Source organism: Anopheles coluzzii, chromosome 2 (genome assembly GCF_943734685.1).
Source record: "Anopheles coluzzii chromosome 2, AcolN3, whole genome shotgun sequence".
Lineage (NCBI taxonomy): Eukaryota > Metazoa > Arthropoda > Insecta > Diptera > Culicidae > Anopheles > Anopheles coluzzii.
The window spans coordinates 81,831,422-81,903,510 of record NC_064670.1 but is presented as its reverse complement, the minus strand read 5'-3'; the positions used below and the strand labels follow the sequence as shown (position 1 = coordinate 81,903,510).

The 72,089-nt window shown below is 37.8% G+C and overlaps 2 protein-coding genes across 3 annotated transcripts; both read left to right on the top strand.

Annotated features, from left to right (window-relative positions):
• Window positions 1–30,706: 30,706 nt before the first annotated feature.
• On the top strand, window positions 30,707–44,942 carry LOC120950335 (TWiK family of potassium channels protein 7). The gene is made up of 7 exons (XM_040368304.2): window positions 30,707–31,154; window positions 41,381–41,542; window positions 41,614–41,737; window positions 43,365–43,529; window positions 43,821–44,018; window positions 44,096–44,211; window positions 44,277–44,942. Exons 1-7 carry the CDS (start codon window positions 30,948–30,950, stop codon window positions 44,547–44,549), a joined length of 1,245 nt encoding a protein of 414 aa, XP_040224238.2. The 5' UTR covers window positions 30,707–30,947; the 3' UTR covers window positions 44,550–44,942.
• Window positions 44,943–47,093: 2,151 nt separating this feature from the next.
• LOC120951566 (carbonic anhydrase 1-like) lies at window positions 47,094–56,261 on the top strand. Of its 2 annotated transcripts, XM_040370347.2 has the most exons (3): window positions 47,098–47,310; window positions 48,744–48,818; window positions 55,272–56,261. In XM_040370347.2, exons 1-3 carry the CDS (start codon window positions 47,280–47,282, stop codon window positions 56,093–56,095), a joined length of 930 nt encoding a protein of 309 aa, XP_040226281.2. In that variant the 5' UTR covers window positions 47,098–47,279; the 3' UTR covers window positions 56,096–56,261. The 2 variants fall into 2 exon arrangements, with proteins under 2 accessions (XP_049461006.1, XP_040226281.2); XM_049605049.1 differs by lacking the exon at window positions 48,744–48,818 and having other exon boundaries at window positions 47,094–47,310.
• The last annotated feature ends 15,828 nt before the right edge of the window (window positions 56,262–72,089 follow it).

Genomic DNA, 72,089 nt, shown 5'->3' with positions numbered 1-72,089 from the left:
CCACCTCAATTTGGGCCTACCACGCCTCCTCTGTCCTTGTGGACGGCCTAAAAGATTGTTTTTTTTTCATATCTGCAAAAACCATTTGCAAAGACGTGATTTGCATTATAATGGATCGTTGGAATACTTGCAAATTTGACTTTCCTGGTATGGTCATAGTTGATACAGTTTCAAACATATCTCTCAAGGCGCCAATTTGATCGTCACTCGCTCGTCGTTTAGTCGTCAAGAATTTGACACGCTAAACCATAAATCAACCTTTTCAATAAAATCAGCTAAAACTTTTGCATTTTCATTGCAAGGGTAATAAGTTCGAAAAGCTACAGCGGTAGTGCGAGACAGCAATTCTGCAGCTCGACGAACATTTTGACGCTGTTGGGGGGTCATATAGATGTGTGCCATTGTAAGCTTGAACAAAGGAGTCATTTCGGACTCCATTCTTTGAGCTACCATACGTAAAAGGTTGCTGGTTTCTATGTGTTTGCCGTTATGTTCAAACCCATGATCCAATAACCAGTTCTTCAACAATTTTAGAAGATGCGGAGTATCTGGGACTACATATACATTATTTTGTGTTTTAGGATGTAAAAAATATGGTTTTTCGATGTCATCCCTAGCACCTAACTCCTTCCAACATTTTATGTTTGCTTGGCAATTATCGCTAACTATCGCTACAACATTTATCATCTTATCACTGAGCCTTGTTATTATGTCAATCAAAATATCTTTGGTGATTTTTTGGCCAAAAGCAATAAAAATAGGTTGTTTCCATTGTTTAAAAAGCCCGCGCATCATTACTATTTGTCAAAAGTCAAAAGGACCTACCACTTCATCCGCCGATGGATCGTATTCCAATATACGAGACACCTTCATCTCATCGAACGGCAATACACATTCTCTATCCATAGTACTCAATGTTTAAGCAAAGGACCCAATGAATGATAAAATATCATCTAGAATGCCTTGTTTAAGGTCAATCCTGCTTGCATAACGTTGTAATGTTCTTATGGATGGCAGAGGAATTTTTAAATAAAAAATTATATATTTGTAAGCCCTTTGACTGAAATATTTTAATGTAAATGCTGCAGAAAGTTCTTGCATTGACCATCTTACTGTTTTCTTGATTTCTAAAATGAGATCAATTTGGTTGCTTGATAAAATGCCTTTCAGTGCCTCTTTTATATTTTCTATAAATTTGTTTCGTGGCCATTCTTCCTTAATTTTGTTATTTGCTTTTTCAAGTGTTTGTATTTGCTTAATATGAGCTTTTTCTTTTTCATAAAATATTTTCAATTTTTCGCTTAGCTGATTATTTACATCAGCTAACCGCTCGTTCCTGTCTTCTACTGATTTAAGTTTAGATTCTAGATCACATATTTTCTCTTCATAGTCTTTACACTTGAACCACACATCTTTTTCATTTATTTCAATAGTAAAGTTGCCTGCACTTTGTTCAATGATATGTTCATCACAAAACGAAGAACCAGCTGAAATTATATTGATTTGCATATTAGTATAGATGAAAGTATGTAATACTAACACATAATTTGGTAACAACTTACCTTCCGGCAGGGGTCAACCGATTCTCCCTTCGTTTGTGTTTTGGTTTTTGGTATTGTTGTCAAAGTGCAATAATGCAATATCACTATCATTTTCTAACGGCGATAAAACTGACGGAATGGCTGTAAACACAACAAAAAGTTAAAAAAATCGTAAATAGAATAATCATCAGAATTTATAGAATCTTACCTTGAGGTTTTAACCAGTTAGACCCCTGCTTAATTTCCTGCACGTTTCTTAATTGATAATCAGATGGTACAAAATGTTCCGAGCATACAACATTATTTGGAGAAGGCATCTAAGGATTATCCTTTCCACAAAATACAATCCATTTTTGCTTCGTTGCTAAACACTCTGGGAATTTATGGAAGTAAATTTTAGCTCCCATCTTCTTCACATTGCACCTATTGTTTTTACAAGAGGCTACAGAGCACTTATAGTTTGAAGACATAATAAATAATTAATTATAATATGTTGAAAACGATAAAGGTTGTTGAAATACACTCTGGAAATAACGATGGCTTTGCGACTGGCCGATTGCAAACTGATTGTAAACAAACCGTTCAAATTGTAAACAAACCTTTCCAATTTGTCTGTCAAAATTTTTTCATTCATTTTTTTATTGGAGATCGGCCAAAAAGGGCTTTTGTCATAATCTGTATAGAGTCTAATAACCTTGGTCGAACCATTCCTTTTTCTCTCTGCGTGGTAAGCGGTCAAATTTGTGTTCGGCTGCAGTGCTGATGGCTCGTTCCAATTTATGCCAGTGGTCTTCGAGGGGTATCACGGCGATGTTGTTGTCGGCCGCGTACCCCTCCGCCACATCAGCCCACTTCAACCGGTCCAGGTTGAGCCGTGGGATGGACTGACTCCGTTGGTTATTAATCACGGAATGTTTTTGGCGTAGCTTAGCTATACGATTTGACTCTATACGTTTTGACGTCGATGATATCCGAGAAGTGTCTTCCGTCAAACAGAACGTGGTCGATTTGGGACTTTGTATTACCCTTAGGGTGTCTTCAGGTGTAACTAAGGCGGCGTGCATGCTGGAAGAAGGTGCTGCGTATGCTCATGTGCGTGGAGGAGGCAAAGTTTATCTGCCAGGATGGAGAGCGTAAGATACGGTTCGATTCCCGTAAGAAAGAATCAAGAAAGTGTCGCAAAATCATGAGAACTTCTGCAAGCCCCTGTAACGAATAGTCCATCAATCCGTTTGACAATAATCAAAGATGGAAAACTACTACGGATTGAAATGTCATGCGAAAAGTTGTTCAGCATTTTTTATACTAATAGTTTCTTCTCATCTTGCAAAATCAGGCAAATCTCTTCGTGGTCCAGATTTAATGTTGCGGCGAGCCGCATTTGGCCCGTGTGCCTAACTTTACCGACCCCGCTGATTTAAATAATGTATGTAAATAAATACAATATATTTATTAGTGTAGTTAGTTTTATGGTTTTAAGTAATGAAAATGTTACATTTTTTGTTTTATATTTATTATAATAAGGTATGAAGCATAGGTACAAATACTAAATTGCTGTCACTAGTTTTAATTGCTACCATTTTACATTTTATATCCGACACATAAAATACCATTTCCTCTGTAGAAAGATCGCTTAATTTCGCTTCATATATATCTTTCATCCATTTAGAAGAATAGTATGAGATAGTTTCACTTATGCAACTAAAAGCCTTGCCGCTAATTATAATATCTGATCCTTCCATTTTGGCACTGCAATATTTAACAATATAGAAATCATGAGTTAGAAACCAATTGGATTGTTCATTAGGATAAAGAGTAATAATTGAGTTAATGTGCACAACTGCCCCATTACGTGTGGAGTCGATGTAAGGAAACGGGGAATGTTCACTGCTTGACGAACGTGTTGGAATCTGTTCTGATATCCTGTTTGCAGCCTGTATTAAAACTGTATGGCCATTTCTTAGGGATCTACCCACATCGCATAATTTGGGTGCATAGCGATACGATGAAAAATTAACAAGTGGTCCAAATTTGTTCACATCTTCGTACACATGCAATAAATTATGCACATTGCTGGTTATACAATGTTCTCCGTAAATAGTACCATACTGTTCAACAAACTGTACAAGCAAAACATGTGCAGCTGGCCAATGCTCTTTGTAACATTCTGAAGAAAATAATCTAATCGCACAATAGTACAACATAAAATGTTCATACTGTTCTTTAGTTAACACTCCCTTCAACACTATGAAACTAGCATAGTTCAAAAACATATTGAATTCACTGGCTTTCCAAAACCCAGTATCTTCAATACTACGCAATTTGTGATGAAGTTCTAAAGGAAGTTCCACGTTGTCGAGAATATTATTGATCCTATTTAATGTTTCTGAACTCCATTTGGGACCTCCACCTAACATGCCGGATTTCCAGCCGTTGATTGCCGTTCGTGTAACTCCGAAGTCAATCAGGTGCAACAGATCAGCAATAATTACATTAAGAATTATATCGAAGTGAAGAAGATCTACAAGTGGCGTTGTTTCCCTGTGATGTTCATCGTCTTTGGAATCCTTAAAATCTTGGTGCGTTCTCGCTGGTGCGTCAATCCCGGGAAAATACATCACTCCTGTAGTTTCGTGAAATTTTCCTTCAACGGTACATTTCTGGCAACCTTTTTTATGGTTGAAGTAGACCTCTCCTGAAAGCAAAATACGAAAAAAATAATATGATGCAATGAGTACATGCCAACAATATAGTCGTGCTATTAAACTCTAATATATAGAACAGCTAATATGTAACAATTTAAACGTGTTAGGTGAACCTACCTTTTATAAAAGCTCGTGCAGGTGAGTCAGCGATAAAAGCCCAAACGCGTACTTCGATCAGTTTATTGGCAATTTGTATGCCATTCTCCATCAATCCGTTGAGCTCTTTTACAAGAGGTCGAAGGTACTCCTCCACGCTTGCGGGTCTTGACTCACCCAAATAATTTCCAACCATCAATACTGGAACATCCGGTAATTCTTTAATGCTCATTAGTATCGGCCAAAACTGCTTACGAGAACTTTTGTATAATGGCAGGCCGGCAATACAGAAGTTTAATGAAAACTTGCTGACTCTTGGTTGAACATTACCAAATTGTTTCTCCAGAGCTGCCTTTATTCCTGGATACCAAAACTCTCCCCCTGCTATTTGCTCTATTTCTTGACCACACTGCTTCGTTTTAAGCAACGTTCGCGCATCTTTGGGCAGCTTATGGCTGGTTGTATCGCGTAATATTTCTAGCATTTCGTCGATAGCCTTATGCGTCTGATAGGTATTCAAAGCCCAATTTCTGATTCGATCGGCTATTACTTCACTGTTATTTGATTGTGTTTCCTGTGCACTATCAGACGCTGTCTCTACTTCGTTTTCGTCGTCTTCGATATTTGCATTCGCTTCGATATTGTCACACCCGTCGATTTTTATCCAATCACTGATTTGTTCTTCTTCATCGATTTGTTCTTCGACCTTGTAGCGGATATTTTCTTGATGATCACTTGATGACGGAATATTTGAAGCACTAAGCATGTCTGCATCCGACGATACTACGTTTATGTGATGCAAGCCAGATGTACTAAGTACGTTCAACAGTTCTGCCTCTTCTTGCTTGTTAATTTTCTTGATGATTTTATACATCGAACCTGTTTTACGCATCCTTTTTGCCGCCATTGTAATAATGCACACAGTCCTCCCAAATTCACGATAAAAATCGTGTGTTTCACACTAACCACAGTTTAACTTCACCAGTGTCTTCCTGGAATGTGACTGCTTCAGTCCGCATGTAGTGACTGCTCTAATACAATTGACAAACGAACATTATTTGTTTACTTTTATAAGCGCGATAGGAGGTACAAATCGGTACATACCGATACTTCGTAGAAGGTATTTTTTTTATTTATGAACAACAGGTAAGGTTTAAAAACATCCAACCTCTGCCCGGATAAAGATTATTATAGACGAGGTAGACTTTTTTTTAAAAGCAGAGCTATAAAGAACAATTTAAAAACAGGTATCACATGGGTACAAGTACACATTTCAAACAAATATACCACACACGAGAAATTATACCATCACCACCTGTTTAATCCGGGCAGAGGTTGGATGGTTTTAAACCTTACCTGTTGTTCATAAATAAAAAAAATACCTTCTACGAAGTATCGGTATGTACCGATTTGTACCTCCTATCGCGCTTATAAAAGTAAACAAATAATGTTCGTTTGTCAATTGTATTAGAGCAGTCACTACATGCGGACTGAAGCAGTCACATTCCAGGAAGACACTGGTGAAGTTAAACTGTGGTGAGTGTGAAACACACGATTTTTATCGTGAATTTGGGAGGACTGTGTGCATTATTACAATGGCGGCAAAAAGGATGCGTAAAACAGGTTCGATGTATAAAATCATCAAGAAAATTAACAAGCAAGAAGAGGCAGAACTGTTGAACGTACTTAGTACATCTGGCTTGCATCACATAAACGTAGTATCGTCGGATGCAGACATGCTTAGTGCTTCAAATATTCCGTCATCAAGTGATCATCAAGAAAATATCCGCTACAAGGTCGAAGAACAAATCGATGAAGAAGAACAAATCAGTGATTGGATAAACATCGACGGGTGTGACAATATCGAAGCGAATGCAAATATCGAAGACGACGAAAACGAAGTAGAGACAGCGTCTGATAGTGCACAGGAAACACAATCAAATAACAGTGAAGTAATAGCCGATCGAATCAGAAATTGGGCTTTGAATACCTATCAGACGCATAAGGCTATCGACGAAATGCTAGAAATATTACGCGATACAACCAGCCATAAGCTGCCCAAAGATGCGCGAACGTTGCTTAAAACGAAGCAGTGTGGTCAAGAAATAGAGCAAATAGCAGGGGGAGAGTTTTGGTATCCAGGAATAAAGGCAGCTCTGGAGAAACAATTTGGTAATGTTCAACCAAGAGTCAGCAAGTTTTCATTAAACTTCTGTATTGCCGGCCTGCCATTATACAAAAGTTCTCGTAAGCAGTTTTGGCCGATACTAATGAGCATTAAAGAATTACCTGATGTTCCAGTATTGATGGTTGGAAACTATTTGGGTGAGTCAAGACCCGCAAGCGTGGAGGAGTACCTTCGACCTCTTGTAAAAGAGCTCAACGGATTGATGGAGAATGGCATACAAATTTCCAATAAGCTGATCGAAGTACGCGTTTGGGCTTTTATCGCTGACTCACCTGCACGAGCTTTTATAAAAGGTAGATTAACGTAACATGTTAGAATTGTAACATATTAGCAATCGCTGTTCTATTTTTTAGAGTCTATTTTGTTCTAATAGCACGTCTATTTTGTTCTAATAGCACGTCTATATTGTTGGCATGTACTCATGGCAACAAATTTTTTTTCGTCTTTTACTTTCAGGAGTGGTCTACTTCAACCATAAAAAAGGTTGCCAGAAATGTACCGTTGAAGGAAAATTTCACGAAACTACAGGAGTGATGTATTTTCCCGGGATTGACGCACCAGCGAGAACGCACCAAGATTTTAAGGATTCCAAAGACTATGAACATCACAGGGAAACAACGCCACTTGTAGATCTTCTTCACTTCGATATAATTCTTAATGTAATTATTGCTGATCTGTTGCACCTGATTGACTTCGGAGTTACACGAACGGCAATCAACGGCTGGAAATCCGGCATGTTAGGTGGAGGTCCCAAATGGAGTTCAGAAACATTAAATAGGATCAATAATATTCTCGACAACGTGGAACTTCCTTTAGAACTTCATCACAAATTGCGTAGTATTGAAGATACTGGGTTTTGGAAAGCCAGTGAATTCAATATGTTTTTGAACTATGCTAGTTTCATAGTGTTGAAGGGAGTGTTAACTAAAGAACAGTATGAACATTTTATGTTGTACTATTGTGCGATTAGATTATTTTCTTCAGAATGTTACAAAGAGCATTGGCCAGCTGCACATGTTTTGCTTGTACAGTTTGTTGAACAGTATGGTACTATTTACGGAGAACATTGTATAACCAGCAATGTGCATAATTTATTGCATGTGTACGAAGATGTGAACAAATTTGGACCACTTGTTAATTTTTCATCGTATCGCTATGCACCCAAATTATGCGATGTGGGTAGATCCCTAAGAAATGGCCATACAGTTTTAGTACAGGCTGCAAACAGGATATCAGAACAGATTCCAACACGTTCGTCAAGCAGTGAACATTCCCCGTTTCCTTACATCGACTCCACACGTAATGGGGCAGTTGTGCACATTAACTCAATTATTACTCTTTATCCTAATGAACAATCCAATTGGTTTCTAACTCATGATTTCTATATTGTTAAATATTGCAGTGCCAAAATGGAAGGATCAGATATTATAATTAGCGGCAAGGCTTTTAGTTGCATAAGTGAAACTATCTCATACTATTCTTCTAAATGGATGAAAGATATATATGAAGCGAAATTAAGCGATCTTTCTACAGAGGAAATGGTATTTTATGTGTCGGATATAAAATGTAAAATGGTAGCAATTAAAACTAGTGACAGCAATTTAGTATTTGTACCTATGCTTCATACCTTATTATAATAAATATAAAACAAAAAATGTAACATTTTCATTACTTAAAACCATAAAACTAACTACACTAATAAATATATTGTATTTATTTACATACATTATTTAAATCAGCGGGGTCGGTAAAGTTAGGCACACGGGCCAAATGCGGCTCGCCGCAACATTAAATCTGGACCACGAAGAGATTTGCCTGATTTTGCAAGATGAGAAGAAACTATTAGTATAAAAAATACTGAACAACTTTTCGCATGACATTTCAATCCGTAGTAGTTTTCCATCTTTGATCATCGTAAAAAGGATTTTAAGAAGTTGATTTTGGGAACTTTTTTGACTCTTTCGTACGGAAATTGAACTTAATGTATCAAGAAGTAAACCCGCTCCGTGCCTCCTTCAATCTCCTGTAAAATAAGCGGGTGTACCCCGACTGGCAGCTGAACTAGAAAAGAATGGAGGTTTAATGAAAACGAAATTCATCAAATCGTTACTGAGGTGTGGGATAGTGAATCGATACATTGTTTTTGGAAAAACATATAAAATTATCTCCATGCTCCTTCAGGATCGCTTTGTCCCGCACGTCGAAGAGATAATCGGAAACTATCAAAGAGGATTCCGAAACTGTTAATCAAATACTGATCAGATCTTCATCATGCGGCAGATCTTGGAGAAGATGGCTGAATACAGACACGACGCATACCATTTCTACATTTCATTACCTTCAAAGCCGTATATGATAGCATAGCCAGGGTAAAACTGTATGACGCTATGAGCTCTTTTGGAATCCCGGCCAAACTGATAAGTTTGGTTAGAATGAATAGTTAGTTAGAATGAATATGACCAACGTCACTTGCCAGGTGAGGGTGGATGAAAAACTTTCAGGACCTTTTGCTATCACCAAGGGTCTGCGTCAAGGGCGGGCTTGCCTGTCTCCTATTCAACCTGGCGCTAGATAGGGCTATCCGCGACTCGAGGGTGGAGACTACGGGAACCATCTTCTATAAGTCTTCCCAGATCCTGGCATACGCTGATGATATAGACATCATTGGTCTACGGCTCTCCTATGTAGCAGAAGCCTACCAAGGGATCGAGCAGGCGGCAAAGAACCTCGGATTGCAGATAAACGAGGCAAAGACCAAACTGATGGTGGCAACATCAGCGGGACTACCAATAAATAATCATAATTTACGTAGGCGTGACGTGCAGATAGGTGAACGCACTTTTGAAATCGTTCCACAGTTCATCTATCTTGGGTCAAAGGTCAGCAACGACAATAGCATGAAAGCTGAGTTGCGCGCAAGGATGCTGGCTGCCAACCGGTCAATCTACAGCCTGAAAAATCAGTTCACCTCAAAGAACCTATCGCGACGGACGAAGCTGGGACTATATAGTACCTATATAGTACCAGTACTCACATACGCCTCTGAGACATGGACATTGTCCAAATCTGACGAAACCCTCTTAGCCGCGTTCGAGCCGCGAGGAAGATGCTCAGAAGGATACTTGGCCCCGTATGTGTGGAAGGACAATGGAGGAACCCCTATAATGACGAGCTATACAAGATGTACGGCAACATCACTGTTGTGCAGCGTATCAAGCTCGCCAGGCTCCGGTGGACTGGCCATGTTGTACGCATGGAAACGGACGACCCAGCCCGTAAAGTCTTTTTAGGCCGTCCGCAAGGACAGAGGAGGCGTGGTAGGCCCACATTGAGGTGGTAAGATGGCGTGGAGACGTTCGCCATTAAGGCCGGGATAACTGACTGGCAGATGAAGGTGCGAGATCGTGGGCGGTGTTGGACATTCCTTAGGCAGCCCAAGACTGCAAAGCGGTTGTATCGCCGTATAAGTAAGTAAGTAAGAGATTGAGGAACTTTTTTATGTTACTAAATGTCGTTCATAGATAAATTTATTACTTGATTTTATTGTTATTCATTATGTTTTTCATTTTTTTCTCTAGGAATTGTGACTAATTTACTTTTTATATTCCATGCTTCTAAAATGAAAATATTTCACGAAAAGTTTTTGTTGCAGTTTTTCCCTTCGTTTGATCCATTTTATTCACTAAAATATTCACGTAGTAGTCATTGAATTGAAGAACGTTGTTTCATTCAGGAAATTTAATTAATACGAATACATTTGCAAACGAAGAAAATGCGATTTTTTTATTTGGACGACCAATCTATATGGACGACCAATCTATATGGACGACCAATCTATTTGGACGACCAATAAATCTATAGTTTCTTCAAGTCTTTCTTTGACATTTTTTATACGATCAATTGTATACAAAAGTGAACATAGCATTTTAGCCATATACGTATTAACATTTAAATTAGCATAAAAGGTTTCTATCTCTTCTTCTGTATCAATGGTAGTGATAGCTGTATTGCGTGAGGTTGTCCGTGTTTTCGGATTCATATCGTTAAACTTAATTTTGACTTCAGACGTAGTCTGCTTCCATAGCTTAATAAGAGTGTCTACTTTTTTCGAGTGTGTTATTATTTATTTATTTATTTATTTATTTATTTATTTATTTGAATCAAAGTTATCGGGCAGTATGCCTACATAACTTAATGCTTACAGAGTACAAGTTTAAAGTATGGCCCTAGAACTAACTTGAATATGCTGACGCAGCTGACTAACGGATTGATTGAAATCTGCTGATAACCCTAACCTATTATACACATCAATCATTTTGAGCAGTGGATCATTGGCACCAAAACCAGTCGATCTAAAAGGGCTTCTTAGTAGCTCTCTACTTCTAAGACCTCTAGAGGGAGTAGAAAAGCAAATAAAATTTAAAATGTCAGGTGCGTCAAAATCTCCAATTAATAATTTATGCATAAAAGTTATCTGAGCCGTAGTTCTCCTATGCTGTAAAGTCTCGAAGCCAAATAGTAAACACCGAACATTATACGACGGACGTGGAATTTGGTTTGACCAGGGAAGACGATGAAACATAACACGTGTGATTTTTTTCTGATTTTTTTTCAATTTTATCTATGTATGTGATATGTTGACTGGGATATACAGCTACAATTTTGTTCAGCCATGTAACAACTAAGTAGGAGAAGAGCGGAGATGATGTGCATTCTGATTATTTGTTTGCGACACTTTTATTTCAGCGATGGAGAAAGCCATGTTCATATCGCTTTGCCGGTTTTGTATTTTTGCCGAATGGTCTGTGCTCGTTGGGCCTTATCCATGATGATAATATCCTAAAACTAAACAAATAAAACAATGAATTTGCCGCAAAATGACAAATCGTGCTTGCAACGCAAAGAAAATCGCTATGTATTTCTTTTTCGGTTCAATAAAAAACGGGGTTTCCATGTGTTGTTGGCTGTTATGCGTATTGATGCGTTTAGTGTGATAATAAAATCGGTTTGTTTTGGCGTTTTTTTATTTTGTTTACTTTTTCTCACGTCATTTACAAATTTGGCAATCATTCTTTCACCCCACATCCAGGCGCTTCATAGGTCTCGGTCCGTTGTCTGCCAAAATTACAATCATAGCAGGGCAAAAAGAACTTACAGGGTTTCACACTTTATCTTAAGACCGCGGGCCCCTTGCCGAATCTGTATAACCCAATGCCAAGACTGCGGTATAATGCTTGAAAACGTTGATGACACCTGAATACTTCGGAAGCAATGCTGAATCAGCGGCACATTTCTCGAACACACTGTTGTGCGTTTCGGTTGTTTTTGATAAGTATGTCACATCTGATATTTGTATGAATGGACGGCCTGAACTCTCGCGGGTGTGTGTCGCGAAATTGTCTGGAGCCGGTCGGAGCCGGCTCCGGCTTCGGAGCCGTTTTGCCCATCACTAATTATAATATGTTCTGTATAGCAGATATGCTACAATACGATTATATCTTTATTATTAACGTAAGAGGGATACCACGAACGTACCCGTAAGGTATGCATGCTTCACTCATCAGGATCTTAAGGACAGACAAGGACAAGACAAAAGAGACACTGAAAAGTTTCTTCACGGCTACACATGTCCTTTTGATGCGTTACCTATGCGTCTCGCTCGGGATCAGCGCATACGCCAGGTAAGCATTAAGGTAACTTCAGCTACCTGATACCCATACATGTTTATCAAACACAATTATTCGGTTCGGCTCGGTAAACGTCGGGTGGATGTCAGAACGCGCAGGGCGCAGACTTTTCATGATTTTGTATGACTTCGGCTGTTTTTAACCTCACGATGGGATGCTCGCATTCGGGAAGGGGTCCCTCGGTCTTGAGATTAAGTGTGAAACCCTGTATAACCCAAGTTGGACGTATGTCTTAAAATTGCATGCAAAAGTACTGAAAATCTTGTCCCAATTTTGAAATACAACATGATAAAATGAAATTGGTTTTAAATTTTAATGAGTCAACATCACAAAATACGTTGCACGTAATCCGTGTTTCAATCCTGACGATATTTTGGTAAATAAAAATTACAGGGTTTCTCTGGCCAGCTGAGCATCGGAAACGTACAATACCCCTTAAAAAACGTAACGTACAATCCCGTAAAATACATTTCAACTATGAAAATTAAAACTCGAATGATCTGTAATGGGTCGTTCGGTATAGGTACGACATTCATTTGACAATATTGAATAGGGATTTTACGGATTGGAAATGAAACTTACAGTGTTGAGCTGGCTGGAGAAACAATGTATAACCCAGGTAGCATGAAAATCTTGAAATTGCATACAAATGGGCACGCGGGTACGTGACGAGCAGCTTGGCAACATTCGGTAGTACCACCAACAGGCGCAATTTCTTAATCTAACTAACAGCAATGAACAAACAGCAGGGAGACTAAGAGCAGAGCTTAAATATTAAAATAAAAATGATATTAGTATGTCTATGAAAAAAATCAGTGCAATTACTCAAAATCATTTTTGTGGCGACCAACTACGCCATTGTAAACAGCTGTAGACAGCCGTTTAGATCAGTTATTCCTGAATGGGATGCTATGGTGTGGGAGTCAGAATTAAAATAATAACAGTTTCATAACAAGCCTTATGATAGTTAGTTGAAATTAGCTAGCAACTAGGTTATCTGTAGACGGCGCTCTATCCTCGGCATGAAAGCATAACATTGTAAACCCAGAATAACATTGGACATCACGGCATATCTATTTCCTTCTCCTACATGTCGTTAAGCTCCTCCCACTCTTTCATAAGTCTACGCACCGGCATTGAGCACGAAAAGGAGCACCGGCAGCTCGAAAATGTACACCAGCAGCTCGAAAATTCAAAAAAATGCCGTATAAAAGCGCTAAAATTGTGTTACCCGATTTAAGTTTAACTTCAGACTTCCAAGTTAAAACATCGTGTCAGATAGTGCTTCGTGAAAAAGTGCCCCACAATAAATCACCAGCTTCAGTACAAAAAGTATCCTCAATGCTCTTTGTTTAAATTTGAAAATATTAGTGCATTTCCGTACACTTGCAGAAGTTACACCATGTCGACGCAAGATAAACTAACGTGTCTTCATTTGGTGGAAGAAGTTGTGGAAGAGTCTCAAGTGCTACTTCCTTTACAAGTGATGCCTTCAGCCATTGCTTGTGTGCAATCTCCGAGTAAAACGTCATCATCATCAAATGCAGTTCACGCAGCGTTTCATCAGTCAGATGTACCAGTCCGTGTTGTTGGTCAACTGCCGTCGACGGGTGCAGTGCCATCGATTGTTCCGGTAGTCGTTCCCCGTGCCGTCCGTCCTCTAGGCTTGGCGGTCCGTATTGTTAGAGAACTTCCGTCGACAAGTACAGTGCCATCGGTGGTTCCGGAGGCCGTTCCTCGTGCCATCCGTTCTCCAGGTTTGGCGGTCCGTGTCGTAAAGCAACTGTCGCCGACGAGTGCAATGCCATCAGTGGTTTCGGTGGCCGGTCAGTGCGCACAGACCAGTCAACAAAGCATGCCTGTCCGTGCTGTTGGACAGCTGAAGTTAACGGATGCAGTGTCATCAGTGGTTTCGAATGCCTGTGATGGTAACCATCATCGGTCAACAAGTGTTGCTTCTTTATCAATGCTATCATTGCCTGGAGTACATGCACCAATCCGTTCGTCAGACGAGCAACATGGACAGCAACCGTCAACTCGTACTGTTACGCCATCATTGGTACCGGTTGCTGATGTTCCAACGCAGGAATCAGGCATTAAGATCGGTAGACAAAAGGCATCGACAGGATTTGCAGTACCATCGATTGCATCGCTTGCCGATGTTAATGTTCCGAAGAATCAGCATGGTATGATGACTGCTGTTGTAAGACAAAAACTACCTATCACTGCTTCTGCATCGGTGATACCGGCTGGTGGAGGATCTGTTTGTGTTGTGAGCCGTACACCAGCCAAAATGATCAGCGTTCAAAAACCATTAACGAGAACTGTACCTGAGCTCAGCTTTACCAGTGTTCCTAGCCAGATCCGTCCTCCAGGCAAGATACTTAATGTCAGTAACCAAAAGCCATCGACAAGTGCCGGTACATCGGACATAACGACTGATCGAGCAACTGACCGTGTTATGATAAATTTGCCTGACAATATAACCAGGGATAGTGATCAGAAACCGTCAACGAGTGTTGCTACGTTTTCGGTGTACGAACCTGTGCTGCCTTCGTCGCCTATAATGATGATCACCGATGAACACCAGGCCGCTACAGGAACAAATCAACCAGTCGTTTCAACTACTTGTACAGAGCACTCTGAAAGTTGCTGCCTTCATTGTCGGATGCTATTAATGAAAATAGAAGCACGCAGCGCACAGATAATGGTGGCATTATGTGAGCAGTCCGCAATATTGAATCGAATGAAGGGAATAAGAAGAAATGCGCGGAGTTTAGCAATGGAAATAATCGGAAATCAACAACAGTTTGATGCATTTGAAGCAAATATAGATGAAGATGATTGTGCATTTTACAGTTTGACCCAAAGATTAGATGCAGAAATCAACAGCCAGAATGCCAACAACAGGATGCACGAGGCATTGAATGTGTTGTTTGATAGGATTTTTCTAGCTCATTGTAACTGAGAAGGATTGTCAGGAAAAAATATCTTTTAGTAAATACACAAATACAGTGTGCTTATTTAAGTTTATCGCCAAAAAACATTTGGGAATATAAGTAGATATAGAATATGAACAAGAATATTTAAAAAGAGAACTGACACATGCACCGGCAAAGGTAAGAATGCAGGGAAATGCAAATGGTTAAAAGAAAAAAATAGTTATACAGGTGTACCGATTAACTGTTGCCGTTAACGTATGGTCGTTTATATGTTACATGTTATTTATTTATAATTTCTTTGGTTTTATACTTGTGTTACGTAAGACCGCTTTATAAATCAATAATACTTCAAGTAAATACATATCAAGCAAAAGCGCGAGCTACAGAAACGCAACAAACAAAAATAGGTATTCCGGCTCTCGTGGTACAAACGAGGAAGTTACCTTAGGCAATTTACAAATCATATGTACATGGGTACATTAAGAATAAATTAAAACATGTTTTCGTAATAGTCATCGTTACAATTAGCTGAGTTATATACAGTAGTACATAAGAGATCAGAACCTAATTAAATTAAGCGCATTCAAACACAAACCTCAGAATCGCTCGTTTGGGAGTACCTCGTGAGAGGTACGAAAGCGATCCATGCATCCATCCACGTCAAATAACATAATAAAAAAAAACGTACGCCCGAAAATGGCTAAAGTTAGACAGGGTAGAGCAATAGACAGGCCAAACGAGCCAAAAAAAGTAAACAACTCCAAGCTAAACAAAGGATATGGCCGGTATAAATTTACATCCTCGGGCCTCTCAGAAAAGGAAGGAGACAAACGATCAGGGCAAAGATAAAGGGAAATCTTACCCGTAAAATAGGGATAGCAAAGACGGAAAAATAGAATATAAATACATTTCTAATTGTTAACAAACATTTGCTATTTTAACTTCAAATTCGAAAGTCATGTGTGTCTTCTACTTCTTCTATTTGGCGTAACGTCCTACGCGGACATGCCGGCGGCCTATACAGGCTTTCGAGATTTAATTCATTACCACGCAGCCATTATAGTCAATCCTTGCTACGGAGGGACGGTCTATTTTAGGCTTGAACCCATTACGGGCATGTTATTGAATCGTTCGAAATGACGACTGTACCACGGGACCGCCCGACCCTGCAGGTGGATTAAAATGCCAATAAAATCCTTCCGTAGCACACCTTTGTTTATTTATTTATTTATTTTTATTTTATTAATTGCTCGGCCACGTTGGGTTACAGCAATAGTACTTACTGACTACAGTATACAATTATTCACGAAGGAGTAGGAAGGAGTTTATGGTATGGAAAAGGAGCGAAGACGGGATCGGTAGACAGGATAGGAGAGGACAGCAGGAAGGGAAGGCGGAAGTGATTACATTAGTAAACGCTGCTACAGCTTGATTTATGTCATCATCAGTAAAGCACCAATCGGTACCGGCTAAAATATGATGAAGCTTTTGGTAGTCCAGTTTCCTAAAATTGAACATACGAGCCGTAGGTATTCGTTGAGAGGATGCAGGGCGAGAGTGCGTAAGGAGCACACTTGTCTCATGAGCAGGATGATGATTGTCTAGCGCGACGAGTGGAACAGGTGAAGCTATGACGGGGGAGCAGCGCTCCAAGAAGGCATAGCATTGGCAGCATTGGCAAATAGAAGGTCCAATTGACTTCCGCGTATATTTTTTATGCCAGATAAATGCGGCAAACCGTTTACCGACATTCCATCAAGCAGAGAAACATTTTCACGAGATACACCAGTAGGAATGAAGTGATTAACGCACGATGCAAACACATCCATATCAAGCTCAGATAGACAGAGAGGCCTAACTCGGCTAGTTTTGTGCGCAATCCTCATACTTTTTGATAGTAGATGTTTAGTTGATCGATCAAAGGGATGAGAGAGCGAGATGCGCCGGGAGTGCTCTCGCTGCAAGTTATTAACGGCGGAAGAGAGTCAGACGGATTGTGTGTATTAGATGCAGGGTTAGCTTCCATCAATTCGGGTAAAGTCGGTAGTTCATGAAAATCTTCAGCCGGATCAGCCGGTTTACGCTTGCTGAAAGTACTGCGTATAAGGCAAGCTCATAGGACCATGATCGGGCGAAATAGTGAAATCAGCGTTTCGCAGTTGTGTCGTGTGGTTGATAGAAGGTGGCGATGAATGATGATCCGATTCACGTGTAACAGGCGCAGAAGGTGCATGGGATGCTGTAGTAGTGGGTCGCCAAACATTGACGGAGCGGGGATTAAGGTCGATGAACTCCTTAAAAGAGATCCCGCGAGGCCAGGTTGAAGCAGCCAAAGCAATAGCCCGGTGCGAATCCGGTACACCAATTTTAAAAGATACGTAGGAGAGCGTAGAAAGATCCCGGTCGCGTCGTACAAGGCTATATACCAAGATGTCGTCTGTCCCTATGTTAGAACAGGCCATTTCGCGGATCGCTTCAATCGGAGTATCAGGAGCAATACGGGAGATAAAGACCCAAGTACGGGGTGGGCGTTCAGGAACGGTCGTAATATTATTGCAGGACAACCCTGTGCCCGATGAAAGCATAGCGCGTGTAACGGTATTGGTAGGCGATGGGTCGGGAGAGCGATCCAACAATCGACGTTTAGAAGAATTCTCACCAACAGCTTGATGGGTGAGCTTAGAGGCCGCAACTGGAATCGTGGTCGTTGAGTGCGTAGCAGGAATCGCAGAATGGTGAGCACTCGATGTAGTGGTATGCGTGGCAAGATGAGAGTTGAGCTTGTTCATTAGTGAGTTGAAGGAAGTGAGAAGCTCACGGTGCATGAGATCAAGCTCCTTGATGCCATGCTTAACTTCATCAAGCGTTGTGAGTAGTGGAGCCTGTGAGTAGTTGCGTTCCATTGAGTGAGAAGCAGTAAGTGAGTCGATGAAATCTTTCACGGAACGAATTGATGATGCTGATTCCTGTTTCATCAAAGCTATCTCGTTTCTAAAACAATCCAGTGAAGAGGAAAGTTCAAGTCGCAAGCCAGCTGATGCCGCCTGCACAGAACGTGAGGAATCGCGGAAATCGGACTGCAACGATTCCAACAGGTAGGCAGCGTCACGAGAAAGGCCGTGCGAGAAGCGTAAAGTGTCAACGGCCCGCAAACGCTGAGCACAATCCGCGCAAGCCCAGAATAAATTTTGTGACTTCTTAATATCACGCAGGAGCGGGGTTGAAAGTCCAATGCACTTATCGTGGTAATAGTGTTCACAAAGACCGAAGCACGGAATTGGATCGTTGCTAATAGCACCTTCACATTTCTTACAGATCACAGACGCCATCGCAAAATAGACCAAAGTTCGACTGAACAGTGAGTGATCACAACAACCGCAGGCGGATTGCAATGTTTATATGTTGAACCGTACAATTCACAGGTGCCGCACAAATTTGTGATACGTGAACGCGCGAGTGTAAATTAACCGAACTAAAACAATTCAAGCCTTAATCCACAAGAAAATCGCGGTAAAAAATCAACTTGGAAATAGGAGAGTGAGAGAGCACAACCAGCCGCTTTGAGTGACAAGTGACAAGAGTCGAATTTGTGCTATTACTCTACAAACGCGAACAAAAGAAATACCATTTTCGCGACATTTATGGGCAATTTTTCCCCTTCGATGCTGAATATTTTTTAAATTCATTATAAATGTGTTAAAACTAAGATCGTTGGCAAGCTCTAAATGAACATCTCGGTTTGTTAGGCTTGTAAACAATGATCCCCATCTTTTTTCAGACCGGCTACCAATCGTAACAGTAAGTTATCCAAAATAATCCACTCCTGTATGCGTAAATGGTTTTAAATATGCGGCTGTCCCACAAGGTGGCAACGCTGACATTTGAGGCTCTTGTGGGTTGGCTTTATTATATTTACATTTTTGGCAGATATCTGCTACCCTTTAATTCTGCTGCATAGCTGCACCTTGCAATTCTAAACAGCAACGCAACGCAATTTCGATGCTATAGGATAGACTTCAATGCCATTTGAACTGATTGCTCTCATGTATACAATGGCTGCAAACGCTTTGTCGGACGCATCGACAAACATGTGAATTTCCCTTCGAGTTATGCTGTGATTTGTTTTGGAATAACATTTCAAATATTTTCATGCTCTTAACCCAATCATTCGAGTAATTATATCAGTTGGAATCTTGTCATCCCAATAATGATCTAAATGTCACAACTTAACGCTTTGTTGTAAGTTCGTTGGCCATGTTAAGAAATGTTAGTATGTATTCAAAACAGTCGCCTTCTGTATCCCACCATTGCACAATGGGCAGTTTAGAACAAATTTCACGATAAAATTATGTTTGCAGAAATTGTTAGTTTTTTTTTCGTTTGTAGGCAAGTTTTATGATTATTAGTACCCGTCAAACATTGCGAGGGTTGCGAGTAGAATCATTTGCTTGAAATTTTATGATATTTCAAATATTCTTTATTTTTTATTCATAAATTTTTTTTTGTGATATTATTCGTTGAAAAGATAACTATTTCTAATTTTATGGATCTTTGCAAAATAAAATGTTTAAATTCACGTGTTTCTTATGCTACAAATCGCACTGTTATACCTGCTCTCGCGTTGCTATAATTATAAATGTTAAAACTACATAGCAAATTTTCTCATCCGGCTTCAGTAAAGTTTTTTACTGAAACGGTTCAGTATTAGAATATTTTACTGGTTTCAGCATGAATGTTTACAGACTTTCAGTAAAACAATTTACTGAATGCATTTCAGTAATACACATTTTACTGAAAATCAGTAAAATAAGTGTCACATTTGTCGTTTCACTGGATATCAGTAAAACAAATTACTGAAAATGCAGCAATTCATTCTGTAAAATAGACCTGTCAGTCAGAACATCAAAACAAAACAATGCGGTACCCACTTGCTCGTGATGTGCAAAAAGTTGATTTTGTAGGCGCTTACAGACACCCTGGTGAAATTTCAGGTGAGATTTCGGCTTACGGGATTAATTTCACACAATTGGCAGCCGTGCTGGTATGTAAAATGTTTAATACAATCCACTGTGCTTGCTGAAATTGCGTGGTGTCTGTGAGCGCATACTGAACCATCTACACTTGCGGCGGCAAAATACAGTATAAAAACTGTATAAAACTACACATAACATGCATGAACATGAATTGAGGAACTGCCAATCTCAGCGCATCAATAAAAAAACTCAATTTTAAATAAATATTTCGTCACTTTTTCATCGTTACCAACTACTGAAAAATCAGTAATATGAGAATGGCTTTACTGCGGTTTCAGTAAACGAGCTGTCATTTTGGTGAGCACCAGACATTACTGAATGGTTCACATTATTTTTAATGAAAGGATTACTGAAACTTCAGTTAAAAAAAATTCAGTAAAATTTTACTGAAGTTCAGTAAAAAAAGTTTTCTGTGTAGGGACGAAAAACTGCCTACCCAATTGACATTTTCGAGCTCGAATAATCGGGAATTCGAGCAAATTCCCTTAAACTGGAGCCTTAAACTTCCCTTAAACTGCACCAGTTTAAGGGAATTTAGAAAAAGGCCTTTAAAATCAACTGTGGTGCGGCTTTTTCGTTGTTTTCTTCTAGATTCGCTCTGAAATTATGTTTCCTATCGTTTTAGTTGGCCATGTTCCCATTTTATACTTAAATAATATCCATTTTTTATAAAATAACGTCACACAAAATTAGCTTTTGTTTTTCATCAAAAAAACCATAGCTATGAATGAAAAATGACCTCGACGGCATCGTCCATCGATAGAAGAACGTCTAATTTACGATCACATCAAATCTTGGCGCTTTCAACATACTTGATCACATACAAATCCACAATTTCAGGCGTATCGAGTACTAATCGAGCAGATATGGTAAAACAATTTCGAGCAAATGTCACTTGGGTAGGCTCGTAAGCTCTTTTACACTTTAAGCGCCGCATCATATGAAACCGCGTGACGGCTTTGCTCACCGCTCAGTTTTATATCTGACGCTCAGTGATTCTCTTGAGAACGAATGAGGTAGGAAAGAGAACGAGAACGACATGTGCTACGCCGCTTATCGCAATGAAACAAAAGAGTGATGACAATCGCACGGAATTGTCGCTCTAATAACTCTCTTCCCGCCATGCAATTGACGATTTGCGACGACATGCAAGCGATTAGCGAGGGCGCGCGAGGGCTCGCACGCCATACAAGTTCACCGCCCCAGAGCCCTCGCATTACGGCCAAGCTACACGTACCGGACGACATCGGACGATGCCATAAAACGTAGGACCGCAGACAAGAGATTTGCGTCGGGCCGGGCCATGTCGGATCACAGCGGGCCGATTTTGTATGGGATTTGACAGTTGACTTTAACGGATTTATTGCATCGTCCGGTACGTGTAGCTTGGCCGTAACAGCTTGATATCTGATATATCTGATAGGTGTATATATACGATACACCTGAATTTCGATATTTTATTTTGTAAAAATCCATAAAATTGAAATAGTGATCTTATCGACAAATAGCACCGCAAAAAAAAAAATGAAGAAAAACTATAGAATTTTTTAAATACCAAATATTTGGAGCAGATACCACTCCCAACTCTCACAATGTTTGACGGGGTGCCGTGCGCTACGTGCTCACTCGAAAATCTGTGACGTCAGACCGGCGATCAAAGTGTTGATAATAAAGTTAGGTTAGAATAAAAATTTACATACTAGATAAGTACATGAACGAAAACTAAGATACACAACTTACTAAATGGAAATGAAAGGTGATCAAAAGCACGTAGAATATATTTTTGTAGAATACTCAAAATACGCTACACTAGGCACTTATGGAGCCGTCTAGTTACGCATGTGTCTGTTGTTAGAAAAAGTTGATGTGAAAAAACTTCAATAAAATTCGCGTTCGCAAACTTTCGCAGAATATTTCATCGCAGATTGATTGTATATATTACACTATTATATGACATATATGAGACAACGCCTCTGTACGCCTCTTATTGCATAATGGCATCAAGTAAGAAATTATAAGGATAAAAAATTTCAGGAGGTTTCTTCAGTTATTATCGTATATTTTATTATAGTACTAACTTAACTCAAAACATTGTATGTATTTATAAAGTTGACTAAATATCATTTTCAAATTGCCCAAACTTATCTAAATCGGTTCATATTTCAAAAAATTAACGCATGAATGCTAACAGCCGGGTAAAACACTGCGTCCCGTGCTTTACTGCACATGCGGTTACGTGTTTTACCATAGTGGATGCACCACCCAAGTTGGAAATAAACAAGGAAGACCTCCAAAGTAGGTCATAAATAAAGAAGAACAATTAGCATAAGAAACGCATTAGACCTTAAGCAAAACATTGTCAAGAGGGTCGCCTTCCTGGTGGGCTTTTACAATTTACAAACATTCGTTCGTCAAAGCGCATCAAGTTCCGAAAGGGAAAGTTACGAGCGTAAACATCTGGTGGACAAATGTGCGCTAACTTTATTAAGATGGGAGTATAAATAAAGCTACCAGAACGGACAGAAGGTCAGTTCTGATCGGACATAGCATAGTACATCTTGTCCCTTCAACTCATTTATGAGCAGTATTGTCCCCTTGCCCAAGGTAAGGCTTTACTGTCTCCAACAAACGCACTGTACATCAGCTGGCCGGTCAGTAATACTTCAATCCGAAAGGTTTACGTATGCTAGGTGGCATAACGTCGAAAGTTCCCACGGTTTGGCATACCTGGAAGTCCGCTTTTCACCTGACGCATCCTATCGATAGTAATTGTTACGCAAGGTCAAGTTTGAATAGTTTACCGCGCCAATCGCGAAGTGCTAACTCAGCGCTGCCACCAGGCCTATGGCGTGAAACCGTACCGAACCAACAACATTTTTCATCACCACATTTGTGCACATGAGGGTGAGCACCGAAGGTCATAACCTGCATGACGTATACATCGGGCGCTTTCCGTTCATCATACCCACGACATAGTATGCCTTGCGATTGCCGATCCTTCTGTCGCACCATAACCTGGTGAAAGATTTCTTTTATATCATCTGCTACAGCAATCTTCCCTTCTCTGAATCTCACAAGTATACCGAATAGCGACGTCGTTGCATCCGGACCTGCTAAAAGCTGTGTGATACTCCTTCAATCTTAGCGGCGGCGTCAAACAACAATCGTGGCTTCGAATTCGGCTTGATTTTGTTGGTGACGATGATCGCACACATCAGAAAGTAAAGTAAAGTACATCCGTGAATTAATCTTTAACAACTCTGACGGCGTAAGCTTTCGAATGTACTCTTTTCCATCGTAGTCCTTGAACGTTTGTAATTCCTTAAGGACAGGTTGTTTGTTCAATTGTCGCTCTAGACTCGTCAGTCCACCCATTGCATTTGAATAATTGTCAGGAAAGTTGACTACATTCGTCCTCCACAAGAGACCGATTTCACAGCTCTCTATGTCTCCTGTCCATTTAATCGTTAGTGGATCTCGCACACCTTGAAGTTTCATACGTTTCGCCATACTTTCTTCCAAAAGTGTCACAGGTGACAATCTCTCACTTGGTGTTATGTGTATTTCAATCAACCGTGGCAATTACCTGCCTTTCTGACGATCGTTAATTTTGTACAAATATCTCGTTCGCAAAATGTTGCACAATCTGTTAGCCAATGATCGCCGTTTCAGCTTCAACACGATTCCCTGGAATGTTCTTTCGATTAATTGGGGGCGTGACGGTATTTTTTGTGTCATCTCCGTGTGTTCGGATGGCTCAGGTGTTTAATCAGGGGTACGTCCAGATAGCTTGGTTTTTAGTTGGGTTCTGTATTTACAAATACAGAAATTTGTTTCTTACGCTATCCCTAACACTAATAATAATAACGCTAATGTTCATTTCGATATTAGTTCGATTAGTGATCTAGAACATATGCTGTGAGTTCAGGAATGCATACATTTCGGCGCAAACACCGTGCATCAATACCCGTTCACGGCCAGGATATGTTACGAATTTTTGCGCCGCTGTCTGCTGCCAGTCATTTACATCTTCCAATATAACGACCTCTCTCACGCTGTCCTTGATGTATCAGGAAAAATTGCTTGACTACATGTCTAGTTTTGCCATGATATCGTCGATCAATCTTGCATCGTTTAAGTATGACGTTGAAGACAATCCTTTCGTCTTCCTTATTTTTTTAGATTTCGGTCGGGGAGAAATAAGGCACGTCAAGATCCTTCGATGGTCCGTTATAAACGAGACTGTCCATCTATTCTATTACCCCCACCTATGCCCTTACGCTAATCGCGTACACTAATACTTATGTTCTACTGCCAAGCTTACGCGCTACATGCGCGTATAAGATTTTATGACATATTGTTACAGGGCTCGCTGTCGTTACTGTACAACGTACACTTTACCACGATTATGTTAGTGACCAGATTATCGATAGCGTTTGATAACTCTGGTATTTTTGTAACATGTTCAACTCGTACCTTCTTCACATACCTCAATAAAATAACTCCCTGTACACCAGTTTAGGTCTACCAAAGCTTTCTTCTGGTCTATCGACTATAGCAGCTACCTCGCACATATTGTAGGATTCGGTAGAGATTCTCCAGCTCCGTAAATCTACCTTGCTTAGTAATTTCTGTGAAGGTTTACTTAAAGAACGGCCAATTTCTCGGCCTTCCGTCAAACACAATAAGTTCGACCAATTCGTCTTTTTTACAGCTGGTACAGTGGTAGTTTTTGGCTCTTTGGAACTCTTTCCTCTCGTTTCTATATCATCGGGTGCGATTCATCGCTCTGGTCGTCTCGTCTCTTCTCCTATTACTGAACCAGATTGAGCCAATTGTCTCACGTCGCTGCCTGTTGCTGATGAGTTGCCACCAGTTGGTTCTTGTTCGCAGGCCAGATAACGCGATCACTTGGCGCGTTCTTCCGCCTTCCGGAAACACCTGCTCGAACGTCCAACGGTCCGTTGGAAGCACCTTCTCGGAGCACCGTTGAGCGTTGATACAGTCCGTATCCGTACGCCTGACGATGTGGAATCTAGGGGTTGCTATTCCTCTGTGGAAACACCATTTACTCACTGCGGGCTCGATTATTCCGGAGCGTTCGAAGTAGCAGTCCGCCGATCAACTGAGAAAAAATGGGGAGTGATTTTCGTGTATATGCCCACATGAGCTATATATTTGAAGGTAGCAACGAAACTCGACACGGAAAGCTTTATCATGTGCCTTAAGAATTTCCAGCACAGAAGAGGAAAGGTTAGTCTCATGTATGGCGACAATGACATAAACTTCGTTGGTGCGGAGAAGGAACTTCGCAACCCAGCGAAGGAAATAAACGATAGAATGGGAAGGGAAACAACCAGTGAATTTCTAATAGAATGGCACTTAAACCCTCCATCAGTATCGCACTCCGGCGGAATATGGGAAAGACAGATTCAGACCATCAAAAAAATGACTGAGACAGATGATGAATGGCTGGAAGCTGCGCAAACCGTCGCCCGAAAGATTGACCGCAACGCTGCTGCAATTCGAGTTTATATTAAACTTACGACCCTTGACTCATATACCGGTGGATAACAACGAGGAGGAAGTGCTAACACCCTTTCACTTCCTTATAGGGCGAAGCGGTACAACTATACCACCGAGGACGCTCTCAACTTGCAGCATCGACCACAAGCAGTTCAAACTAGTTCAGCATAACGCGTAGCTATTCTGGGACAAGTGGAAAGAAATAAGTGGACCGATAAGGTGGTACCAGTGAAAGAAGGTGAGGTCGTCGTATTGACCAACGATAACGCTCCTCCCGGATCTTGGATAACAGGTCGAATGATTAAGGTGCATCTAGTCAAGGATGGACAGGTTCGATCTGTTGAGATGCATACCTTAAAGAGAATTTCAACTAGACCAGTGGTTAAACTAGTGGTGGTAGACGTGAAGGATAACGAGCACTTGCTCATCACAAACCAAGCAAAAAGGAAGATCAGTATGGCACTGTTCCTGATCACCAAACTAAACAAAGTGGAGGATGTAACAAATCCGAAGTAAGATTGACGATTCAAGGCAATAATTGAAGCGATTGGTTTACGAGAGGAAGGATGTCACTCGCGCAACGTGAGTAACAGTAAACGTATGCGTAGTCTACAATGAGCATAGGCGGAGCTTAGTAGTACCACAAACTGTTTCGATGCGGGACATGTCCATCAGTGCAGCGCGGCAATAGGCACAAGTTGGCGAACTTTCACACATGATACCTCGTTCGATTCCGCGCAGTAATTATCATTTTCGTTGTTATGACCCCGAACAGGATAGGACTAAACATGGAAAAGGACTCTAAATGTATTTACATTTTCGCGGAGAATTCTCTAGCCAATCAGTAGTGCAGCATGTCCTTTGTGAACGACTCCAGTGGAAGAAAAATAAATAGTTAATAATAGTTAGTAGCAAAAGGAAAGAAATAGTGCAAGCGATTATTACATATTTGGAACCGCTCCACGCAAGCCCTGTACTTCCTTCGAGACCCTACCCCAGGTGATATTGACTGGACACTACTTGGCGAGAAGGCGTGGTCACCATCCTCTCCTTAACTACCCGGGCTCGTTCCCTCGTTCCCGCTCAAAATTTGTGCCGAAATTTTGTGCCATATTCGAGAATGAAACAATATAATAGTGAAGGATGATCGAATAGACCATATATTTTGGCGAATTGGTGAAAAGAAATTCTCATGAACATCCTGATTGAACTGAAAACGAGGTGAATAAAATGATACAGATAATGCATAAGATAATTGAAATCAAATGAAATCACAAATCAAATTAAATCACATTTACCTCATGCGTTGATATAAATATAATGTATGATGTTTTTCTTTCGTGTTTTCAAACTGCATTCTTAGTGATGTAATATGCCTCAATGTTGATTTTTGAAACAATTGCATGTTTTTACAATTAGAATTGCTTTCGACATGAGATCAAGCATATCGATCAACGCTTGATTTTGATTTGCATTAAACGATTTTTTTAAATGGACTTTTGCAATCGGTGAGTATTAATTTGAAATATTGAACGAAACATATTTTTAAAAATAAAATCGGCTTATTGTTTGGCATCTTTACGGGTCGGAAAATATATCTTAAAGCAGTAGCAGTGCTTGGCGACAGTATTTCGGCTGCTTTTCGTGCATTTTGCCTCTCTTCTGTGGATGTGTTCAAGTGATTTTGAGTGAGTTTAAAGAAAGGAGTAGTCTCGAATTTAATTCTTTCGAGGACTAGTTCACCAGGAATATGAGCGCTTATAAGATTTTCTTTGAATTTAAAACCGGTGTCAAGTTTTCCTTCCCACGAGGATGTTTTATCTTAATAATCTATAGGTATATGGGAAACTAAGTCTGTCCTGTTCAATATTACTCTAGTTCATAAGAACTTTTGGATAGACGTATGCAATTTAATCAGTTCAGCTGTTATTTAGATACAAAAATAAATACATCGTTAGGCATTCGTTGCTTCGTTTTCTTGCGTAGCGTTGCTATGGTGATATAGATGGTATCGGTATATTTAAATCAATGATTATTTATTTTAGTTCGTTTAGTGACATGCCGCGGTGTAAATGCCTTAAGGCCGGGGGACACTGTCCGTACTTGCTAGAGTAATTTCGATTTTCGATTTTCTTATTCCATCTACCAAATCTTATTGCACCATTACTTGTAAGAATGTACAGTCAGAATTCAATAGTTGAACGCTTTTTAGTTGGCATGCTTTTTAGTTGAACGTTCAATAGTTGGCAGACAGTTCAATTAAAAAGCATGCGTTTGTGTGGAAAAATCGGTTTTTGAAAAATGCACAAAAATCTCATGGCTTGTCGAGAAAAATTTAAGAGATTTTTGTATGGAAAAACGTGCCAACTAAAATGCACATATTCAATAGTTGGCTGGGAATCGAAGTTCAACCAGTAAGTTCGGACTGCAGCAGATTTATCAGCATTATGAAGTTGTGAATTCTTTGAACCCCTATCGCCAATGTTTTGCATAAACATATCATTAAACTTCATGTGAGTTTCATGATCAGCCGATGCTTTTTCACCGACTACACGTTTTACATGAAATCCAAATCTGTTTTTGAATCTTCGCATCTACCCGGTCGAAAAAGAAAATTGATACCTGTTGTAATGGGCACGTTCTTGGAGTTGGATTAGCAAACATTTTCCCTTAACTTTTAACGCGTGTGGTGTTACGGTAATATTCGCTTCCCGCTGCTGAAGAATCTAGCAAGAAGAAGAATTCGGTAACGTCATGCATCTTCATATTTTTTCCATTTTTAATTCCACGTTATTTATAAGCTTTGAGTTTTGATCATAATTCTTTTTTATGCCTCACAAATTGACAGGCTGAAGATGTTCCTACGCCATGCTTGCCAGCAAGCAACTCGTACGACTTACCTTCGTTCAAATTCCTTGCAATTTCGCACCTTCTCGCAAGCGTTTTATTACGTTTTGTTAAAGTCGGTGCGGTATTCATAGCAAGAATCAAACAATTGTATGATAAAAAAAGCCAAACTTATTCACCGTCACTATCTGAACAATTAAATGAAAAGTGAAATGTGTGTTATGTGAATCCAAAGGGATAACTATGGCCAACGTTGATGAAAATAGTACAGCAGAGTAATTTTCTGTTTTTATTTGGTTGCTTTGATGGTTACAATTTCATTATAACGAACATCGTCCGCTTATTGAAAAGTAAAAACATCCCAGTTAGCGGACCCTTACTGTAATTATGGTAGGGAAACTGGGGGTAGCTCCGACACCTTAAGGTTTTCCTCTGATTGCAATACTTTTGCCCATGTAAACTTACTAGTAGACATCGAAAAAGCTTTTTTGGTGTATTATGTACCATCTTACGAGAAACTACGGTTCCTGGATTGATTTTGATATCATTTTGATAAAAATAAAAAAAGTGTGTTTTTTGTTGCGTCACGACTGTAGTGCGGGTAAGTCCGACACCATGATGGGGTAAAATCGACACCTTGGGGGTGATTTCGACACATTGGTTTTAGCGTTCAAAATAGCAAACTCTGATGGCCTGTAGTTTTCATTGAAGTTCAACAAAGTATTTCGTACCAATTTTACAAAAATTAACACAAAACAGTATTGAAATATACGAAAAAAATGAAGATACAAGCAAGAACAAAAATTTAATTACAAATAGCATCGGACCAGACTCCATATAGTAGAAGCTGCGGCAATAGCATCTGGTTTACGGAATAATTGGTTAAGATTCCATTAAAAAACTAACCTGGCCATCTTCCAGTAATCTTTTTCTTTTTTTATAAAATCGAAGGGTGTTCAATTTTATTTTTCTCTGCCAACTCGAAAGCCAAAAGGCGAACATCAGTCAATGTGATTCCAAACCAGCGACTATTTTTTCTTCAGTTAAGATTACCCGGCCTAAAGTCAGCCTTAAATACGGTCAAAGCCATAACAATATTAATTTTCATAAGCCTAAACCATATACAAAGTACATGTTTTGAGTCCGAGTTTGGCAAACGTTCTGTGAGAGAATAATAGCTAAATTCCATAATTATAACTTCCTAGGTTTGTTGACATCTTGAATTTTAAAGCTTCTACGGTATTTTTAATTGCGTGTTTGTTCAGCTTGATTATTACGTTTGTCGTACATCGGTAAGGGACATCTTTATAAAATACAGGCACTTTAAAATTACGATATAAACAAAGTTAACATGCTACAAATAAGCATTACCAAGTGGGGTGTCGAATTTACCCCCATTGGCCGCACAAGTTTTAGTGACATTTTATATTATAAAGTTTAATATAAAAATTACGCCCTGTGATACAGAACTAATTAATAGTATTTATAAAACAATATTATTAACACGGAAACTATAATTTTGTTGAAACAACGCCACAATTCCTTAAGTCCCAGAAGTAAAAACTTACATCGGCTGTCAATCAGAACCACCATGTGTTTATTTTGTTGTTTTTTGACAATTGACAGGTTTCTGATCAGTGAAATGTGACTCAAATATTCGAAATAGTTGACATAAATAATATGTATAAGTTTTTTGTCTTCAAAAAGTTCTATAAATACAAAAACGGCAAGGTGTCGAACTTACCCGCAGTGTCGAACCAACCCCGACTTCCCCTAGGCGGTGTATTAACGATAGCGAGAAATGATCGTTAAGGCTCGTCAAAAAAAAATTCAACGAAAAAGCAGCCAGGCAGTTTCGTTTGTTCGCCGAGATAAAAAAAGGAAAATTTGGTTTTACTCTCACTACCGATAGCGAGAAAACAGCTCTTAGTATAGTCTCACCGATAGTTTTGTCGAAAGAACGTATACCCTTGGATGCTTAGATTTTCTCTTAGTGTAGATGTATCTCATGCCTCTTTCAACTTTCACCATTGCAGGAAAACTCTCGCTCTCATGATATAAGTTGGGGAGAGTAAAGTCTTCCTAACACACTGCAAAACGAACCAGAGTTCCGCAATCTCCATTTCTCTCAGTGGATCATCTTTACTGTATGTCATGCTGTTTACAGTATTACACGACCGCTCCCCGACAACGGAGTGTTTTTCCTCGAAAATTACAGTACAATATTTCCGTTTCGTGATAAGATCTGGAATAGTGCATTATCTCATGTGTTTGAATCCCCATTATATGTGCTTGAAACAAATCAAGCAATATTAACCTTACGCGAGTGTTAGTGTACGATTCAAATAAAATTGGCAAAGATTTCTGTTGAAGAAAGAAAAAATGACTAGTCCAGTGCAGTCATCAAACGGTGCAATGAACAACGCGCTGCTGGAACACTTTCAGAAGATTGACGTTAATGTGGTTGATGAGCCAAAAACCTTCGCTGATCATGTTGCCAGTTTTTGCCATCGCTGGCATATTAAGAAAATGTTATCGCATCTTGGTTTACTAGTGTCTCTTGCCATCTACTGCGGTGTTGGTGGATATGTGAGTAATATTTATTTTCTACAACAGTAATACTTACCTTGCGGGTGGTTTGGTGTAACAGTTAGTGATGTTTCATGATATAAATAAATTAATATTGAAAATATAAATAATACAAGTTAATCAAAATTATAAACAGCTACAAAAAAAAAATGAACTCACTGAACTTGCTCTGTTCAATATCGTGTCAAATGTCAAATCTGTGTTTATGAGTGGTGATGAAATGTTTGTATTCAACATAAGCGGAACGTTTTATTATGTGTGTAAAATGTGTATGTGTGTGTTTTTGTGAAGGACTGTTAGTAAAAAAAAAGAAAAGTTTTTAGAAACAAAACAACGTTGAATCGGGTTTACTGTATATTATTTAGGGTAGCAGAAATCATTACAAAGGAACTGTCCATATTACTAAAGAAGTAATAACAATGATACAATTGTCAAAATTTAACGGAAAAAGGTTATCTCTCAGTTCAGTATACATTTTTCTTGCTACTCTTACTCAACCACCAATTGCATAGGATCGTAAACCGAAATGAGACCAATGTTCGTTGCTCGGTACTTTTATCCTCGGTTTCAAAGGGTCATAAAATAAGCACTTTGGTTACGGTAATGGTTTTGAAACATTTCGATGTTCCAGTGATCTTTTAATGGCATGCCACGCCTGGTTTTTTGCCATTCTAATAATGCACTAGTTCATACAGCATATTCTTATAAGAAAAAAATCATGTTTGTTTGAAGAATGTAGCGTAAAACCTTTGGAGGAATATTAAAAAAACAAAATGAACAGAATAAAAACAAATAGATAAACAATTCCAATCCTCAAAAATACTTTTCAGCAAACTTGGTACATTTACTTTTTCGAATCGGCTACCCATTAATATTTATTTTTTAATATTTAATCAAACAAGCAAACAAATACATTAAATAAAATATTTAAGACACCGTTGTCAAACAACACGCAGAGCATGATGTAAAACAAATTAGGAAAATTGGAGTAATCAACTAGTCGTATCGAATCGTATTATTTGTCAGAAACGGCTTCGTTTGTGTTGAATTATATTTATGGAGCATTAAATTAACAATATGACAGAATGACCATTTTTCAGCTAGCGAGTAATTGATTTTTGAACACAACAAAATAAACTTAGCTCTATTCGTTCCTCACTAGCGATGGAAATGTAAAATGCGCGTGCATAAACACGAGATTCAACGCAAACTAAAAATAGCTCTTTCAAATCGACTATCCCTTTTCTTGCCGTTTTCTATTAACGCGCGCTCTTGGTTAATCTCACGGAGATTCGTGTCGAAGATGTTCGTCGCTCACATACAATATAGAATAGACTCAAACAACAAACTCTCCATCGTACAACTGTTCACATGCACCAAACGTGGTTCTAAAAAGATTGACCGAGTTCATTGCGCTCTATTTAATAAAATGTAACTGAAACTGCGTCAAAACATTAACATTTGATCACGCAGAGTTCATTATGGAGAGATGGGGTGGGTTCGGATGAAAAATAGTTGTATTTGAGGAAATTCTACTAACACTTCAACCCATTCATCTGCAACAAAGTATTATTCATTATAATGATTGTGTTAACATTTATAGTAGGTTTTTACAAAGTGCATTATGGCTTCAATAGCTTAGACAAAAATATTTAAGGATCAAATAATATATTCTAACACCTTTTCTATGATGTAGCACAAAACCATAGATTATCTACTTCATCCATATAAAAGGTTGATTGACGATGATAATTGATCGGTATACAGATAATTATCTCTGTTCATTGGGTACATGGTATATGCGAGATTTAATGCAATACAAATGTTTAATGTGTAAAAATTGTACGACTTACCACGAGAATAAGTTTCTTATTAAATTACATATATTTTATTACATTTGTAAATCTCTGTAATGACCATTCATTAAGCTATCCAATAATATTTTATACATTTGCTCAAACGCAAAGTAAACATGGTTACTAACCATGTATCTAATTGATAGCCAACACATGTAAAGGAAAACCGATATACCAACGATGGAACGTCGTTAGAGAAATGAAGTCCCTTGGGATAGACATAGCATAGACAGGGATAGAGGGGTCAGAGCAGTGGAAGCTGTTTATGGCTTTGTTTCATCTCCATCAAATAGGGGGAATCTACCCAACGTAGTTCAGCCAATTTTCTCGAGCGGTCACAGTGCAATCAGTATAATATGCCTTGTGGTAACTGTCGTTCACTCTAATGATGCAATGTTTCGTTTGTTAGACAACTTTAGAGGTATTATTTGAGCCTGATTTTGTATATTAAGAAATATATACTAGCATAAGAATGAAAATAAGCAAAGCATTTTGTTATTTCAAACGCGAAACCCATGGATGAATTTGTTTTTTTTTTTATATTTAGAGAAACCATGGATGAAGATCCTGGATATTACTGAAATTAAATCATTAATTTTTTTTAAGAGATTTTTTTTCCAAACTAGTTCTGAACTGTGCAGCTACTAACGGTGAAATTGAAAAATTTCTGAAAAATAGCACTATAATGCAGTACCTAACAGATACCATTCATATTGAAGGAGGATTTTAAGAGCCATAAGCCAAACGAAAGGAATGCCTATTTTTAATATATGTTTTTTTTTTTAATTTAAACTAGCATGTTTATAAGCTTAAACTATATTAAAGGAGTAACTAACTTGTGTTGTCCATTATGCTAGATCTTCTTCATTAAAATTGCAGATGAATTAAATTAGATCGTTATGCAAAAGAGCCGTTGCACTCTATATGATTGTATAAAAACTAATAAATCAGTTCCCCACACACACATGAATAATACAAATGTCCATATGATGACGTTCCATTAAACGCTCACTGGAACACTGAAGAGGTAGGGTATAATAGGGCACATCTTTCAGCGTTATAGCTTGGTCGCTCCTTTCTACTATATAACAATGTCTTAAATTGTAACAAAACATAAGATGATTTTACAGTTGTAACTTTCTTAAATTGATTTAATTTTCAAAAGAAAAGCAAGTTTCTTCTTCTTCTTTGCTGCAACAACCGTCGTCGGTCAAGGCCTGCCTGTACCATTAGCGGGCTTGGCTTTGAGTGGCTTACTGATTACACTCAGCAATCGTCAACCCTACGCATGGGAATTCGGGGCTTGAACCAATATGAGGGGCATGTTATCAAGTCGTACGAGTTGACGGCTGTACCATCAGATCGGCATGAACAAAAGCGAAAATTATGTTTTTCTATGAGAAGAATGAAATAAAAATCTTGTTGTTAGAAATACACAATATTCAACCGTTAGAACAATTAGGGTTCGGGAACGTTCGGAAAATTATGTTAAAACACGAAAAATCACGATATTTTGATTGACCTGTCGAAAGATTGCTAGCAAATATTTTTGTTATCCATCCAGCGATGGATAGCATACATTGCTTGAAAAAGATTCGCCACAGGTTACTAGACTTCCCCTACCTCAGTGAAAATGTTTGTTAGACAGATATTTTCTAGCAGAATATGTCGTGTTTGAACGCGGTTATTCAGTTCTTGTTTGATCCGTAGCAATGGTTTTGTAGGACCAACTGCAACCGGATCTTCGGTACTAAGGTGATACAGATCCACCAAAAGATTATATTGCTCTAGTTCCAAAAATCCGAACATGGAAAAAGTTGGGTTTGTTTCCTGACCTCGCTACCTGCGGAGTAACATTATGATCTTTGCGGTTATGCGTTGGATGTTTGATGAACAATGCCGTACTTCTTTAGGTAGTTTGTGAAACCTGTGTTGACATATTCTTTTTCATTGTCAGTTCTGAGTACCTGAAATTTTTGTCCAGATTGCTGTTTCATTGTATTGTGAAAATCCTTGAAAATTTGGTTTACAGGGTTTACCAGTCCAATAAACAACTGTCCACTTCTTTATAACAATAGTCGTTTTGAATAGACACCGCTGTCTACCACTTGCTCACACGTCATATGGTGTAAGCTACTCTGTCCAATTCAATAACACAATTTTCGCCTTCGATTAGCAACTGTCAGATTCGGCACAGTTTGTTTTGTTGGGACACAATTTAAAAACACGCTCCTTTTATTCAAGCAATATGCAGTATAAACCATAAATTTCAATAAATCGAAACATTAATATTGTTAATTGTACAACAACCACAAGAAACCGTGCCGAATCCGACCGTTGTGCAATCGAAGGCGAAAATTGTGTTATTGAATTGGACAGAGTAGCTTACACCATCTGACGTGTGAGCAAGTGGTAGACAGCGGTGTCTATTCAAAACGACTATTGTTATAAAGAAGTGGACAGTTGTTTATTGGACTGGTAAACCCTGTACCTCAGTTTCCGACTTAGAGTTCAAGAAATACGTCCACATCCGGCGTGATTAGTCATCCACAAATACGATATAGTATCGGCTTCCTCCTAGCGATTTGACTTCCATTGGCTCGCCAATGTCACAATGAACCAAATCAAGTATTTCAGCCGCCCGCGATCCTATCTTGCTTAAAGGATGATGGCTTTGCTTGCCCATTGGACAATCAATCGACCATGGTTTCTCCAACAATATTGACGCCAGTCACTATTCCACTCGCAAGGCTTCGCACACCGTTGATTTTAAGATGGTCCATCCTTTGATGCCATAGTTCCAAGTTTCCTGTAGAAGAAATTGTCATCGCGATTTTCTTATTTTCCTTAAGTTCGTCAAGCTTGAACATATCGTTGTCATGGCTACCATTAGTAATGATACTGCCGTTTCGCTTGACCATTTCACATCCTTCAATCTTAAACGTAACGGAATAGCATTTTTAGCAATTTGATTCACCGATAACAGGTTCACACATAGATTCGGTATTAGCTGCACCTCATCAACAGGAACTTCACCTTTTTAACACGAAGGCTTCAAAACACAAGATCCCTTCGCGGTGATTTGCATATTCTACATGTTGGCTGTTACCACAGTACTACTGGATGCTTTCGTATTCACCAAGAAATTGCTGTTGTTCGTCATGTGGACACTTGCCCCGGAATCAAAATACCATTTTCCATTTTCCTTTGATCCTCACGTAGAATGCACTACACAGAACGAAACGTTTCCTTTCGTGCTGTAGCAATCTTTCGCTATATGACCAAATTTGGAACATTTTCGAAATTTCGGTTCTAGAAACGTTTGCACAGCAACCTTCCATGTTTCCCAATGTTCGATGGGATGAGTTGTTCAATGCCAGGAAAACTTGATGTTGTAATTTTACTACCTGCAGCGTTTGAGGATCCAGTGGAATTAGCGTTCATCTTCAAATTTCTTCGGAATAACGGCGAAAATATTCTGATCCGTTTCTGGGCCTATAACCTATTGGGAGTAGTGCAATCAATCAGCTTGTTGTACGGTTAGAAACAGAATGAATATATTTCAAATAAAAACTTGTAACTGTACTGAATCATTGATTCATGATTAAGATACTCGTTACCGAAATATGGCTTACTATGATTCTAACACCTCAACCTCAATCTTAAAACTAAAATTGGAGTTTTGATCTGGCTTTAATCAACCTGTAAACGTATTCTTAAGCACGTTTAAAGACTTGTTACTTGAGACTAAGCCATCAATATCAATTGATCTTGTTAAATGCATGCAAGTCTTGGACGAAGGGAACTTGGAACATGATATACATGTTGTAACTGAAATACGCTATTAACGCAAAACGTTGATAAGCCGAGTATTTGCATTATTGGCTGGTAACTTATGTGTAAGTTGTATTTTGTGATTTTTAGCCAAACAATATTTAATTTTAGTTTCTTTTTGCTTGCTGTGGGTGGTTTCATCGCCTGCAAAGATTATTCCATAAATGGCTAATTCTATTAATAAATAGAAATGGATAAAACAGAGAAAAACGCGAATATGTAAATATGCGTGTACCAGGTTCCGCGTATCTCTGACACTGCCTGTACGAGGAGAGTCTTAAAAATGATTAGTCTGCACAAGCGCTTCCTAAAGCTACGAGCCTTTTAAAAAGATCTTAGCCACACATATTGTACTACAAATCAACTGAACTTGTGGTCAAGAAAGTCCTCTTGATCTTAAGCCAATGGAATCCATTTTTATTATTATGATTGTTCATTTGTATGTGCAACATGTGTCAGCCATGTTGATATTTTAATAAACAAATTCGTAGTTTACATGACAAATAGAAAAAATGACAATTTCCAAAACGACCTTCACCTCATGTTTATTACGACACACCTTTTAGTGCAAATTGAGAGCATGTAAAACAAATCTGTATTTTTAATCATTTATTTTTCAACTTTAAAGGTGCATATTATTGAGGCGCTTTGATATTTTTTCATATTATTGTAATGTATTTCAACAGTGAACTTTTCTTGGCATGGATTTCAGCTCGTACGCGAGCGAGATCATCAGAGAAAAAAATCGATACAACATAAAAATTCGCAAATAACTCTCAACCATTATTATGACTTCATATTCAATGCTTCATTGCTATCTCAAGAACATATACACAGCAATACAATGTAATTTTGATAGTTTATTTTCGCCTCACGTTTTAAAGGTCTAGAAATTGTTTTAACCAGTCTTTCAGTCTTAAGAGAGTTTACCCTTAAGCTATGACTGGTTTTGGGACCGAAAAAATGTCAAAAAGTAAGGTGTAAGTCGAAAAAGTCGAAAAAAATTTCAAGAGAGGGTGGTGGAAATCATCATTAATGTGTATGCTAATGGTTATGGTCATCTTAGACTAGGTAGATGGAATTGGAATTTTTCTGCCAACACCGATGCCAGCGAGCGATTTGACATGAAAACTCTACTCGCTAGTGTAATAAACCGTAGCGAACCAGAAAAGGTTTTTGTAGTCATTATTCTACTTCAACGATAAAAAAAAACACAGTTTTGCCTTTCATCTAAGGGACAATAAGCTTTGGTTCATTGGTAATTGAGCACTCTGACAGTTAACAAATTCGACTGTTCTTCTTCTATATATGCGAGTTTTGGGATATATCCTCCTATGAATAGACCCAATGTGCCGTTTTCATATTCAGAGGCTTACCAGGCTTTTTTAAACCCTTTTGACTACTCGGGGTCCTATAGGTGCTTAGGTTAAAAAGTTCGTCTATAGGCTTGCTGCCTGCTTTTAGCTGTTGGTTTCAAATTCTGCTTTTAGCTGTTGGTTTAAAATTCTAACTTTGTTTTTATAAATTGCATGACTTGTTTTATATTTTTTCCATCCCTGTTTTTCCAATGTTGTTTGGAAATTCGACATTTAACATAGAGTTACAAATTCGTACAAGCGTTACAAGACTTACACACCCTGTTATGGTGCCATTAACATTAAGAACCTGGAACAGAAATATATCAGTTTCTTCTAAATACCAGTTTTAAATGGTCAATATCAAAATCGGTGTAACTCAAAGGGATCGTATCTTAAGGGTCGCCTGTAATTGTTTTTGTTGTTAGTGCATGCTCTCTCGCTCAGGAACATATCACCGTGCTAGTAGACATAGAGAGAAAAGTCGCGAGGAAATTGTATTTATGTGATGAAATTTCGATTAGTTACGATACAAAATATCACCTCGCGTGCATTGAAGTTGCTCAATTCACCCGGTTATCCTGCATCTCTTTTCTTGATAAACAAAATAAACTAATATAAGTTTATGTTTAATTTTAACTTTTTTAATGCCGAACTCACATATTTACACACATGACATTCTGGCTTGTTAACAGACTAAATAATTCGACTGTTCCGTATGAAACAGTAATTTCGCTCGAGACTAATAGCTCTGTTTGAAAATTGAGCGACTTTTACAAAATTTCGCTCTACATCTATTTGCACGGTCATTTTATGTTTTGCGGAGAATGAAGGAATTTCGGTTTAAGTGATGTGAAGAGTCAAGAGTGCATGTGTACACATGAAGAGAGGAGAGAGCATAATTATCTCGTATCGGAAACAAACATAAAAAAGACATCAATAAAAAACGTGTAATAAAAAATGATCCTACGCGAGAATGATTAGTAGTCCTGAAAAAATGATAGCGATCATTTGTGAAGCACAACATACAAGCAAGAGGCAAACGTTTGTCAAGTAATTTAACCAATCTTTTACACTTTGTATACACTGGTATCTATTGTTTCAAACATCCAACTATAATTTTAAACTTGAACTTGTGAATTCGGTATTTTTAATATATTAATAAACTTGAATTATTGAGTAATTGATAGAAATAAATGAAGAAAATAGAGCATTAGTAAAAAAAAAAAACATTTAAAAACACGTTTTAGATATATTTGTTCTCATTTCTCTGCTTTTTCTCGTCAGAGAAGCAGTTTGTAAAAAAAGAGTTGGCCATAGTTTACGCACCAACAGGCAGCAGGCCTGCCGAGCTTGTCTTCCAAAAAATCTTTGTTTCAAAAAAAACAAAAATCGCCGCGTGGTGAGGTCGGCAGACAACCTATAAAATGCGCAGTGTGAATTGCGCAGTGGGATATCTTAGACATAAATAAAAATAAACGTAAGTGTTTTTGTTTCGTAGCTGGTGCTGTTCTGGCCTTTCGTGCGACAAGAAAAGGAAATGTGCTGTCATCTTTCTTCCGTGTTCATTCCTGAAATACGATACACATTACTCTGATCTTGTAACAGTGGGGAATCTGTGGCTATATATTGTGCGATTTGTTTGCCAAACCATTAGCACTGGAAGGAACCTAAAATAACATACATGGGGGTGACAACTATCGCATGTGCTTTTCTTTATTCTCATTGCATTGAATTTTATAAAGGTATTGATAGAAGTTTAATGTTTTGTAGGTTAGTGATAATCTAGATATGTATTTGTTGCACGCATTTTTTATTCAACCAATCTTTAATAAGGTTATTAATTGTTATACATTAAATGCATTTAACATGCTGAATAAACATTTAAATAATCAAGACATTAATAATTTATAAACTTTCAATGTACATGTGTATTATTTTAAAGTAGGGGAAGGTAGGTAAAGACGGACACGTTAAGAGAAATGGTAAAAATCTAGGGCTATATAAGTGCAACGACCATGAAAATGTGCATACATTATCTTACACTCATGTTTTATCAGAAAATGTGTTAAAACTTTTAAGTTTCCATCGATTTTTGGCGTTTTTTCATGAATGAAAAACATGTTTTTTTTCGTGCAGTTTTGAAATGTTCGGGTAAGACGGACACCTGATATGGGAAAGATGGACACCTGTAGAAAAGGTTAGAAAGTGAAGAGTTTTAATTCTGATGCTTTTTCATTTAAATTTTTATATTATTTAAATGTTTTTATAAATATATTTTTATCCGTATTTTCTACACTTGTTTGTAGAAATTAGTGTCCTTTAAATAATTCAAGAGCTTTTCACTTTCATTGTCATTGTTTGAAAGTACCATGTCCAAATGCTCTCCAAGTTTGTGTGTTTTCCTTTCGGCGGCATATCCAAGACAATTTATTAAAATGTGTTCTGCAGGTGATTCCTTTTTTAGTTTGTAGGTATGCGTAAGTCGGGTGTGTCCAATTCTCAATTCTCAGTTTTCGAAAATTGAAGTGGTCATCGAAACTTTCGAATTGTTCTTAAACATGACAAATATTACAAACAAATAAGAAACAAGTTATAGTTCTTTAAACTTCGTGAGTTTCTACTTTTTCGTGCGACGGACAGGGCAAGCTTTTCGCTATCATCTATGTTGTTTGCAAAAATTCGCTATGTTATTATTGTGTTAAATCAGTTGTAAACCGACCGTTTAGCCGGTCTCGTGGTACAGTCGTCAACTCGTACGACTTAACAACAGCCCTTCATGGGTTCAAGCCCCAAATGGACCGTCCCGCCATACGTAGGACTGACTATCCTGCTATGAGAGAAATAAATTAGTCACTGAAAGCCAACCTCACATGTGGGTACAGGCAGACCTTGACCGACAACGGTTGTTAAGCCAAAAGAAGAAGAAGAAACCGACCGTTGCCATCACGGAACTAAAAAAATATTCATTTTTTGCGCGTATTCTTTACACTTCAATAACAAATCATAATACTATATGATGAAATTGACCAACGATAGACCAGTAAAACCACTAAAAAAAGATTTAGTAAAACTATACACTGTGCCGTCACTCGTTTGTGCTGTGTAAGTTCGAAACCACAATCAGAATCACTGTTTTTAATCACGCATGTTTTTTCGAATTATTTTATACTGTAAATAGATTTTTCGCGAGTTTGAACGACCGGCTGAGGTTAATCGAATTCAAGGTCTACGAAAGCTCTTGGTCCAGCACAGGCAAGAGTTTATCTACTCCATCGTTAATAATACGGACGTACAGAATTTGGATCGACTTCTGACACTAGAACTCGAAAAGTACGAGCAGGTAATCGGAACATTAATGATAAACTTTACATCTTACATAAAACAACCATTTGGAACTCTCTTACTACTTAGGTGGTTCAAGATGCGGCACAAGGTGGGATTTTGATCGACGCTAATGAGAACTTCCCAGTAGCGGTTGAGAAATGGAGCATGCTTCAGGCAGTCTTTTTTGCTTCCACTGTAATTACAACTATAGGTACGTTACACTTTAAGAGATACATGCTACATTTGATAATTGAGGTTTTATAATTAATACGCATGTTAAAAAATAGCAAAGGGGGATTCCACCAATTTGACTATCAAATTTGCGAGGTGAAGTAATAATCGCTCAATTGTGATAAAATACTAATAAACCTGTAAATATTCCTAACATTTCATAAATATCATATTAAATAAACATTTATTAAATGTATAATTTCATTAATATCATTAAAAATAAATGAATTAAATAAATGAAAAATGAATTAATAAATTAATATATAACAAATTAATATAATAAATAACAAAATAAATATATAAACATAAATAAATTGATGAACCTAAAACTCGTATAAATTAGTTAATTTAATTATTAATTATATTATCATTATTTATTAGTAATACTTTGTTAGCGTGAGAGGGATGTATTTTTAAAAACTAGGGAAACATATGGAATGAGGAATAACGAAGACGAAAGCGGTATTGGAAAACAGGGACGTTGCAATCGAATAGGTGATAAGAGTCATTAAATGCAGAAAGATCACCTAAGAAAGAAGATCATTCTGGCCGTGACGTGATTGGTGGAAAGGAATAGAGAGTGGGGTCTGTCGCGAAGGTAGCATGAAAGGGGAGGAGGGGGGGGGGGGGGTGACATAGATAAGAATTCAAGATAGAAGGGAAGGTAGTTGGAAAGAAGGCAGGCAATAAAGTAAGACTGGATTTGGGAGTTGCGCTACGATTCCATTTGAGACTTATTGAACAGCATCGGACAGGATGCATAAGATACGAATTATTGATGTATCTTTTCCTAAAAACGTAAAACAAACGCAAAAACCCTGTTTTACAACAACGTGCGACAAACAACACTTTTATTGTTTTTAATTGGATTTTGTTTAGATGAATTATGTACGATTAATGTCATAGTGTAACACAAATATTCATTTATTCAGTAAAATGATATAATTATCAGGAATATTTGCTAGAATATAGGAATAACGCTTCCAGATAATGATTAAATGCTAGTGATATAGAAACGATGATTGTCAATAATTTTGCTCGTCCATTTCATGTCTCGTTTCGAAGTAGACTGCGTTTGTATATGATTCAATGGTCAGGTAACTTTTGGAATACATACTAAAATTCTGTCGACATCCGAGATAAGCGATTCTCGACTTAAGAATATCGGAGAATCGCGGTTTTCGACAATTGTAATTTTGTGGAACAAATAGCTTATTAATTTTGTAATCCAAATATTGCCTTTTCATTAAAAAGAGTAGCAAACCATTAGAACACTATTTAACTTTCTCTGTTTTAGTGTCTAAAATAAAATAAAACAAATATTACTCATATTTTGAATGAAATTTTGATATAAAATTGTTAATTTGGCTAGTCATAATATTCGAGTGATGATACTGACTTAAGCATTTAATATATAAGGTATTTTAATAGCTTTTTTGCTTATCTCTCCAAAAACCCAATAATAAGAACAAATATTGTTAGGTCAACAAAAACAAATCAATGTTCCCGAGCAATAAGGTTATTGCAATAATAACATTAATTTGTTTTTGTTGACCTGTTTGTTTTCATAATAATTTTAATGTCGGCATTTCAATTTCCGTTTTTAGGATATGGTAACATCGTTCCTGTTACACTAGGTGGCAGAGTTTTTTGCATGTTGTTTGCTCTCATTGGGATACCTTTCACTTTAACCGTAATAGCTGATTGGGGTCGCCTGTTCGCTACAGCTGTCTCAATTCTGGCTAAAAACATTCCTGATTTACCTTTGGCAAGTAAGTATGCTCTTATTTACTTCAAAAAATATTTATAACACTAAAATGTCATGTATGTGATACTGTTAAATCAAGCAACTCGAACAATCATCCAATATGAGCATTCACCGTCTCACGCGTGTAATAAGAAATGGAAAATACGGTTAAAAACGGTAATTTTTTAAATTTCTAAACGGTTCATGTTGGTAAAATTCAAAGCACTTAACTAACTGTTATTTAATATTTTTTTGACTTATAATATCAACATTATTAATTTGATTCTATTTTTTTCTATCGTTTTGATTTTTTAAGAATTTTGTCCTGATGTTGGGATCAAAATGTCCGACAAGAAATGGCTGTATGCAGTTGGTGCAGTCGGTTTCCTGGGTGTGTATCTGGCTGCTGGAACTGGGCTACTATTGTTATGGGAAGAAGATTGGGACTTCTTTGATGGATATTACTTTTGCTTCATTACGATGACCACTATTGGATTCGGCGATTTAGTACCAAGTGAGTTGGGCCACTGATTGACTTATATTAGAAAAACGTGACTAATAGTGTGTTTTTTGCAATGTTCTTTGAAACAGGCAAACCAAACTATATGCTGCTGTGCACGTTATACATTCTGGTTGGATTAGCCCTTACCAGCACTATTATTGAGCTGGTTCGAAGACAATACGCACAAAGCTGGCAGAAATTACAGGTAAATGATCAGTTATTTGTAACTATACAAAACCCAATTAATTTCCTTCTATTTTTGCTCTAAAGGCACTCTCGGGACCATTAGCGGAAACTTTACGCAGATTGGGAGAATCGGCCGGAACCGGTATAGACGTTACAGCTCTTCACAATGATTTGCGCCGTGTGTTGACTGTTGTATCAATGCCGCGCAGACATGGAAACAAAAAGGCACAAGCGAAAGAAATGGCCGCCTTAGAAGCTATCACAAATGCTATTTTGCAGGACATAAAGGAAAAGCAAAACAGTCAGGAAGGGGTACCAAAGGTGGTACAAATAGTTATCTACGAATCTTCAGTGTAATTGTAAAAAGTTCTCAATAAAAAATAGGCATTTCCTATTCATAAAAGAAACGTATATAAAAAGCATGCTTCCTATCAGTTAGAGTTGCTCATAGCATAGTTCCCAGAATTTCTATGTTCTATCTCGTTCTTTGCGCCTCTATCTTCCACTATTTGAATCAATGCATACAGCATACATACAGCAGCTGGTCTGGATGATATTAGATTGCGTGCGGGGCAATTATTTAATTTGTTCGGCCACTTGTTTAATCATCATCTCCTTAGCAGCATTCTGCACAAATTTCTGAGTTAATATTTACACATGTCCACACGTTATGTAATCAATTATTAAGGTCTGCTGTTAAGATATTACTGAAATGATGATGATGAAATAAATAAATAAATAAGAACCTGATTTCTACCCACCTTGTCTTAGGGTGGGCGGTCGGTGCTTACATGTGGTGATTCAGGGTTTCTCAAGCCTGCTCAAAATCGTAAAAAAAAAAATTCAAACACGTAAATCCATTGTTAACATTCTTCATACAATTCGAATTCGTGTAAACTCTTTTGAAATTTGTAACACTAGGTTGTGAACCCATAAAATACTATCACGAATCTGGAAATTGTTCTGTTGGCCAATATACAGACACCCCGTATGTAGTTCGAATCAATTTATTGCATTTTTTTTATTCAGGAGGAACGGTCCAATTGTATAACCTGTTAAGCAATATACAAATCCATTTCATATCCAGTGTGGGAGATGTCATGAGTGAGGTGAAGTAATTAGAAGAACACGCTATTGCAACGCCTTCGCCTCACCGATTTTTTTCTTTTTCTTCCAATTCTTTTTACCGCTCTAGAACGATCATAGCGGTAAAAATCGCAGTCTGTACACAGGCGGAATTGTGAAGTTTGGTGAGAGATTTTGGTGCGCATGAGACCACTCAAAAATCCCAAGTAGGGCTTCTATTTTGAAGCCGATGCGTTTGAAAGACCAGCCAGTTTTCCCCAGCGCGATAGGGTTTTCTAAGGCACTTCAATGTTGAAACGGAAATTTTAAACATCTCATAGTGATGACCGGTCCATGATTCCGTCAACTGTGCAATGATATATGCCTATATTGAAAAAATAGAGACACGATTATTAAACAAAACTTTAAGTTTTGAATTGGAACCCGCACAGCCTTAACAAATAATTTAATGTAGTTGAAATTTTCAGATTCAACATTACAACGGCTTACAAAACCCAGTATTTATTTCGAAGTTGAATTAAAAGCTGCTACACTCACTACAGCGCTCAATCGAGTGAACTTGATATAATTATATAAAATGAAAATAAAATGAGGTGGTGTTCGTAAAAAGCGGCCAACTCCATATTATATTTTTTTTTCGGAGGGGAAACGAAAGGAACCAGAAGGGACTAGCCAAAATACCAACCTGTGAAATTACATACATATGACAATTAGTGTAAACAAGGATGGTGACAGACTAGTAGCGACATCTATTGGCGAGTAGCTAGAATATCAGAGTAATGCAGATTGCATACTCGTTCGCCAACAGTAGTAAGGATAGAGATTCACTTTTTTTTTGGTATCACTTTTTGTTGAACGCTAGGATTTATATTTGAGAATTTTACGGTGCCCTAATTAGTTAAAGAAAGATATGAATATATGAGCGATATGTCAGGTGTTGGGTGTTTAATTAATTATTCGTTTTGAATGTGTGAAGTTAAGTAAAGGTAAGTATGATCGATCTAAAATAAATGTTATCTTCTACCTCATGGCTGACTTTATAGTGAATGAATTTCATTTAAAAAGAGAAGTTATTATAGTGCGTGTGTTTTTTTTTGCTAGTTGTTAAATTTTAGGTGAGTCTTTGGGCTTTTATTTTTATTTTTTAACAATGTCGGCAAACCCACTTTTTATTCTAGCAAATTATTAGATTCCTAATTGTTTTTACACACCCTAACATTGCATTTCTTGCGATTGTATTAAAATTGTTTAGTTTTAGTCTTTTCGTACCTGCTAAATATAATTAACCTTTGGAATTAAATTACAAAAAAAACTAATTAATGTAAAATTAAAATGAAAGAACATTAATAAATAATTGTCCATTAATTATTTATTAAAATAATCAACAACAAATCAACCAAATTGAAAATTTAAAGAAAAATAATAAAAAAGCATGTGAATAAGTACGAAAAAAATAATGTTATTTTTAATATACTCAACAGAGTAAATATTGTTGAACAGGTCTCACTTGCTAGCTGAATTCATTTATCTATTTTATGTTAATCAATTGTCAACCATCAGTATCAGCTAAAAAATGCATCCGACTACTATAGCTGCTGCAATCTGAACATCTTTGTGACAATGCATAGAATTATCAATAATTTACCCGACTGCACGCGCACTACATTATGCGCGCGAGAGGATGGAACAATACTTGACGCAACATAAATGAGGAGAGTGAACATGACGTTGTGTGAACACAGGTTGAAAGCCGCTAATCGACATTACGTAGCCAAAGTCCGACGTCATTCTTAGTGAGCAGCGTTGTGTTATCGTAGACAGACTGGGGATTCTGTTGCTACCGATGGTAGAGAATGGTTGCTGCATAAAGTCGAGCGCCAGCAACAATAGCGGTCACTTTTGAACGAGTCGACTGTGTGAATTATAAGTCCTCGATGAACGAACCCGAGTGATTTTGTTTATTCCGTAAAGGTTCTGTGCAGTGTTCAAACGAAGTTAACAATGAAAAGTTTCACTTTATTGCTCTGCTATGGTAAGTTATAATAAATACGTATATAAATAATAGTAATAAATAATTTACATTGTCTAATTTAATGCGCAAGACCTCAATTAGTAGTATCCAGTGAAAGGTGTTTCAGTGCTAATTAGTATCAAAAAACAATTTTGCCCCAGTTGTTTATTTAACGTGTTCATTTTGATTTAGTTTCAACATGAGGTTTTCATAACTAAATTGTATTACAATTGTTGATATATGGCAACGTGCCATTGCAGTAGTATCACTTTGAAATTGTTAATGTTTTCTTTAAAGTAAATGATAATTCCCAGTGAAGTTTTTAGTTTTGAACAAGTGGAAACGATGTTTGATGGGAATTACTGAGTAGAATTTCCTTTCCCAAAGAGAAAAGATGCCTCGAGAATTGATATCAAAGATGATAAGTAAGAAATCAAAAATGATTATCTTATTCCATTGCTGTGGATGGGGTATATTTGTCCATGTAACCAAGGCCAATTCATAATAAATCAGCTGACTAGTACGGGAAACTGTCCATAAATAATCAACTAACAAATTGATGGCGTTGCAATAGTGATGGATTGGCTTAAGATAATTGATAAGACATACCATCTGCCGAAAAAAACACTACCATTTCCTTTCACAGCCTTTCCTGTGCGGGTGAGCTTCGATTTGATTGCTTTTGTTTCAGTATGTTTTTAATAAGCATGATAAGCATGATTCGCTATTGATAAGCAAACTATTCCGGTATAGACAATTATTGTAAAAGTTATCAATCATATTCAGCAATATTATTTGATTCTCGGCCATTGATTGTTTATGAACGATTGGTAGTGATTAATTGCATTTGTGACACTCCACATTTCATACAACATTCATTGATGTAGGTCTTCTGTACGAAATAGAGATAAATGGATAAGGCAGTGGTTCTTTACAAATGTTGATAGTATATTTAAACCAATCAGCTGTGTCAAATTGATAATAATGATGTTAATTTGTTTAGCTTGTTGTTCGTTTAACTGAATACATTTCGTGAGGGGCTTGAAGTTAATGATTTCAATTTAAAATTTTAAATTATTGTTATCTCTACCAAGTGATGCTTGAGGCAAGCGTGAGCCATACAAGCGGCGAACAAATCATCGAACAGTATTGAAAGAATTATGTACAGCAATAATGCAAATAACGAAATTGCAAATGAAAAAAAGCAATCGCATAATATTTCAAGGTTTAAATAAAATATTTTAATTATAGAGAACACTTTAAACATTAGCTTTTTTTAAATATTTTATTGGTATGTTTTGATATGTATGATGTATAATGTATAATATGATTTTAATAGTGGATAAAAGGGACAATGGGGACTGTTTAATATTGAACATAAATTAGATTCAATACTATAGATAAATTATACTTATAAATTAGGACTTTTTTATTATAACATTTTAATTTCTTAGCTCTGTTCGTGCTTCATGCTGCTCGTGGTGATGAATGGAATTATCCTACACCTGGGACAAATGGTGTGATGAGTGGTAAGTATGAGGGTGAAAAAAAACTATACGATGTACGGGACTCTTTATCAGAAATTTCACTGCCTTTAGGTATTTATTACAATACATTTCGCACAAAACAAATGCTATTACCGACACAAGTACAAAGGCATCCGCGTGGTAACGTTAATTTGCTAATCGTTTAACATGGTATTTCAAGCAAGTAGGTTGATATGGCATAATGAAACTCTGTTCTAAAATATATGATTAGTTAGGATGTACTACATTTTAGCACCTCGCTTGTATTGTTTTAATCGACGGTACTATCACATCATTCATGTGTCTTTTTGTTCATGGGGGGAAATTTTTCTTGTATTTAATACATTATCTTGGTACAGTCACGTCGTACGACCTAGCAACATGCCCCGTCATGGTCATGATCCCCGTGTGGACCGTGCGCTAGGTAAATCAATTTAGCATGTTTTCGAATGTGTCCTACATATCAATCGAACCTAACAGGAGACACTTGGCACGATAGGAAAGCAGCAGATTCATCCTTCGAATAAAGAAGCCGGATCGCATAGTGTGTAAATTTCCCTTAGAATGATTCAAATTTATTGCTCCATGGTGACGGATCGTAAATGATTAGGTCAGGGATTGATAAAGTCCGGCCAGATGGCATAACCAAAATGACTTGCGAGAACAATTTGATATCTTACTTACAATAATCCAAAAGAGTATCATGTGAATAAAACATTCGACTACACTTCTTCTGACAATTAATAACCGAATTGACAAATTGATCGAATAACGCAGATCTTAGGCATAATTAAAAAACGCGTCAAATACAAATAGCTTTATATTATGGTGGCATTTATTATTTGAAATATTACATCAATGTAAACAAAATAACATCTGTCCTGGAGAAGTCAGCATGGCCTAGTCAAGGGTATTTGATGAATATGAATTTTGGAATTGATTGTGCTTATGTAGGACATTGAGCCTTAAAAAGACACAAGGACTCACAGATCCTTTGGAAATGGTTGCTTGCATGATTTTTATATGAATTCACTTCCATCCATTGAAACATTCTGCAATTCTGCTGGCTGAACTACATTATATTAAAACTGTCTACATTAAATTTAAAAGGGTTTTATTAAATTATTGATAACACCTTGCCCCTAGCTTCTTCAAAAAGTGTATATTCCCTTTGTTAGGCATTCATGATAACGGTGTGCTGACAAGACAAGATGTAAACACGCGATCAAGGTTAGAAGTGAGCTTGCTGAATTGATCGATAACAGATTAAACAGATTACTGATAAAATGTCGCACTAGAAAATATCAAACCAGAATAAGAAGCAATAACTGCTCGTGCGCGTACGGGTTTGATTTTTGGGATTTGAGATTCTTTATTAAAAGACCAGAATAGACTGATAAAAGCATGAGACGTAATAATAGAAAAAATGAAAAGCTTGGAATGATATAAAACATCCTTGCCTCGAAATCGTGAAGTAAAACCGCAATAAATATATCACAAATGAACTAGTAACAGCTGACATTGTTTGGTCATTATAATTAAAAGTAATACAAACAATAATACCATAAATCAAAAGTAAACGAGCATCGTTGCAAACGTACCTGATAACCACCGCTACTGATAATGTGCGTTGAAAGGTTACGTCAAATAATAATTATTTGAGTATTTCAAACAATTGTGGCGTTTGCTTTGCAAAATGAAAGACCAAATGCCATGAAGGATGGGAGCTGGAAGGAAAATGTAATAGACGAGTGGCACCTTATCAATCCATGTCTTCAACCTTGCCTGGACGGATGGAACCATGCTTAAGTTGGGCTCATTGCTCTCGGTCAATAGCAGCTGCACTTGATAGTTACGGCCTTGACACTACTGTACGAGCTAATTATCATTCCCTGGAGAGCTGAACCCTGAACATTTCAGGGTATTTCCGATATGTCTGTTTCTACAATGCTGACGTACGCGACGAAGATAAAAATAATACTTTTGACGCCAAATGTGTATTTCGGTATCCACGTTAAAATTTGCAAATTTGCACCGCAGCTCTGATTGCCGTTAGCTGACCGTATTTTTTCTACAGTTGTCAATCATTGCCTCAAACTGACACATTCTTTGTTTATTTTCGTTGAGCGCTATCGGAATTTACACTTTGCGCCTGCGTTAATTGACAGGAGACGATTAGGAAATCTAACTTGTAAGTCGAAAAAATAAACAAAAGCAAAATAAGCCAAAAGCGTAACTTGAAACTTCTGTCTTGACCATCTTACGCGTCAGAAAAAAAACAAAAGAAAAAAACAAAAATGGATTGATTATACCAAAAGCAACCATCCAGCGAATAAGAAACCATGAGCAAGAAAGTGAAAATCATTCAGTTTTCAGCTTTTACTGAGTTCTATTTACTCTCACTTTCCCTTGTCTTATTTTAGCTTCGAACAACTACACTTTGACCATCTGTGACTTATAACAAGTTGACTGGCACACCATGCGCCATGCAGAGGTGACTGACACCTAAGTTTTCACTTATATTATATTCGTCTACTAGCTCTGTAGCAAAACCGTGCGGCAGCCGTAATGAATGCTTGACAGTGAGCAAACATTACTTCCATGCCGCTTTGCTCGGACCTTGACACTGACCGAGGTGTAGCATAGTGCCCCATTGATCGATGTTGAAATGCATCATCTGAACGGTGCATGCATTATTATTTCTATAGATTTGTACTATCAACGATAGAGATTTGGTTGATCTTAATCCATACCTATAAGACATAAATCTATAATATCATGTAGTTAACAAAATAAAACACATCGCTTACAACTGGAAACATCCTGTTGAGGACGTTGAAATAGGAGCAGTTGGGTAATTCTGACCGAAAATTTCGAGAAATAGGTTAAATATTCCATGAATGGGCGGTCCCGTGGTACAGTCGTCAGCTCGAAGGACTCAATAACATGCCCGTCATGGGTTCAAGTCGTAGAATGGACCGTCCCTCCGTAGCAATGATTGACTATCCGGCTGCGTGGTAATGAATTATGTCTAGAAAGCCTGTATAGGCCAGCATGTCCGCGTAGGACGTTACGCCAAATAGAAGAAGAAGATTTGATAAATAATTGCTATCCATATATAATTTTATCAACAAGTATGGAATATTTTGATACTACTAAAAATATAATTGCTTTTGAGGAGCATGAATTGTAAAAGCAACCAAGATTTTTTTTTGTTGGAGTTTGTTTATCATATCTTCTTCTTCTTTTTGGCTCAACAACCGTTGTCGGTCAAGGGCTGCCTGTACCACTACTTGTGGGCTTGGCTTTCAGTGACTTATCGATCCCCCATAGCAGGATAGTCAGTTATACGTGGCACGGTCCATTTGGGGCTTGAACTCATGACGGGTATGTTGTTAAGTCGTACGAGTTTTCTAATGATCATTACTGCCAATCTACAACTTTTAAACGCTCTGCTGACGTGCTTTTCGGATTGCGTAAAGAGAGGCGGTTCCCGTGGTACAGATATCAATTCGCACGACTTGACCGTCCACTGTTGGATTCGACGAGTATCGAGTAAAAGTAGTGCATAATGCATATTGAAATAATATACATAACATTTTATACTGTAATGTGATGAGCGTACAACTGTACCTGTAAGGGGTTTCCTTTACTGGAGTTTAGAAGCCTTACCTTGGGAAGGGGGACATAACTAAACTCTTGAAATAAGTTGAAAGGCGAAGTTTTTTTTTAAAAGCAGCGTAACGTCCTATCTTGACAGTCCGAACCAATCTGGCCTGCCGCGGTCGGAATTGGTTTTATTTATACTCAATAAGTTTCGTACATTTGGTTTTGGAGTGTGTTTTTGTCCTAATTAAAGGTTATTGATATGAGGTGCAATTTATACATTGTATCGAAGTGAGGTGTCTGTCATTATGTGCCTATGCTGCGCTTTGCTTTTTTTTTGTGTTTTTACGAAGGTTCTGGAAAGTATAAACTGTTTTAGCTAAAGACCGGGAGCGTTCGTCGATCTTTGCCTACACCGCGCTTTTAGCAATAAGTTGCTATGCGTTCTCGGTTCAACTAGTTTGCTTGCAGTTACGCCTTATTTGCTTAATATGCGTCTTTCGGATGTTTTCAAGAAGTGTGTCACAATTGTTTTTATATGAACGGTGGGGCCTGAATTCTTCCGGTTGCTTTGTTATGGTATTATATCTTTTTTTTTTTTAATGTATCCGCAGTTTATTTGTCAAAAAATTTTATATAATTAACATACAACTGCGCGCACCTTCCGATGGGGGTTACCCGTTAGGGATTTACCCACCGGATAAGACCGTCCGATTGGACCTTCTTTTTTATTATTATTATTATTATTATTATTATTATTATTATTACGCATTTATACACTATTGTGCCTTCGTCCTTTATGATGGTATTATATCTGATTTGCTGAGTGTGTTATAATGAATGTGTTGCAATAGTGTGGTTTGGCTTTCCGAGGTGCGTTACAATGAGTCTATAGTTGATAGTGTGGTTTATAATAAGTTCTGTCCAGCAAATATGCTACAATACCTTGGATTTTTTTATGGATCAAATTAAAATTAAACACATATTTTAAAACATGTTTTTATGAAGAATTTCTGCTTTTCTATTCATATTCAATTGAATTAATCCCGTCACCCAAACCGGGAATTTGGAGCATACCTGGAGGTTTTTGAATAGACGCTTTCAGAGCGTCGACACTGGTGTGAGATTTACCACAGGTCTGAACATTTGCTCATATGTAGGAATTGAGGGGGTTATAGTCTGGGCTGCTAGGAGGCTATACATATTTTAATAATATTATGTTATCCTTACACCTCTCTCGAGTCTTTTAAGAGGTATGCCAGGGCGCTCGGTCTTGTTGAATTGTGCCTTGTAACTTGTTTGTGACTTCTTGTTGAAATTGAAGCTCATCGACAATCTTTTCTGATCCAAGGTAAGATCTTCTTCATCAAAATACCCAAATAGATATCAATATTCACCCTCAACCCCTCTTTGATGAAAACCGGTGGCATTTTGAACCCATTACAAGCAACTGATCCGAAAAGCTTCTGTGAAAAAATAAACCTATCGTTGCGTGAATTTGAAACAAGATGAATGGTGGCACGTTTCTCATAACACAACACACAACATAACAATAGGATGCTTCTTTTTGAAAATGTTCAACAGAACCTTCGGCCGTTCTAGTCGCAGAGTTTTGATCCGGTTTGTTATTTGGAGGTGTCTTACTCATGGTACGCGTGACACCTTTTGTTGATGAAGTACGCAACACATAACTAAACATTCTTATTATAACTAATTATACAAAAATTGGCAGAAGTTCGATCCGGCAGGTTCAGAAACCAATCAATTTTTCAGGTGCCAATTTTTGTATAATTTCTGTATTTCTCAGTTCTTTGAGCAAATCGTACTGATGTGACACATCCATTGCGCAATGCAAAGAAAATTATATCTTTTCATGTTGATCGAATTTTAAAATCATTTAAAACGAGTCACATTGTACTCTTCACTTAGAATCATATCAAATAATAAATTTAGTAGCTTAAACTTAACCCAAGGTAAACTTACACGAAAATAAGCTATATTTTGACAGAAAACCTCGGAAATCGACATATGTGGAAATACGCGATACGCGATATAAGATACGCGAGTTCTTCTCGGTCCCAATAATATATAATTCTTAAATGCCAATGATGGCTACACAATATATCCTAAACTTTTATATATTTATGTCGCGCAGACCTTCACTAATAGTAAAAATGGATGTGTGGAAATCAACTCCTGCGTAGAATAAATTATAACTGCGTGCCATTGGTGATATCAACTCATTTGCCACATAATTCGTGTTGCCTATCTATGTACAAAAGGGACGATGAACGAGGACTAGAGCGAAGAGCGTATATGTGCACTTTGCTTTATAGACGAAGTGCGTCAATTTCTCCTTTTAGCAGTTTAGCTCCACGATTATCTAGCCGAATTATTAGCCGAATTATCACTCTAAAGGTCGGGGGACACTGTCCGTACTCGCTAGTGTAATTTCGATTTTCACTAGCGCATCTGGCGGCGGCTGACCGAACCTTTTTTGGTCGTCAAGGGAATGGTCGTGCCGGATCTCAAATTTAAGTTATTTTTCATCGTTTTTTGATGCGAAAGCGGATGAAATACTTGCACAACATATTTATCTATCAATTACAAAGCTTTTCCAGTCTGGTTAAAGTAAAATACATGAAAAACTAACGTATTTTCTGGAGCGGCTCCAAGTTGTTTGGCAAAATGCTTCCACCAGCCGCCGCCAGATGCGCTAGTGAAAATCAAAATTACACTAGCGAGTACGGACAGTGTCCCCCGGCTTTAAGCACATTTCTTTATTTTTGTTAAGTCTTGTATTATTAAAAACATATTATTATTTTTTTTTTAAAAATACTATCTTTTCAGAACCAGAACGATGGGGCGGTCAATGTGACAATGGTCGACGTCAGTCACCTATCGACCTAACAATAGCAGCTGCGGTTCGTGGCCAGTTCGCTCCGTTATTTTTCAGCAATTACATGCTGCCACTTAAACAACCCCGCGTGACAAATACCGGTCACTCAATTCAGATAAACAATCGAGATTCTGCCATTACAATGCAAGGAGGTGGATTAGGTGGACGATTTGTGCTTGATCAAATGCATTTTCACTGGGGCTCTGAGCACACTTTAGACGACACACGCTACGGGCTCGAACTTCACTTAGTGCACCATGATACTCGTTATGCGTCACTAGAAGACGCTGTACAAGCGCGTAACGGAGTAGCCGTACTTGGAGTATTGTTTCATGTGGGTAGCCAGCCAAACATGCACATTGATACTATTCTGGACACAGCAACAGAAATTCAGAACGAGGTTGGAAAAGAAGCACTCCTGAGAGGAAAACTTTCCCCGTACAACTTATTGCCATCTAACCGTACTTCATTTTATCGATACGAAGGCTCACTCACTACACCGGCCTGCGCTGAATCAGTTATTTGGACTGTCTTTACCGAAAGTATTTCTGTGTCACTTGAACAGGTAGAAAGGTTTAAAGCTATTCATGATCAAACCGGTCGGGAATTAGTGAACAATTTCCGGTCTGTGCAACCATTGAACACGCGAGCGCTAGTTTATGCGACTGAGTGGGATCAACAAGGAAACAATTTTGCAACAAAAATGACTTCAAATGTTGTGTTTCTGGGAGCGATAGTACTACTAGTCATTACATCCAGATTAAGTTACCACTGAAAAAATGAAATCCAAAGAATTTACCAAAAGCAATATAATTATACAGTTTAAACGCTTTAATGGTTTTAAGCAGCTCAAAAATGGCTTACCATTGCAGATCGACAGACGATCGATTTGAAATACATAAAAGTTGAACTTTCATTTGATAATTAAAATTTCAATCGTCTATGCTGTTGTTAGTTGTGTTTCAAATCAAAACATGTTATGGCATGAAAATATCACAAAATAAATAATTTTAGGTTGAATGAATATACTACTGAAGGTAAATACACGTTTTATCATGGCACTAGCACATCAGTAGCAGTATTCCTACAAAAACTCTAATGATGAGTTTTATTCGTCCCAACAAAAAGCAGATTTTCCATTATTCATTTTCTCCTTTCCAAGTATTGGTTTTATGCAATTCACTTGTGCAAGGATGTTCATGTTACCATTGTAGGTTTCCACCAAACTGTCAGGCACTACGCGGATAGGTCACAAATTCTTTAATATGGAAAGAACGACGGATTCGGCTTCTATAGCAAAGCAAATTATATCGAGCAACAAAACACATATTATACATAATTCTTAATTCATATTGGGCGATACCACTCAATATAAATACACATTAAAACTTAATAAAAAAATTGAAAAAGTGTTCGTATTATTCCAAACTTCCATATTCTCTTATCGAGGTTACATGATGTCATCTTTCATATCGTATTTAGGATAAATTTGTCTTGAAAATGAATTGTAGGTACAAGATGAACATTTCTAGAATTACTATATTTACGAGTACGAAAGGGTAAACGTATATGTTGTGGTGGTATGGCTCTAAAATATGCTCGATACGATAATTTGCGAGTTATTTAATTTATTTATGCTATTGTGAAAAGATCTTTGATCGTTTACAAAGCGTTAAAAAATCGTTCCGTCACAATCGTTTGAATTACATCACGAAACTCATATTTTTGTTAACGCTGTAAATGACCACATAACAACGCAATTATTATTTTCAACACAACTTTTATCAAATGTACCATAGTATTGATTGACACCGTATTGAAACCTAATTTATTGATTTATTTTACTTCTTATATTGGGTGTACAACTTAAAAACCGGATTTTTTTAGCGAAATTTTATGCTTTATTGTCGAAAAATCTATATTTTATTCAAAGTATTGCCCATCAGAAGTGGGCGTTGCAATTGCGTTGCTTCAGTGACTGAAGGCCTAGCAGCGCACAGCGACCGTCATAATCTCCTTGGACACTCTATATCTTACACACGCCTTACATCTTACATGATTGATTACACCATACCTTCGTTTGATATACCCACAGTAGAAAAGTGTCTCAAAAACCTTAAACCATCTACAGCTCCTGGCATCGCGAGTTTCATTATCAGTAAATGTTATCAGTCCCTGGCACCTGTATTAACAAACATATACAACACGTCACTGAGCTCCGGTATTTTCCCACGCTTATGGAAGTCCTCGTGGATGGTACCAATATTTAAAAAATGGGATCGCTCATGTGCTTCAAACTGTCGCGGTATCACATCACTTTGTGCGGTATCAAAAGCTTTTGAGCTTCTGCTTTACGGTTCTATGCTCTCCGCTACATCGAATTACATTATGGATAACCAACACGGGTTCGTACCCAAACGTGTATCATTAACGAACCTCACTGAATTCGTTAGTTTCTGCAAACGTAACCTCGATTCCGGCGGTCAAGTGGATGTCATTTACACAGATCTCAAAGCAGATTTCGACCTCATCTCACACGACATTTTAATCGCCAATTGGCAGAAGTTAAAATTTTCGGAACAAATAGTTAAGTGGCTGCATTCCTACCTCACAGAACGCTCATACAAAATCAAGAAACCCGACCCGACTCGAACTCGCTGGACCATCGTGTCGGAGTCGCTTATGCTTACTTGCACCTACCGGAGTCGTTGCAACTACTGAACCTACTTGTACCTTTCGGGTCGACACAGACTCCGGGACGCCTACGGATGGCGGAGGTTCAGGTCGACTCGCCCATCACTAGTAAGTATTATGGTAACGCCACAACTAAATATTAAGATTTTTACCGAAGAAATATTAAGATGTATATTAAGATACACCTGTTCTCATTTTTCTCTGAATCTTTATCCGGTTGCTATGGATCGCAATCCATGAGAATGAATCGCAATCAACTACGTCTGAATCGTTTTCAACTACGTTTGGATCGTTTTCAGCTATTGTTATTGTTTAACACAGGAAAACATCGAATGTCAGCGCAAGTGTCAAGCAGTGACATTTGACCCACGTTACTGCTCGACTGTGGGACTGCTCGACTAACGATGAGGATCGCAAGCCCGCGAATTTGCAATGGTGGAAAAGCCATAAAAGGGAAATTTGGGAAAGCACTTCCTCTTTTTCTCGTCATCACCGCGGAACCAGAAGCAGTGGAATTTTTTTAACCACTTTGTTATAAGTAAATTTACAGTACCACCGTTACGTACTGCGTTAATAGAATTCAATAAAGTGAAGTTAAGAGAACCTAACTAACGTCGCGAGTGAATCATTTCGGGGAAAAAAAAAAAAATATCACCGGACGTTGCTAACGCAACAGCTATGTTTGGATCGCTCTCAGCTACCTTTGGATTTTACGGTAGCTCGCGCAAATTTCGTTTTAGCGTACCGTTTATTTGGTGACCGCGGGACACATTTGCACCCCAAGGAAAGAACTAAACAATTAATGCATTCAATTGTAAAATCTTATTGTATTTTTTATATGAAGCTTACATCACCATTCATACGTTTTTGGTTATTAGACCAAGTTTTTCAAACAAACCAGCACAATCTTCTTCTTAACTTCTTAATATTATTATCTATAATAACGATTCAGAGGAAAGTGAGAACAGGTGTATTTTCCAAACAAACCAGTACAAACCTCTTCTTTTTAGCGTAACGACCTACGTGGTCATTCAGTTTTGTTCAGGGTTTCGAGGTATAGCCGGATATTCCATCTTTAGAATGGAGGAAATCTGTTCTGATGCGTAGAAGCAGACAAATCTGTCAAATGTTGTTCATTGCTTAAAAATGGGGTTTTAACACATATTCTCAATTGGGTTCTAACATAGAACAATACGAAATTGTTGCTTTTCAAATTGTCTGTTATGAGGAGAATCGTGAGGTACGCTGAATGGTCACTAAATAAACTTTGCGCCGCAACGAGATTTACGCGAGCTACCGCAAAATCCAAAGGTAGCTGAGAGCGATCCAAACGTTGCTGAAAACGATCCAAACGTAGCTGCAAATGATTCAGACGTAGTTGATTGTGATCCAATCTCATGGATTGCGATCCATAGCAACCGGATAAAGATTCAGAGGAAAGTGAGAACAGGTGTATTAATGTTTTTCTTTTAATAAAATCATTGTTTTTGTTAAACTACAAATTATAATTTGTAAAACAGCCGGTTATGTGTCCATAATCAATTTTAAATATTTTACTTAATGTATTTACAATCCATATCCAAACGCTGTGAACCCTCTCTTATTCGACACCTCTCCAATGTGAGAAACCCCTCTTATTTGAATATTTTTAAAAGTCCCTTCATTTTCTGTACATTTTTGCCCCTCTTATTTGGAAAACCTCTGAAATCTGTATCCCTCTTATTTGTGCATGGCGTTGCCATGGCGGGCTTCTCTAATCTGCAATTTTATGCGTGGTTTCCCATAGCGACGGTCACATGTCCTAGCATTTCAATATTCTCTAATTTGGGCATCAGTCTGTTCTGAGCGAGCCAGCCATTTTATTTGTTTTTATCAAGAGAGAATCAATTTGAAGTGAACCTTTTTACTTTTGTAACTTGAAACTAAGATGAACTCCAAGCACACATTTTTAACACTAAACAAACGCTTACAAATAATTGCGGAAAAGCAAAATGGCAAAAGTTTTGCTGAACTTAGCCAATTCTTCGGCGTTTCACGCACTACTGTAAGCTGAATTGTGAAGAAAAAAGAAGCTCCTTTAAAACTGGAAAAATGGTACGAGATTAGACACAAAAAGAGCCAGCCGATTCCGGAATGAAAAATTAGAAAAATCCGTGCAAATATTTGTACAAGAAGTCCGCAACAACAACATTACTCTGTTTGGCGAAATTGTCAAAATGAAATGTACGGAATTTGCCAAAAAATGGAACGTTTTCGACAATGTACAGTCAGTCCAAAAAGTATTCGTCTAGCAGAAATATTTTACAGAAAAAGGCGAATTATGGCCGCAATACGTAGGGGGCAATAAAAGCAATGTTGATGTTTGATAAAGGGACCATCAATATACACGTACTGCTAAAAAATAACCATTTAAATAGTGCAATAGCAACCAAAATACATAAAAAAACAAAAAAAGTCATTTGAAGGACGTGCAAAAAGTATTCGTCTATGCAGCTTTTTATTAATTTACGCTGGCCAAACACTATGTAGACATGGATTAATTTTATTACTATCCATCTACTGGTGACTTCTTTCTAAATTAATGCATTTCTGCTGTTTCAATTGCACTTCGAGCGGTCAGTGAGGCACTAAAGGCGGGGGAGTTAAAGGAATGGAGCATGAAGGCGAACATCGTATCTTAATCCCGTGCTTAACCAATCCTATCCATTTCTAAAGGCTACAAAATTTGTGAGAGGCCTCGTTCCTTCATTTGATCAGTGTTTGGCCATTTTTCTGACACTAATTGTGTGACAAACTGCCATGTTAGCAGCCATCCTTGACGGTTTTTTTTTTTATAAAAATATTTATTACATGTGTTTATTTACTTAACATTATTTACAATAGACAACAGGAAAGGACATCTAAATCAATCACAGGATCATTGTTTCCAATGCTGGGGATGATATAATTTGAAAATATGCGAAGTATTTCACTACAAGTTGCTGCACTTAAACCACTTAACTCAGGAACGTGTAGATCTTCGTAAGATAGTTGTCTGTTGGGACTGATATCGTTAAGACGTCTTTGTAAAACTGCCCATGCTGGTTTTGATCGGTGACACACCGAGAACTTATGTTTGATTGTTTCATCCATTGGGCAGTGTGGGCATGTTGGTGATGTAATGCGGTGATGACGAAAAAGATCGGCACAATTTTTTATTTTATTGTTCACCAGTAGATATAGGTATGATCTTTGTTCGGAATTTAGCTTTCGACTGCTTATGTTATGCCAGATCCTGCGCCAATTTCTTGTTGGTGTCTCCAAAAATACTTTGGGATTTGGTAGAGACTTTGTTATCTTTTTTGTCAGACTTTTTGTCGTTATTATGGTATCCAATACAATTGGTATACCCACCATATGTTTTTTTACAGTTTTTAGGCATGGATAGCTGCTTGGGACATTTGCTTCATTTACGTTATTAATTATCTCGGAGCTTACGCAAAGGTCTCTGTGTGTTATATATCGGTTACATAGCAGTGCTGGAACTTTTATGGCTGGAATGTGAAGGTTTAGTCCTCCACGCAGTTTTGGAAGAGCAAGTTGTTGTAGAGGAACTCTAGTACATCCACTTCCACTCCAGAGTAATAAGCCTATAGGTGACGTTATTTTTCCTATGTCCATTTCTCGAACACCACACACCGAGGCTGTAAACCAAACCTTGGGCAATATGAATGTATTAAGCAGCGTGATTTTTTGGCATAGATTAAGGTTTCTTCTTCTGTGGTACCACACCATCCACCTGAATTTTTCTATGACTCTGTCCCAATTGTTGCTCATTGCTTCACGGATGTTATTGGTGAATAGAATGCCGAGAAGTCGTAGTCGTTCTACCGTACGAAGCCATGGTGTTTCTATTGTGTTATTGGTGGTGATGTGTCCTATGTCTAGTGCTGTTGTTTTTTCCATACTTAGCATTGCACCAGAATAGTACCCGAATGTTTCTATTGTTTGTCGCACTAGCTCGATTTTGTTAAGGGAGGTGGAAATTACCGATATATCGTCAGCATAAGCATTGATCAGGTCATTCTGATTGTTACAAAGGCCTTCGAGTGTGGTGAGGAGCGGGTGAAGATACAAAACAAACAACATCATTGACAAGGGATCACCCTGCCTTACGGATCGTTGGATAGGAAACGATGGGGAGAGGTGTCCATTTACTAGTAACCGTGACGAGGATTGATTTCCAATATACGTTAAAAGTTCTATTAATCTTGCGTTGAATCCCAAGCAGGCCATCGTTGTCCAAAGGAACCTCCTATCTACACGATCAAATGCTTGAGTGAGATCGAAAGAGACGAGTTTGTCCCTGATTCTTTTTCTCTTGAAGTCTATTATTTTCTCTTTGATAGCAAGAACAGCTTCAAAAATATTATGCGGTTTGTTACTACATTTTTGTGATGGTGAAATGATGTGCCATGTTTCAATTATTCCCTGCATACGTATTTTAAGCATTCTTGAGAGAAGTTTGTAGTCAAAATTTAATAAAGAAATTGGACGAAAATTTGAGAGGCCCGCTGTGCTACCTTTCTTTTGTACCAACACAATAATTCCATCCACGAAGCAGCTAGGTATATTGCCTTGAAGTGCATCATTCAGCCAATTCAATGTCCAACAAATCAAATTTTACCAAGGAATCAGTGCAATTTGTGATGGCCAATAAGATCAGGAAAAGAGATGGGTCACATTTGTTTGATGGGTCATGCTGTATTTCATCGTAGCTGGTCATGTAATAGCTTAAATTAGTGAGTTGTTACAAACATGCTTTGTTCGAATAATACCATACACAGAAAGTGGCCAAATCTGTTAAGGTGCATCAGATAATTCATGAATTTATTTCAAATTAGGCTCTGCTAGCATATTAAAACATGTTTAAATCGCCAAGGTCATACATGTTTCAAGAACAGTCGAGCTCGAGAACATACAGAGCATTGTCATTTGCCCAAAACACCAAACCAGCTGAAATCAAACTGATGAAAATGATTTAGTAGACTCTCAATATGATATCAGTTGCCATTTTTTCAATGTAACTTGGCCACGTAGTCCAGAAATGCAATATTTCTACCAGAGAAGTCTGGTAGGATGAGTGGATAAAAAATACGCAGTTTTAAATGTTCAAATGAGTTCTTGCGTTGTGCAAGTAGTCACCAATAGTCATAAATGCAATAAGAAACAAGATCAGGACATTTTTTGATTCCATCACTTTTGTTTTCATACGTATATTACGCCAAAAGTCTGATAGACGAACACTTTTTGCACATCAATCAAATGATTTTTTTTAGTTTTTTAAATTATTTAGTTGTTATTGCACTATTTTAATGCTTAGTTTTAGCAGTACGTGTGTATAGATAGTCCCTTTATCAAACCCCATGATTACTTTTACCACCCCATGCCTATTGCGGCCATAATTCGTCGTTTTCTGCAAAATATTCATCTAGACGAATACTTTTTGGACTGACTGTAGCTAATTCTAGATGGCTAACTCGTTTCTTCAAACGGAGCAATTTAACTATTAAAAGAAATTGTGGAGAAAGTGCTGCTGTAGACATGAACATAACGAGTGATTGCCAAACTAATATTTTGCCAACACTTATTCGTCAATACGAACCTCGTGATATTTTTAATGCAGATGAAACCGGGCTATTTTTTAAATGTCTTCCAAGCAAAACATACGATTACAAGACGGAAAAATGCCATGGAATAAAATATTCAAAGCAAAGATTATCCATATTGTGTGCTACGAATATGGACGGCAGTGAAAAGCTACCCTTGCTAGTTATTGGCAAAAGCCGAAAACCAAGGTGTATGCAAAACTGCCATTCATTACCAATTTTATATGAAAGCAATTCAAAAGCGTGGATGACCACAGCTATATTTGAGAAATGGTTGTTGGAGTTGGATGAATAATTTGAAGAACAGAAGAGGCATGTCATTTTATTCATAGATAATTGCCCAGCTCACCCAAAGGACATTCAAGATAGGTAGGATTTCATTAGGCTAGAATATTTTCCACCGAATACAACATCTGTTTTCCAGCCATTGGACTTGGGTGTGATCAAAAATTTTAAACACTACTACCGATATAATTTAGTCAGAAAGCGATTGCAAGAATTAGAAGAGGAAAAAGTAAGCATTTAAATATTTGTAGTGAGTTAATGCAACCAATTTTTCCTTATTTTTTCAGAGTCCATCAGAAGTAACTGTTTTGGAAGCAAGCAGGATTGTGTCAAACGTATGGACAGTAGACGTTAAGCCGGAGACAATCGAGCATTGTTTTAGAAAAGCCTGATTTGTGGCATTCAATTAAAATGAAGTGACCCTTGAAGATCACCAATATATTGATCATGATTTGGAAACAGATATGTGTTTAGAAAAGGCTATAATGTAACTGGATCCTAATTGTTGTGCAATCGATTATCTAAACATCGACGAACCTTTAGTTTGCTACGAAATGCTGACGATTTGCATTTTCTTCTTCTTCTCTGCTGTGGGAGGTTATTACTCGGTTCGGTTATTACTCGCGGTATGAGAATCCAGCTTCCTGGGCCTTCATCATACTATTCCGCGTAATGAATGAGTTTTTCCAACCTCAACTTATTTAGGATCGGCTACTTAGGCCATATATCCCTTTTCTTTGTTTTTTTCCCTATATATTATGAATGAGGATTCGGAGCTTCCGGTTCCCTAAGTTTAACAGATTGAATGCCATAGACACTACGATCTAAACAAACCAGTTCAAAGCCAGGAGTATTCGATTTTTTTTAAAGAGTATTCTGTTTTTCTTCACGAAGTTCATAACTAGCATTAAGGTTTTTATATCTTTTTTTTTCATGCTGCGATGAAGTTGGGTTCATTTATCTAAAAATCATGATTAAAATGATTAAAAATGATTAATGATTAAAAAATCATATCTCTTTCTGCAGAGTATTTCTGGCAGTTTAATACTTTGTGTGTTCCGGTGTCTGGTTTGTGGCATGTGTTGCATGTGCCGTTATCTGTTAACTTCATTTTGTGTACCCAAAAGTTGCTGTAGTCGTGCCCGGCGATAAGCCTGTTTAGTATTTTTATGTCTTTTGGTGGGATTTTTAGCTTGTAGTGCCACATTTTTTTGTTTAGTGTGGTTTGGTACCTATAGCATTTTTCCCTTTTGTTGTGCTCATTAGTGTGTACCAACGGTTTGCTTTGGTTTGGGCTTTTATTTGGAATGCCGATATGGCGTCGCTTACTCTAATTTTGTTCTTTATTGTAGATTGTTGTTTTGTTCCCTCCTTGGCTAGCTTGTCGGCTTTTTCGTTACCGTTTATACCCACATGACTAGGGATCCATTGGATTTTACATTGGGTTAATTCTAGGTTGAATAATATTCTATTGATGATTTCATCTAGGTATAATTCTTCTCTGGAAGTCTCTAAAATCATATATGATGCTTTGCTATCTGTGTAGATTGTGCAGTTTTTTTTTAATTTTTTTTTATTGCTATTTGTAACGCTGTGTCTATTGCGTATAGTTCCGTGGTGCAGATTGATACCGAGTGTTCTATTTTTTTGATATCGTGATAATTTCTCTCGGGTTTATCTCTATGTATATACCTATACCACAGAGGTTTTCTATTTTGCTCCCATCCGTGTATATTTTTGTGCCCTGTTGTTTGTTTATAATCTCTAGACTTTTTTGTCTTAACATAGTTGCGTCTTGGTTTTTTTTTGTAGTCATTAATGGAGGGGAAGAGGCGTATTTATCCATCTCGGAGCCCTAAGCGGGGGATAGAATTGGGGCTCATAGTTTCCTTAAAAGTCCAGAAAATTATATCGCATTTTTATGAATATCTCGTTACGAATACCAAATATGTCATCCTGATTTCGTTAGGGATAAATTTTCTTCTGTCGTTTTTTATGGCAGTTAGTTAATTATTTTTATAGCATCTTTTTTCTTCTTGTTTTTGGCACAAAAACCGCTGGCGGTCAAGGCCTGACTGTACCGACTAGTGAAGTGGGCTTGGCTTTCAGTGACTTAATTGTTACCATAGCAGGATAGTCAGTCCTACGTATGGGGGCACGGTCTATTCGGGACATGAACCCATGACGGGCATGTTGTTAAGTCGTTCAAGTTGACGACTGTACCACCAGACCGGCCCTTTATAGCATCTACAGTCTTCGTGTAATCAAGCTAACATATTTTGCATAATTTTAGGATGTGCATCATCGTTGTTTCTGGTATTGCAAAAATCAAAGCTATATTAAATACTAGCTATAGTAGTGTTACTAGTGTTTAGAGTAAAGAAGCATTTCATTCTCTGTAGTAGTTTTTCAACACAAGTACTCATTAGATAGTTTTTCTAAACTTATCTTATTCTTTGGCTCAACAACCGATGTCGTTCAAGGCCTGCCTGTACCCACTTGTGGGCTTGGCTTTCAGTGACTTAGTGATTCCCCCCTATAGCAGAATAGTCAATGCTACGTATGGCGGCGCGGTCTATTTGGGGATTGAACCCATGACGGGCATGTTGTTAAGTCGTACGAGTTGACGACTGTACTACGAGACCGGCAAACTAATAGTAGTTTTCTAAACTAATAGTCTTTTATATTGAAATGAATCAATGAACAATGAACTGATAAATTGTAGCTGTTAAAACTCCAGACTTTCCGAATTTCAGTACAGATCTAGGCATATCTAGATAAATGTATAACTGGAAAACCTGACAAAAAATCTGAATTTTACTTATTTATACTTTTGTATTTTTAGAGCAGAGTTTGCAATTTGTTTGCTCATTCATGTACATGAGCAGTGAAAGCCACTACACAAAGCTTTTGTGATTTTCTGTTTCACAGATACATAAAACATATGCCTGAAATTCAAGCGTGCGACAATGATTATCCTGCAATTGCGTATTTGTAGTCTTTTCCTCCTTGCAATCTAGACCGTTTAGGAAGTTCTAAAAAAATATAAATTAATCGTCCCAGGAGCTTCTTTATGTCTTATTGTCAGGAGAGAATTTATTCTTTTTATGCAAGAGTGCGAAAGTATGTAATATTTGTTTTGGCCTTCAAAAATTATCTCCAAAGTTCGTAACAACTTTTAATTGCTATAAACGTTATCACCGCATTCCACACTGTCCTATGTACTATTTTGAGAATGATTTAGTTTTCCGTTAATTTGTGCATTATTAACAAAAAATCAATCGCTTATAAAAGTGAACTAACACCGTTTAAAAAGTTTAGCTCGGGGCCCCCTTCAGGCCGGGGCCCCCCGCGGACGCTCAGTCCGCTTATAGGAAAATCCGCCACTGTGGAGGGGATGGTAGGGTTGATAATAGTTTGAAATGGGCTATGTTTTGAATTATTAAATTCATATCGGGCTATTTTGTCGTATATGTTTCTGTTTATGATGTATGTTTTTTCTTGAATAGTGAATTTTCTGCGTGGCGTGTTTTGGTGGTTTATTAGAGATTTTGTGTTGAATGTTGTATGTGCTATTGCTTTAGCGAGTTGTTTTTCGATTAAAAATGTGGTTCTTATGTGGAATGGGTTTCTGCCGCTATTGCGTGGAGTGTGTTACTTTGCATAATACTTGCATAATACTTGTGAAGTTCCTCCAGAAATTTTCCACCACTGCTACAATATGCAACGTTTTTATTTATGAAAACATATAAAATTCCTTACTACTTACTACTTACTACCTTAGAAAAATTCATAACTACCTATTTAACCACTTTTTTCTTATCCTAGAATTGGTTTACATGAATTCATATTGGTTCATTAATTACCATAAAATGAATTTCAATACTTGTTGATTTTAATAAGCTTTTACATTTTTTTCTGTATTATTTTAGTAATGATTTTAAACACACCAACCTAAGGTTATAATTACATCATTTAAACAATTATAATTCTGTATTATTTTAGTAATGATTTTAAACACACCAACCTAAGGTTATAATTACATCATTTAAACAATTATAATTAGACAACAGTCGCATATTTCGACAGTAAAATTTTTATTTGGTCCTATTCTAATTTTTTTACTATTTTGACGGCAACGAAATCAATTATTTCAAATAATAATAATAAGCAATCCCATAGGAGATTTGGATATATATATATATATATATATATATATATATATATATATATATATATATATATATATATATATATATATACATTTTTTTTCATGATAAAATTGCCATTGCCATGAAGAAACTCTCTAATTTGAAAACTCCTCTTATTTGCCGGTCCTGATGACTCTCATATAAGAGAGGATTCACTGTACATAATTTAATATTACAATATTAATTTAATTTACTTACAATGTATTATGTACTGCGGGCTCTACCATGTTTTTTGTAATAACTATGAAAATACCATATTAATAAAGATTTTTTTAGTTCAGAATATAATAACCTGTTCTACATCTTTTCAGGACATTTTTTTTTTTAATAAAGTGATGTGATAGTTTCAATTATTTAGAAATGTTCCTCAAAAGAGATGTGAAGTAGCCTTCGCGTAAAAATAGTTTTCTGATATTTTTTTTCGATATTTCTTTTAGGCTATGATTCAGTTTCGATTAGTAATCATCTGAACATAATTGTCACCGACAGAAATGAACTAGGTGGATTCTAAAAATAGAAATGAACTAATTAGGATTAAGACTAGATCTAGGATGAATTCGGAAGTAGGATGAACTATAGCATAGGATTAGATAGGAAAGGCCACGCCCACTTTATAGATTAGGACAGCTAGTGCGATTAGTAGTTTAAGTAGTGTTAGTAATTAGGATGCGCGCGTAAAGTGCGTGGGCATAGAAGTCACATTAAAATAAGGGTGGGGGTATTCATCATAAGGACATAGGGCATAAGGAAACTAGGATTAGGAAAATTAGGATTAGGCATCGCTAGAGTAAGATAGCGGCGTAGAACGGCTACGCCGAATTGAATGAATAAAGTCAGTTCCGTTCTTCCCTAAGAATAGTGTAGCGTTTACTTACTTCGCTTGCATACGGGGTTACGATTCCGTCACTGCAGACCTTTTATTGGGACGGACGGACTGTCCCACCGAAAGCCCAAGCCAGGGCAGGCCAGGACGGACGGACTGTCCCCACGAAAGCCCAAGCCAGGGCAGGCCAGGACGGACGGACTGTCCCCTCGAAAGCCCAAGCCAGGGCAGGCCAGGACGGACGGACGGTCCCCACGAAAGCCCAAGCCAGGGCAGGCCAGAACGGACGGACTGTCCCCACGAAAGCCCAAGCCAGGGCAGGCCAGGACGGACGGACTGTCCCCTCGAAAGCCCAAGCCAGGGCAGGCCAGGACGGACGGACGGTCCCCACGAAAGCCCAAGCCAGGGCCGAAGGCCGGAGGGGGCGAAATCTCTCGCTTAAAACCTCGGACTGAGCAACGACGAAGGTGGCCGGAGGGGGCGAAATCCCTCGCTTAAAAGCTCGGACTGAGCTAGGACGATAAGAAAAGCAGCAGCAGCAGAAGTGTGTAAAAGTGCAGTGGCCGGAGGGGGCGAAATCCCTCGCTTAAAAGCTCTGAACGAGCTAGGACGTTAGGAGAAGCAGCAGCAGCAGAAGTGTGTGAAAGTGCAGTGGCCGGAGGGGGCGAAATCCCTCGCTTAAAAGCTCGGACTGAGCTAGGGCGCTAAGAAAAGCAGCAGCAGTAGAAGTGTGTAAAAGTGCAGTGAATAAAGAAAACGTGTGAGGTGTCAGCAAAATCAGCAAAGCAGTGACGGAGAGAAATAAAAAAAAAAAAAAAAAAAAACTGATGCCGCAGTGTAGCAGTGAAGCAGTGAAGCAGTGCAGCAGTGAGCAGTGTAGCAACGAAGCAGTGACGGAGAGTGATTGAAAAAAAAAAGTGAAGCAGTGAACAGCAAGGCGAGACAGCATGCCTCAACAACAGCCCCAGCCGCCGCTGCCCCCGCAGCTGCCACAACAGCAGCCGCAGCAACAGCAGCAACAACAGCAACATATACAACTGCAGCAGCAGCAAAGGATGCAGCTGCAGCAGTCACAACAACAGCAACAGCAGAGCGACGAGATGCAGACCAGCAAAACGGTGAAAAAGGTTGTGAGTACTACAAACGTTTTAACTAGATCTAAGTCTACTAAGGGGTCCGACGTAGACCCATCAGAATTATATAATATTAGTGCGGAACTTAAAAGGGAGAACGAAGAATTAGTGCGGGTTAAAAGGGAGAAAGAAGAACAAGAGAAAAACGGGCGTACGAAAGGGAAGAAGTTGAACGGTTAAAAAAAGAAAACGCGGAATTATTGCGTCAAGCCCAAGAAATGGAAGATTTCAGCTTAGGTGAGGAGGAGGAGGAAAATGTCACAACAAATCCTAACGCAAATATACCGAAAGCCGAACCGAGCCCGGATTTAATGGAGTTTATCAGGAGCATGGTGCAAGTTTTAAAGGAACGAACCGCAAGTCCTCCTAGGCCCCAGACAATGGACTTGCCAGAATTTGATGGCAACTTCAGAACCTGGACGCGATTTAAAACTGTGTTTGATAAATTTAAACGCGAGGAAGATTTTTCAGCCTTAGAAATTTTAAGAGCCTTACAGAAAAGTTTGAAAGGGGAAGCAGCTGAAAGTGTCAGCGGAATGCTTTTCGATGAAGCTAACATAGAAGCTATCATGGAGCGCCTTGAAAATGAATATGGCAACCCAAATATAATTTACCAAATGCTCGTTAAAGACCTCATGAGCATAGATAACCCAAATATGGATAACCCTAAAACTTTTCTTACCTTTATGCATGCAATCGACAATATGATAGGAAGTATGACCACGTTGGGTCGAGCAGATTATTTACAAGATACTATGCTCATAGAAAACTTAGTGGGAAAACTACCAGTCGAACTAATGCGAAAATGGTATCTATACACGTTAAGTGAAAAAAGGGTTAGAACTTTAGGCGACCTTGCGGCATGACTCAGACCCCAGGAGCAATTGGCAATCTTATTAAAAGCGAAGGGAGCAAAGGACACAGACCAACCGTCTTGCTCATATGCACAGCCCCAACAACGCGTAATTCAAGAGCCTGTCCAAAGGCAAAGAGCAAAATATTTCATGCATGTTAATGAGCGTTGGAATGTCATAAAGCAAGGTAGAATATGTGCAAATTGCTGTAGCCAAACAAATCATGAATCGCGAACTTGCTACCTTCCACCACAGTGCAGAGAACATAATTGCTACAAAAAACATCATACTCTGCTTCATAATTTTCGACCAAATACGCAAACCGTTGAAAGATTAAATGTCCATAATCACAAACAATGTCTATTTCAAATATTAGTAAGTTCAGTCGGCTCCTTTTTTTGTTGTAACCCTCTACGAGCGTTTACGGGGGGAAGATGTCGCCGACAGAAATGAACTAGGTGGATTCTAAAAATATAAATGAACTAATTAGGATTGAGACTAGAACTAGGATGAATTCGGAAGTAGGATGAACTATAGCATAGGGTAAATGCACCAAACATAGCTATTTTATATCATCAAGATACCGATTGTATTCCTGTAAAAATGAGTGTTAGGTTAAATTGAAAAAAAAAAAAAAAACTATGTGATTTGTTGAATCCTAAAATGTGTCGAACGCGAGAGCATTTTTTTTATTTTGACTCAGTGTTTATCTAAATAGTAGAACATTTCGATTATTAATTACATCTTAAGGTACCAAACATGACTATAATAATCCTTGAAATCTACCATAGCTGTAAAAATTGTGACTGTAAGCCAAAACTCGTGAATATTTACACGAAAAATCATTCTGTGACATTTTTTAAATAAAACCAAGTTCACTGCATTAAAATAAGCATGTAAAAAAATAAAATTAAATAAAACAAGTTCACCACTAAATAAGGAAAACTAATAGTTTAAAATTTCTGTTTCATATCACTGCTTGTATTGATAGCCACACTCGATTAATCGTACAATTGACCCCCATTGATTATCCTTCTGTAAATTTACTTTCTTATTCTACTGATTCACCGTGTCAGAAAACACTTCATATCTCCTGACAATCCTTCATACCACCTGGACGT

Bases quoted from the DNA above. Each gene is read 5' to 3' on its own strand.
- LOC120951566 (XM_040370347.2), top strand. From the start codon at position 47,280: ATGAAAAGTTTCACTTTATTGCTCTGCTATG. The intron at 47,311-48,743 runs GTAAGTTATAAT...TTAATTTCTTAG, and splicing joins CACTTTATTGCTCTGCTATG to CTCTGTTCGTGCTTCATGCT. The intron at 48,819-55,271 runs GTAAGTATGAGG...CTATCTTTTCAG, and splicing joins GACAAATGGTGTGATGAGTG to AACCAGAACGATGGGGCGGT.
- LOC120950335 (XM_040368304.2), top strand. From the start codon at position 30,948: ATGACTAGTCCAGTGCAGTCATCAAACGGTGCAATGAACAACGCGCTG. The intron at 41,543-41,613 runs GTAATCGGAACA...CTTACTACTTAG, and splicing joins AACTCGAAAAGTACGAGCAG to GTGGTTCAAGATGCGGCACA. The intron at 44,019-44,095 runs GTGAGTTGGGCC...TCTTTGAAACAG, and splicing joins ATTCGGCGATTTAGTACCAA to GCAAACCAAACTATATGCTG.